Source organism: Petromyzon marinus, unplaced genomic scaffold (assembly GCF_048934315.1).
Source record: "Petromyzon marinus isolate PM22_M1 ecotype Great Lakes invasive population unplaced genomic scaffold, UKy_Petmar_22M1.pri1.0 PM_G_Scaffold_1, whole genome shotgun sequence".
NCBI lineage: Eukaryota > Metazoa > Chordata > Hyperoartia > Petromyzontiformes > Petromyzontidae > Petromyzon > Petromyzon marinus.
Window position 1 is genome coordinate 3,825,088 of NW_027422650.1, and position 72,089 is coordinate 3,897,176.

Sequence of the window (72,089 nt, forward strand, 5' to 3'; positions counted from 1 at the left end):
CTATTTAATAAGTCTATTTAATAAGTCTATTTAATAAGCCTATTTAATAAGTATTTAATGTGCCTATTTAATAAGCCTATTTATTGAGCCTATTTAATAAGCCTATTTATTGAGCCTATTTAATGAGCCTATTTATTGAGCCTATTTAATAAGCCTATTTAATAAGTCTATTTAATAAACCTATTTAATAAGCCTAATTAATAAGCCTATTTAATAAGCCTATTTATTGAGCCTATTTAATGAGTCTATTTAATAAGCCTGTTTAATAAGCCTATTTAATAAGTATTGAATGAGCCTATTTAATAAGCCTAAGTTGCTGAATAAGCCTATTTAATAAGCCTAAGTTGCTGAAATAAGCCTATTTAATAAGCCTATTTGATAAGCCTAAGTTGCTGAATAAGCCTATTTAATAAACCTAAGTTGCTGAAATAAGCCTATTTAATAAGTCTAAGTTGCTGAAATAAGGCTATTTAATAAGCCTAAGTTGCTGAAATAAGCCTATTTAAAATAAGCCTAAGTTGCTGAAATAAGGCTATTTAATAAGTCCAAGTTGCTGGAATAAGCCTATTTAATAAGCCTAAGTTGCTGAAATAAGTATATTTAATAAGAATAAGTTGCTGAAATAAGCCTATTTAATAAGTCTAAGTTGCTGAAATAAGGCTATTTAATAAGTCTAAGTTGCTGAAATAAGCCTTTTTAATCAGCGTAAGTTGCTGAAATAAGCCTATTTAATAAGCCCAAGTTGCTGAAATAAGCCTACTTAATTAGGCTATTTAATAAGCCTAAGTTGCTGAAATAAGCCTATTTAATAAGTGTAAGTTGCTGAAATAAGGCTATTTAATAAGTCTAAGTTGCTGAAATAAGCCTATTTAATAAGCCTAAGTTGCTGAAATAAGCCTATTTAATGAGCCTGTTTAATAAGCCTAAGTTGCTGAAATAAGCCTATTTAATAAGCCTATTTAATAGGCCTATTTAATAAGTCTAAGTTGCTGAAATAAGCCTATTTAATAAGCCTAAGTTTCTGAATGAGCCTATTTAATAAGCCTAAGTTGCTGAAATAAGCCTATTTAATAAGCCTAAGTTGTTGAACAAGCCTATTTAATATGCCTAATTTGCTGAAATAAGCCTTTTTAATCAGCGTAAGTTGCTGAAATAAGCCTATTTAATAAGCCCAAGTTGCTGAAATAAGCCTACTTAATTAGGCTATTTAATAAGCCTAAGTTGCTGAAATAAGCCTATTTAATAAGCGTAATTTGCTAAAATAAGGCTATTTAATAAGTATAAGTTGCTGAAATAAGCCTATTTAATAAGCCTAAGTTGCTGAAATAAGCCTATTTAATAAGCCTATTTAATAAGCCTATTTAATAGGCCTATTTAATAAGCCTAAGTTGCTGAAATAAGCCTATTTAATAAGCCTAAGTTTCTGAATGAGCCTATTTAATAAGCCTAAGTTGCTGAAATAAGCCTATTTAATAAGACTAAGTTGCTGAACAAGCCTATTTAATAAGCCTAAGTTGCTGAAATAAGCCTTTTTAATCAACGTAAGTTGCTGAAATAAGCCTATTTAATAAGCCCAAGTTGATGAAATTAGCCTACTTAATTAGGCTATTTAATAAGCCTAAGTTGCTGAAATAAGCCTATTTAATAAGCGTAATTTGCTGAAATAAGGCTATTTAATAAGTCTAAGTTGCTGAAATAAGCCTATTTAATAAGCCTAAGTTGCTGAAATAAGCCTATTTAATAAGCCTGTTTAATAAGCCTAAGTTGCTGAAATAAGCCTATTTAATAAGCCTATTTAATAAGCCTATTTAATAGGCCTATTTAATAAGTCTAAATTGCTGAAATAAGCCTATTTAATAAGCCTATATAATAGGCCTATTTAATAAGTCTATGTTGCTGAAATAAGCCTATTTAATAAGCCTAAGTTGCTGAATGAGCCTATTTAATAAGCCTAAGTTGCTGAAATAAGCCTATTTAATAAGCCTAAGTTGCTGAATAAGCCTATTTAATAAGCTTAAGTTGCTGAAATAAGCCTATTTAATAAGGCTATTTAATAAGCCTAAGTTGCTGAATAAGCCTATTTAATAAGCCTAAGTTGTTGAAATAAGCCTATTTAATAAGGCTATTTAATGAGCCTAAGTTGCTGATTTAAAAATGCTATTTAATAACCCTAAGTTGCTGAAATAAACCTATTTAATAAGCCTAAGTTGCTAAAATAAGCCTATTTAATGAGGCTATTTAATAAGCCTATTTAATAAGCCTATTTAATAAGCCTATTTAATAAGCTTATTTAATACGCCTATTTAATAAACATATTTAATAAGTATTTAATGAGCCTTTTTAATAAGTCTATTTAATAAGCCTTTTTAATAAGCCTATTTAATAAGTCTATTTAATAAGCCTATTTAATAAGTCTATTTAATAAGTCTATTTAATAAGCCTATTTAATAAGTATTTAATGTGCCTATTTAATAAGCCTATTTATTGAGACTATTTAATAAGCCTATTTATTGAGCCTATTTAATAAGCCTATTTATTGACCCTATTTAATAAGCCTATTTATTGAGCCTATTTAATAAGCCTATTTAATAAGTCTATTTAATAAGCCTATTTAATAAGTATTTAATGAGCCTATTTAATAAGTCTATTTAATAAGCCTATTTAATAGACCTATTTAATAAGTCTAAGTTGCTGAAATAAGCCTATTTAATAAGCCTATTTAATAGGCCTATTTAATAAGTCTAAGTTGCTGAAATAAGCCTATTTAATAAGCCTAAGTTTCTGAATGAGCCTATTTAATAAGCCTAAGTTGCTGAAATAAGCCTATTTAATAAGCCTAAGTTGTTGAACAAGCCTATTTAATATGCCTAATTTGCTGAAATAAGCCTTTTTAATCAGCGTAAGTTGCTGAAATAAGCCTATTTAATAAGCCCAAGTTGCTGAAATAAGCCTACTTAATTAGGCTATTTAATAAGCCTAAGTTGCTGAAATAAGCCTATTTAATAAGCGTAATTTGCTAAAATAAGGCTATTTAATAAGTATAAGTTGCTGAAATAAGCCTATTTAATAAGCCTAAGTTGCTGAAATAAGCCTATTTAATAAGCCTGTTTAATAAGCCTAAGTTGCTGAAATAAGCCTATTTAATAAGCCTATTTAATAAGCCTATTTAATAGGCCTATTTAATAAGTCTAAGTTGCTGAAATAAGCCTATTTAATAAGCCTATTTAATAGGCCTATTTAATAAGTCTAAGTTGCTGAAATAAGCCTATTTAATAAGCCTAAGTTGCTGAATGAGCCTATTTAATAAGCCTAAGTTGCTGAAATAAGCCTATTTAATAAGCCTAAGTTGCTGATTAAGCCTATTTAATAAGCCTAAGTTGCTGAATAAACCTATTTAATAAGTCTAAGTTGCTGAAATAAGCTTATTTAATAAGGCTATTTAATAAGCCTAAGTTGCTGAATAAACCTATTTAATAAGTCTAAGTTGCTGAAATAAGCTTATTTAATAAGGCTATTTAATAAGCCTAAGTTGCTGAATAAACCTATTTAATAAGTCTAAGTTGCTGAAATAAACCTATTTAAAAATGCTATTTAATAAGCCTAAGTTGCTGAAATAAACCTATTTAATAAGCCTAAGTTGTTAAAATAAGCCTATTTAATGAGGCTATTTAATAAGTCTATTTAATAAGCCTATTTAATAAGCCTATTTAATAAGCCTATTTAATAAGCCTATTTAATACGCCTATTTAATAAACATATTTAATAAGTATTTAATGAGCCTATTTAATAAGTCTATTTAATAAGCCTTTTTAATAAGCCTATTTAATATGTCTATTTAATAAGCCTATTTAATAAGTCTATTTAATAAGTCTATTTAATAAGCATATTTAATAAGTATTTAATGAGCCTATTTAATAAGCCTATTTATTGGGCCTATTTAATAAGCCTATTTATTGAGCCTATTTAATAAGCCTATTTATTGAGCCTATTTAATAAGCCTATTTATTGAGCCTATTTAATAAGCCTATTTAATAAGTCTATTTAATAAGCCTATTTAATAAGCCTATTTAATAAGCCTATTTATTGAGCCTATTTAATAAACCTATTTATTGAGCCTATTTAATAAGTCTATTTAATAAGCCTATTTAATAAGCCTATTTAATAAGTATTTAATGAGTCTATTTAATAAATCTATTCAATAAGCCTATTTAATAGGCCTATTTAATAAGTCTAAGTTGCTGAAATAAGCCTATTTAATAAGCCTATTTAATAGGCCTATTTAATAAGTCTAAGTTGCTGAAATAAGTCTATTTAATAAGCCTAAGTTTCTGAATGAGCCTATTTAATAAGCCTACGTTGCTGAAATAAGCCTATTTAATAAGCCTAAGTTGCTGAATGAGCCTATTTAATAAGCCTAAGTTGCTGAATAAACCTATTTAATAAGTCTAAGTTGCTGAAATAAGCCTATTTAATAAGGCTATTTAATAAGCCTAAGTTGCTGAAATAAGCCTATTTAATAAGGCTATTTAATAAGCCTAAGTTGCTGAAATAAGACTATTTAATAAGCCTAAGTTTCTGAACTAAGCCTATTTAAAAAGGCATATTTAATAAGTCTAAGTTGCTGAAATAAACCTATTTAAAAATGCTATTTAATAAGCCTAAGTTGCTGAAATAACCTTATTTAATAAGCCTAAGTTGCTGAAATAAGCCTATTTAATAAGGCTATTTAATAAGTCTAAGTTGCTGAAATAAACCTATTTAATAAGCCTAAGTTGCTAAAAATAAGCCTATTTAATGAGGCTATTTAATAAGTCTATTTAATAAGCCTATTTAATAAGCCTATTTAATAAGCCTATTTAATAAGCCTATTTAATACGCCTATTTAATAAACATATTTAATAAGTATTTAATGAGGCTATTTAATAAGTCTATTTAATACGTCTATAAAATAAGCCTATTTAATGAGGCTATTTAATAAGTCTATTTAATAAGCCTATTTAATAAGCCTATTTAATAAGCCTATTTAATAAGCCTATTTAATACGCCTATTTAATAAACATATTTAATAAGTATTTAATGAGCCTATTTAATAAGTCTATTTAATAAGCCTTTTTAATAAGCCTATTTAATACGTCTATTTAATAAGCCTATTTAATAAGTCTATTTAATAAGTCTATTTAATAAGCATATTTAATAAGTATTTAATGAGCCTATTTAATAAGCCTATTTATTGGGCCTATTTAATAAGCCTATTTATTGAGCCTATTTAATAAGCCTATTTATTGAGCCTATTTAATAAGCCTATTTATTGAGCCTATTTAATAAGCCTATTTATTGAGCCTATTTAATAAGTCTATTTAATAAGCCTATTTAATAAGCCTATTTAATAAGTATTTAATAAGCCTATTTAATAAGTCTATTCAATAAGCCTATTTAATAGGCCTATTTAATAAGTCTAAGTTGCTGAAATAAGCCTATTTAATAAGCCTATTTAATAGGCCTATTTAATAAGTCTAAGTTGCTGAAATAAGTCTATTTAATAAGCCTAAGTTTCTGAATGAGCCTATTTAATAAGCCTACGTTGCTGAAATAAGCCTATTTAATAAGCCTAAGTTGCTGAATAAGCCTATTTAATAAGCCTAAGTTGCTGAATAAACCTATTTAATAAGTCTAAGTTGCTGAAATAAGCCTATTTAATAAGGCTATTTAATAAGCCTAAGTTGCTGAAATAAGCATATTTAATAAGGCTATTTAATAAGCCTAAGTTGCTGAAATAAGACTATTTAATAAGCCTAAGTTTCTGAACTAAGCCTATTTAAAAAGGCATATTTAATAAGTCTAAGTTGCTGAAATAAACCTATTTAAAAATGCTATTTAATAAGCCTAAGTTGCTGAAATAACCTTATTTAATAAGCCTAAGTTGCTGAAATAAGCCTATTTAATAAGGCTATTTAATAAGTCTAAGTTGCTGAAATAAACCTATTTAATAAGCCTAAGTTGCTAAAATAAGCCTATTTAATGAGGCTATTTAATAAGTCTATTTAATAAGCCTATTTAATAAGCCTATTTAATAAGCCTATTTAATACGCCTATTTAATAAACATATTTAATAAGTATTTAATGAGCCTATTTAATAAGCCTATTTATTGGGCCTATTTAATAAGCCTATTTATTGAGTCTATTTAATAAGCCTATTTAATAAGCCTATTTAATAAGCCTATTTATTGAGCCTATTTAATAAGCCTATTTATTGAGCCTATTTAATAAGTCTATTTAATAAGCCTATTTAATAAGCCTATTTAATAAGTATTTAATGAGCCTATTTAATAAGTCTATTCAATAAGCCTATTTAATAGGCCTATTTAATAAGTCTAAGTTGCTGAAATAAGCCTATTTAATAAGCCTATTTAATAGGCCTATTTAATAAGTCTAAGTTGCTGAAATAAGTCTATTTAATAAGCCTAAGTTTCTGAATGAGCCTATTTAATAAGCCTACGTTGCTGAAATAAGCCTATTTAATAAGCCTAAGTTGCTGAATAAGCCTATTTAATAAGCCTAAGTTGCTGAATAAACCTATTTAATAAGTCTAAGTTGCTGAAATAAGCCTATTTAATAAGGCTATTTAATAAGCCTAAGTTGCTGAAATAAGCATATTTAATAAGGCTATTTAATAAGCCTAAGTTGCTGAAATAAGACTATTTAATAAGCCTAAGTTTCTGAACTAAGCCTATTTAAAAAGGCATATTTAATAAGTCTAAGTTGCTGAAATAAACCTATTAAAAAATGCTATTTAATAAGCCTAAGTTGCTGAAATAACCTTATTTAATAAGCCTAAGTTGCTGAAATAAACCTATTTAATAAGGCTATTTAATAAGTCTAAGTTGCTGAAATAAACCTATTTAATAAGCCTAAGTTGCTAAAATAAGCCTATTTAATGAGGCTATTTAATGAGTCTATTTAATAAGCCTATTTAATAAGCCTATTTAATAAGCCTATTTAATAAGCCTATTTAATACGCCTATTTAATAAACATATTTAATAAGTATTTAATGAGCCTATTTAATAAGTCTATTTAATAAGCCTTTTTAATAAGCCTATTTAATATGTCTATTTAATAAGCCTATTTAATAAGTCTATTTAATAAGTCTATTTAATAAGCATATTTAATAAGTATTTAATGAGCCTATTTAATAAGCCTATTTATTGGGCCTATTTAATAAGCCTATTTATTGAGTCTATTTAATAAGCCTATTTAATAAGCCTATTTAATAAGCCTATTTATTGAGCCTATTTAATAAGCCTATTTATTGAGCCTATTTAATAAGTCTATTTAATAAGCCTATTTAATAAGCCTATTTAATAAGTATTTAATGAGCCTATTTAATAAGTCTATTCAATAAGCCTATTTAATAGGCCTATTTAATAAGTCTAAGTTGCTGAAATAAGCCTATTTAATAAGCCTATTTAATAGGCCTATTTAATAAGTATAAGTTGCTGAAATAAATCTATTTAATAAGGCTAAGTTTCTGAATGAGCCTATTTAATAAGCCTAAGTTGCTGAAATAAGCCTATTTAATAAGCCTAAGTTGCTGAATAAGCCTATTTAATAAGCCTAAGTTGCTGAATAAACCTATTTAATAAGTCTAAGTTGCTGAAATAAGCCTATTTAATAAGGCTATTTAATAAGCCTAAGTTGCTGAAATAAGCCTATTTAATAAGGCTATTTAATGAGCCTAAGTTGCTGAAATAAGACTATTTAATAAGCCTAAGTTTCTGAACTAAGCCTATTTAAAAAGGCATATTTAATAAGTCTAAGTTGCTGAAATAAACCTATTTAAAAATGCTATTTAATAAGCCTAAGTTGCTGAAATAAACCTGTTTAATAAGGCTATTTAATAAGCATAAGTTGCTGAAATAAACCTATTTAATAAGCCTAAGTTGCTAAAATAAGCCTATTTAATGAGGCTATTTAGTAAGTCTATTTAATAAGCCTATTTAATAAGCCTAATTAATAAGCCTATTTAATAAGCCTATTTAATACACCTATTTAATAAACATATTTAATAAGTCTATTTAATAAGTCTATTTAATAAGCCTATTTAATAAGTATTTAATGAGCCTATTTAATAAGCCTATTTATTGAGCTTATTTAATAAGCCTATTTATTGAGCCTATTTAATACGCCTATTTATTGAGCCTATTTAATAAGCCTATTTATTGAGCCTATTTAATAAGCCAATTTAATAAGTCTATTTATTAAGCCTATTTAATAAGCCTATTTAATAAGCCTATTTATTGAGCCTATTTAATAAGCCTCTTTAATAAGCCTATTTATTGAGCCTATTTAATAAGTCTATTTAATAAGCCTATTTAATAAGCCTATTTAATAAGTATTTAATGAGCCTATTTAATAAGTCTATTTAATAAGCCTATTTAATAGGCCTATTTAATAAGTCTAAGTTGCTGAAATAAGCCTATTTAATAAGCCTAAGTTGCTGAATAAGCCTATTTAATAAGCCTAAGTTGCTGAAATAAGCCTATTTAATATGCCTAAGTTGCTGAAATAAGCCTATTTAATAAGGCTATTTAATAAGCCTAAGTTGTTGAATAAGCCTATTTATTAAGTCTAAGTTGCTGAAATAACGCTATTTAATAAGCCTAAGTTGCTGAAATAAGCCTATTTAATAAGCCTAAGTTGCTAAAATAAGCCTATTTAATGAGGCTATTTAATAAGTCTATTTAATAAGCCTATTTAATAAGCCTATTTAATAAGCCTATTTAATACGCCTATTTAATAAACCTATTTAATAAGTATTTAATGAGCCTATTTAATAAGTCTATTTAATAAGCCTTTTTAATAAGCCTATTTAATAAACCTATTTAATAAGCCTATTTAATAAGTCTATTTAATAAGTCTATTTGTTAAGCCTATTTAATAAGCCTATTTGTTGAGCCTATTTAATAAGCCTATTTAATAAGTCTATGTAATAAGCCTAATTAATAAGCCTATTTAATAAGCCTATTTAATGAGCCTATTTAATGAGTCTATTTAATAAGCCTGTTTAATAAGCCTATTTAATAAGTATTGAGTGAGCCTATTTAATAAGCCTAAGTTGCTGAAATAAGCCTATTTAATAAGTCTAAGTTGCTGAAATAAGGCTATTTAATAAGCCTAAGTTGCTGAAATAAGCCTATTTAATAAGCCTAAGTTGCTGAAATAAGGCTATTTAATAAGTCTAAGTTGCTGAAATAAGCCTATTTAATAAGCCTAAGTTGCTGAAATAAGTATATTTAATAAGCATAAGTTGCTGAAATAAGCCTATTTAATAAGTCTAAGTTGCTGAAATAAGGCTATTTAATAAGTCTAAGTTGCTGAAATAAGCCTTTTTAATCAACGTAAGTTGCTGAAATAAGCCTATTCAATAAGCCCAAGTTGCTGAAATAAACCTACTTAATAAGGCTATTTAATAAGCCTAAGTTGCTGAAATAAGCCTATTTAACAAGCGTAAGTTGCTGAAATAAGGCTATTTAATAAGGCTAAGTTGCTGAAATAAGCCTATTTAATAAGCCCAAGTTGCTGAAATAAGCCTATTTAATAAGCCTAAGTTGCTGAAATAAGCCTATTTAATAGGCCTATCTAATAAGTCTAAGTTGCAGAAATAAGCATATTTCATAAGCATATTTATTGAGCCTATTTATTGAGCCTATTTAATAAGCCTATTTAATAAGCCTATTTAATAAGCCGATTTAATAAGCCTATTTATTGAGCCTATTTAATAAGCCTATTTAATAAGTCTTTTTAATAAGCCTATTCAATAAGCCTAATTAATAAGCCTATTTAATAAGCCTATTTATTGAGCCTATTTAATGAGTCTATTTAATAAGCCTGTTTAATAAGCCTATTTAATAAGTATTGAATGAGCCTATTTAATAAGCCTAAGTTGCTGAATAAGCCTATTTAATAAGGCTAAGTTGCTGAAATAAGCCTATTTAATAAGCCCAAGTTGCTGAAATAAGCCTATTTAATAAGCCTAAGTTGCTGAAATAAGCCTATTTAATAGGCCTATCTAATAAGTCTAAGTTGCAGAAATAAGCATATTTCATAAGCATATTTATTGAGCCTAAGTTGCTGAAATGTCTATTTAATAAGTCGTTTTAATAAGTCTAAGTTGCTAAAATAAGCCTATTTAATAAGGCTATTTAATAAGCCTAAGTTGCTGAAATAAGCCTATTTAATAAGGCTATTTAATGAGCCTAAGTTGCTGAAATAAGCCTATTTAATAAGCCTAAGTTTCTGAACTAAGCCTAATTAATAAGCCTATTTAATAAGCCTATTTATTGAGCCTATTTAATGAGTCTATTTAATAAGCCTGTTTAATAAGCCTATTTAATAAGTATTGAATGAGCCTATTTAATAAGCCTAAGTTGCTGAATAAGCCTATTTAATAAGGCTAAGTTGCTGAAATAAGCCTATTTAATAAGCCCAAGTTGCTGAAATAAGCCTATTTAATAAGCCTAAGTTGCTGAAATAAGCCTATTTAATAGGCCTATCTAATAAGTCTAAGTTGCAGAAATAAGCATATTTCATAAGCATATTTATTGAGCCTAAGTTGCTGAAATGTCTATTTAATAAGTCGTTTTAATAAGTCTAAGTTGCTAAAATAAGCCTATTTAATAAGGCTATTTAATAAGCCTAAGTTGCTGAAATAAGCCTATTTAATAAGGCTATTTAATGAGCCTAAGTTGCTGAAATAAGCCTATTTAATAAGCCTAAGTTTCTGAACTAAGCCTATTTAAAAAGGTATATTTAATAAGTCTAAGTTGCTGAAATAAACATATTTTAAAATGCTATTTAATAAGCCTAAGTTGCTGAAATAAACCTGTTTAATAAGGCTATTTAATAAGCATAAGTTGCTGAAATAAGCCTATTTAATAAGCCTAAGTTGCTGAAATAAGCCTATTTAATAAGGCTATTTAATAAGTCTAAGTTGCTGAAATAAACCTATTTAATAAGCCTAAGTTGCTAAAATAAGCCTATTTAATGAGGCTATTTAATAAGTCTATTTAATAAGCCTATTTAATATGCCTATTTAATAAGTCTATTTAATAAGCATATTTAATAAGCCTATTTAATAAGCCTATTTATTGAGCCTATTTAATAAGCCTATTTAATAAGCCTATTTAATAAGCCGATTTAATAAGCCTATTTATTGAGCCTATTTAATAAGCCTATTTAATAAGTCTTTTTAATAAGCCTATTCAATAAGCCTAATTAATAAGCCTATTTAATAAGCCTATTTATTGAGCCTATTTAATGAGTCTATTTAATAAGCCTGTTTAATAAGCCTATTTAATAAGTATTGAATGAGCCTATTTAATAAGCCTAAGTTGCTGAATAAGCCTATTTAATAAGCCTAAGTTGCTGAAATAAGCCTATTTAATAAGCCTATTTAATAAGCCTAAGTTGCTGAATAAGCCTATTTAATAAGCCTAAGTTGCTGAAATAAGCCTATTTAATAAGTCTAAGTTGCTGAAATAAGGCTATTTAATAATCATAAGTTGCTGAAATAAGCCTATTTAATAAGCCTAAGTTGCTGAAATAAGGCTATTTGATAAGTCTAAGTTCCTGAAATAAGCCTATTTAATAAGCCTAAGTTGCTGAAATAAGTGTATTTAATAAGCATAAGTTGCTGAAATAAGCCAATTAAATAAGTCTAAGTTGCTGAAATAAGGCTATTTAATAAGTCTAAGTTTCTGAACTAAGCCTATTTAAAAAGGTATATTTAATAAGTCTAAGTTGCTGAAATAAACATATTTTAAAATGCTATTTAATAAGCCTAAGTTGCTGAAATAAACCTGTTTAATAAGGCTATTTAATAAGCATAAGTTGCTGAAATAAGCCTATTTAATAAGCCTAAGTTGCTGAAATAAGCCTATTTAATAAGGCTATTTAATAAGTCTAAGTTGCTGAAATAAACCTATTTAATAAGCCTAAGTTGCTAAAATAAGCCTATTTAATGAGGCTATTTAATAAGTCTATTTAATAAGCCTATTTAATATGCCTATTTAATAAGTCTATTTAATAAGCATATTTAATAAGCCTATTTAATAAGCCTATTTATTGAGCCTATTTAATAAGCCTATTTAATAAGCCTATTTAATAAGCCGATTTAATAAGCCTATTTATTGAGCCTATTTAATAAGCCTATTTAATAAGTCTTTTTAATAAGCCTATTCAATAAGCCTAATTAATAAGCCTATTTAATAAGCCTATTTATTGAGCCTATTTAATGAGTCTATTTAATAAGCCTGTTGAATAAGCCTATTTAATAAGTATTGAATGAGCCTATTTAATAAGCCTAAGTTGCTGAATAAGCCTATTTAATAAGCCTAAGTTGCTGAAATAAGCCTATTTAATAAGCCTATTTAATAAGCCTAAGTTGCTGAATAAGCCTATTTAATAAGCCTAAGTTGCTGAAATAAGCCTATTTAATAAGTCTAAGTTGCTGAAATAAGGCTATTTAATAATCATAAGTTGCTGAAATAAGCCTATTTAATAAGCCTAAGTTGCTGAAATAAGGCTATTCGATAAGTCTAAGTTGCTGAAATAAGCCTATTTAATAAGCCTAAGTTGCTGAAATAAGTGTATTTAATAAGCATAAGTTGCTGAAATAAGCCAATTTAATAAGTCTAAGTTGCTGAAATAAGGCTATTTAATAAGTCTAAGTTGCTGAAATAAGCCTTTTTAATCAGCGTAAGTTGCTGAAATAAGCCTATTTAATAAGCCCAAGTTGCTGAAATAAGCCTACTTAATTAGGCTATTTAATAAGCCTAAGTTGCTGAAATAAGCCTATTTAATATGCGTAAGTTGCTGAAATAAGGCTATTTAATAAGTATAATTTGCTGAAATAAGCCTATTTAATAAGCCTAAGTTGCTGAAATAAGCCTATTTAATAAGCCTATTTAATAAGCCTAAGTTGCTGAAATAAGCCTATTTAATAAGCCTATTTAATATGCCTAAGTTGCTGAAATAAGCCTATTTAATAAGCCTATTTAATAAGCCTATTTAATAGGCCTATTTAATAAGTCTAAGTTGCTGAAATAAGCCTATTTAATAAGCCTAAGTTGCTGAATGAGCCTATTTAATAAGCCTAATTTGCTGAAATAAGCCTATTTAATGAGCATAAGTTGCTGAATAAGCCTATTTAATAAGCCTAAGTTGCTGAATAAACCTATTTAATAAGTCTAAGTTGTTGAAATAAGCCTATTTATTAAGGCTATTTAATAAGCCTAAGTTGCTGAATAAGCCTATTTAATAAGTCTAAGTAGCTGAAATAAGGCTATTTAATAAGCCTAAGTTGCTGAAATAAGGCTATTTAATAAGTTTAAGTTGCTGAAATAAACCTATTTAATAAGCCTAAGTTGCTGAAATAAGCCTATTTAATAAGGCTATTTAATGAGCCTAAGTTGCTGAAATAAGCCTATTTAATAAGCCTAAGTTTCTGAACTAAGCCTATTTAAAAAGGTATATTTAATAAGTCTAAGTTGCTGAAATAAACATATTTTAAAATGATATTTAATAAGCCTAAGTTACTGAAATAAACCTGTTTAATAAGGCTATTTAATAAGCATAAGTTGCTGAAATAAGCCTATTTAATAAGCCTAAGTTGCTGAAATAAGCCTATTTAATAAGCCCAAGTTGCTGAAATAAGCCTACTTAATTAGGCTATTTAATAAGCCTAAGTTGCTGAAATAAGCCTATTTAATATGCGTAAGTTGCTGAAATAAGGCTATTTAATAAGTATAATTTGCTGAAATAAGCCTATTTAATAAGCCTAAGTTGCTGAAATAAGCCTATTTAATAAGCCTATTTAATAAGCCTAAGTTGCTGAAATAAGCCTATTTAATAAGCCTATTTAATAAGCCTAAGTTGCTGAAATAAGCCTCCCAAGAAGGCGCCGATGAAGGCAGCCTCGGCCGGTTGGTGCGCCCTGTTTTGTCCAGTTTTGTCTTGTTTTGTCTTGAGAGGGGCTTGCTGTTCAACACACTCGTGCTGGTGAGAGAGGCCTGCTGTTCATCACACCCGTGCTGGTGAGAGAGGCCTGCTGTTTTGGGGCCTGCTGTTCATCACACCCGTGCTGGTGAGAGAGGCCTGCTGTTCAGTACACCCGTGTTGAGGGGCCTGCTGTTCAGCACACCCTTGCTGGTGAGAGAGGCCTGCTGTTCAACACACCCGTGCTGGTGAGAGGGGCCTGCTTTTCAGCACACCCGTGCTGGTGAGAGGGGCCTGCTGTTCAGCACACCCGTGCTGGTGAGAGAGGCCTGCTGTTCAGCTCACACGTGTTGAGGGGCCTACTGTTCAGCACACCCGTGCTGGTGAGAGGGGCCTGCTGTTCAACAGACCTGTGCTGGTGAGAGGGGCCTACTGTTCAGCACACCCGTGCTGGTGAGAGGGGCCTGCTGTTCAACACACCCGTGCTGGTGAGAGGGGCCTGCTGTTCAACACACCCGTGCTGGTGAGAGGGGCCTGCTGTTCAACACACCCGTGCTGGTGAGAGGGGCCTGCTGTTCATCACACCCGTGCTGGTGAGAGAGGCCTACTATTCATCACACCCGTGCTGGTGTGAGGGGCGTGCTGTTCATCACCACCGTGTTGGTGAGAGGGGCCTGCTGTTCACTCCCATGCTGGTGAGAGAGGCCTACTGTTCATCACACCCGTGTTGGTGAGAGGGGCCTGCTGTTCACCACTCCCATGCTGGTGAGAGGGGCCTACTGTTCAACACACCAGTGCTGGTGAGAGAGTCCTGCTGTTCAGCACACCCGTGCTGGTGCGAAGATGGCGCTGATGATGGTAGCCTCAGCCGGTCGGTGCGCCCTGTTTTGTCTTGTTTTGTCTGTCAATTCAGTGTTTTGCCAAGATTTTCGGAGTTCTCTAACAAGAGACGAACTTTTAAATATCAGGGAAACAACTCCTGTGGATTTAATTCCTACTTTTCTGCTTCCAGTGGCAGAATTAGTAGGCATTCTAGTCAATGCCGCACTAGGCTTTGCTCAAGCAACGAAACGCCGCCCAAGGGGTAAACGGTCGCGGGCTCTAGTACGGCTATGCAGACGCGGGATCCGAACAGTGCTTCCGAGCTTTTTCCTCTCCAACGTACGTTCACTGTACAACAAAATGGATGAACTTCAGCTACTGATGGTAAAAAACAAAGACTATCTTTCAGCTTCTGCATTGTGCTTCACGGAAACATGGCTGTGTGATTTGATTCCGGACACTTCGCTACAACTAGCAGGATTCCATCTTGTAAGATCGGATCGTGACATAGTACTCTCCGGCAAGACGAAAGGCGGTGGTATTTGTTTTTACATTAACAGTGGCTGGTGTGTAGATGTCACAGTGATTCTGCAACATTGTTCTCCACTCCTTGAATCAATTTTTATAACCTGTAAACCGTTTTACTCGCCTCGCGAGTTCGCGTCGCTCATTTTGGTCGGAGTTTATTTGCCGCCTTGTCCTCAGGTTAAAGAGGCCCAACGCATGCTCGCCGATCAGATTCTGAGTGTGGAGCGAGCAAATCCAGATTCGTTGGTTATCGTACTTGGCGACTTTAACAAAGGTAATCTCAGCCACGAACTCCCCAAATACATACAATTCATTAAATGCCCAACCAGAGAAGGGAACACTCTGGATCACTGCTACACTACAGTCAGTAGAGCCTACCACGCCGTCCCCCGAGCAGCACTAGGACACTCTGACCATGCCATGGTCCACCTGATTCCTGCATACAGGCAGAAACTAAAACTCTGTAAACCTGCTGTGAGGACATCTAAACAGTGGACCAGTGAGGCTGTGGAAGATTTGCGGGCGTGCTTAGACTGTACTGACTGGGATATGTTCACGACTGCTACCAATAGTCTGGATGAACTCACAGAGGCTGTGACGTCCTACATCAGCTTCTGTGAGGACTGCTGTATCCCAACACGTACCAGGGTGAACTTTAACAACAATAAGCCCTGGTTCTCAGCAAAGCTCAGAAGGTTGAGGTTGGAGAAGGAGGAAGCGTTTAGGAGTGGAGATAGAGACAGATTCAAGGAGTCGAAGAACAGGTTTAGCAAAGCGGTGAGAGAGGCTAAACGACTGTACTCAGAGAGACTAAAACACCAGTTCTCTACAAACGACGCTGCTTCTGTCTGGAGAGGGCTCAGGCAGATCACCAACTACAAACCCAGAGCCCCCCACACCACTAACGACTCCCGCCTAGCCAACGACCTGAACGAGTTCTACTGTAGATTTGAAAGACAATTGGACTGTCCTGAACCACCCCTTCCAACCCAAGAGGCCCCATCCCCCACCAATACTACAGAGACGACTATCTCCTTTCAGGAGGGAGAAGTTAATAGACTTTTCAAGAGGCAGAATCCACGCAAAGCAGCCGGGCCGGACTCTGTCTCTCCAGCCACCCTCAGGCACTGCGCTGACCAGCTGTCTCCGGTGTTCACCAACATCTTTAACACCTCCCTGGAGACATGCCATGTACCAGCCTGTCTCAAGTCCTTCACCATCATCCCTGTGCCCAAAAAGCTAAGGCCAACAGGACTAAATGATTACAGACCGGTCGCCCTTACATTTGTGGTAATGAAGTCTTTTGAGCGCCTGGTCCTGGCACACCTCAAAGCCATCACAGACCCTCTCCTGGACCCCCTTCAGTTTGCCTACAGAGCCAACAGGTCTGTGGACGATGCAGTTAACATGGCCCTCCACTTCACCCTACAGCATCTGGACGCCCCAGCATCCTACGCCAGGATCCTGTTTGTGGACTTCAGCTCTGCCTTCAACACCATCATCCCTGCCCTGCTTCAGGACAAGCTCTTCCAGCTGAACGTGCCATACACCACGTGTAAATGGATCACAGACTTCCTGTCTGACAGGAAGCAGTGCGTTAAGCTGGGAACACAAGTCTCTGGCTCCAGGTCCATCAGCACCGGAACTCCTCAGGGCTGCATCCTTTCCCCTCTGCTCTTCTCCCTGTATACCAACAGCTGCACCTCCAATCATCTGTCCGTCAAACTATTGAAGTTTGCGGATGACACCACCCTCATTGGGCTGATCTCTGGTGGGGATGAGTCTGACTATAGGTGGGAAGCTGACAATCTGGTGACCTGGTGTAGCCAGAACAACTTAGAGCTAAATGCTCTAAAGACAGTTGAGATGGTTGTGGACTTCAGGAAGAATACAGCACCACTCACCCCCATCACCCTGTTAGACTCCCCAGTCAAAATTGTAGAGTCCTTCCGCTTCCTGGGCACTATTCTCTCCCGGGACCTCAAGTGGGAATTGAACATCAGCTCCCTCACCAAGAAAGCTCAACAGAGGATGTACTTTCTACGGCAGCTGAAGAAATTCAACCTGCCAAAGACAATGATGGTGCAATTCTATACAGCGATCATTGAATCCATCCTCACCTCCTCCATAACCGTCTGGTACGCTGCTGCCACTGCCAAGGACAAGAGCAGACTGCAGCGTATCATCCACACTGCTGAGAAGGTAATTGCCTGCAATCTACCGACCCTCGAGGACCTGCACACGACAAGGTCTATGAGGCGAGCGAGGAAGATTATGACCGATTTCTCCCACCCTGGACACTCTCTGTTTCAGCTACTCCCCTCCGGCAGAAGGCTTCGGTCCATCAGGACCAAAACCTCACGCCATAAAAACAGTTTCTTCCCATCTGCTGCTGGCCTGTTAAACAAGGCCAAGGGCTAACACTGTTTTTAACATTTGATCTACATAACGACACGTTGCTGATATTAACTATGTTTCCCTATTTGTATTTTAAAATTATATCTTAAAGCTATTTTATATTCGATATTTATTTAATTTTATATACTTCAGCCCCTTAGTGTTAGACTTTTAACCCTTATTATAGTAAGACTTGTTTAAAACTTATTTAAGATTTTAGATTCCTATATGTTGAATGTATGCACCATCCTGCCAAAGTAAATTCCGTGTCGGTGTGAACTTACATGGCGAATAAAACCCTTTCTGATTCTGATTCTGATTCTGATTTAATAAGCCTATTTAATAAGCCTATTTAATAAGCCTATTTAATAGGCCTATTTAATAAGTCTAAGTTGCTGAAATAAGCCTATTTAATAAGCCTAAGTTGCTGAATGAGCCTATTTAATAAGCCTAAGTTGCTGAAATAAGCCTATTTAATGAGCATAAGTTGCTGAATAAGCCTATTTAATAAGCCTAAGTTGCTGAAATAAGGCTATTTAATAAGTTTAAGTTGCTGAAATAAACCTATTTAATAAGCCTAAGTTGCTGAAATAAGCCTATTTAATAAGGCTATTTAATGAGCCTAAGTTGCTGAAATAAGCCTATTTAATAAGCCTAAGTTTCTGAACTAAGCCTATTTAAAAAGGTATATTTAATAAGTCTAAGTTGCTGAAATAAACCTATTTAAAAAGCTATTTAATAAGCCTAAGTTGCTGAAATAAACCTGTTTAATAAGGCTATTTAATAAGCATAAGTTGCTGAAATAAGCTTATTTATTAAGCCTAAGTTGCTGAAATAAGCCTATTTAATAAGGCTATTTAATAAGTCTAAGTTGCTGAAATAAACCTATTTAATAAGCCTAAGTTGCTAAAATAAGCCTATTTAATGAGGCTATTTAATAAGTCTATTTAATAAGCCTATTTAATAAGCCTATTTAATGAGCCTATTTAATGAGTCTATTTAATAAGCCTGTTTAATAAGCCTATTTAATAAGTATTGAATGAGCCTATTTAATAAGCCTAAGTTGCTGAAATAAGCCTATTTAATAAGTCTAAGTTGCTGAAATAAGGCTATTTAATAAGTCTAAGTTGCTGAAATAAGCCTATTTAATAAGCCTAAGTTGCTGAAATAAGTATATTTAATAAGCATAAGTTGCTGAAATAAGCCTATTTAATAAGTCTAAGTTGCTGAAATAAGGCTATTTAATAAGTCTAAGTTGCTGAAATAAGCCTTTTTAATCAGCGTAAGTTGCTGAAATAAGCCTATTTAATAAGTCCAAGTTGCTGAAATAAGCCTACTTAATAAGGCTATTTAATAAGCCTAAGTTGCTGAAATAAGCCTATTTAATAAGCATAAGTTGCTGAAATAAGGCTATTTAATAAGCCTAAGTTGCTGAAATAAGCCTATTTAATATGCCTATCTAATAAGTCTAAGTTGCAGAAATAAGCATATTTCATAAGCATATTTAATGAGCCTAAGTTGCTGAAATGTCTATTTAATAAGTCGTTTTAATAAGTCTAAGTTGCTAAAATAAGCCTATTTAATAAGGCTATTTAATAAGCCTAAGTTGCTGAAATAAGCCTATTTAATAAGGCTATTTAATGAGCCTAAGTTGCTGAAATAAGCCTATTTAATAAGCCTAAGTTTCTCAACTAAGCCTATTTAAAAAGGTATATTTAATAAGTCTAAGTTGCTGAAATAAACATATTTTAAAATGCTATTTAATAAGCCTAAGTTGCTGAAATAAACCTGTTTAATAAGGCTATTTAATAAGCATAAGTTGCTGAAATAAGCCTATTTAATAAGCCTAAGTTGCTAAAATAAGCTAATTTAATGAGGCTATTTAATAAGTCTATTTAATAAGCCTATTTAATACGCCTATTTAATAAGTCTATTTAATAAGCATATTTAATAAGCCTATTTAATAAGCCTATTTATTGAGCCTATTTAAGAAGCCTATTTAATAAGCCTATTTAATAAGCCTATTTAATAAGCCTATTTAATAAGCCTTTTTATTGAGCCTATTTAATGAGCCTATTTAATAAGTCTATTTAATAAGTCTATTTAATAAGCCTAATTAATAAGCCTATTTAATAAGCCTATTTATTGAGCCTATTTAATGAGTCTGTTTAATAAGCCTGTTTAATACGCCTATTTAATAAGTATTGAATGAGCCTATTTAATAAGCCTAAGTTGCTGAATAAGCCTATTTAATAAGCCTAAGTTGCTGAAATAAGCCTATTTAATAAGCCTATTTAATAAGCCTAAGTTGCTGAATAAGCCTATTTAATAAGCCTAAGTTGCTGAAATAAGCCTATTTAATAAGTGTAAGTTGCTGAAATAAGGCTATTTAATAAGTCTAAGTTGCTGAAATAAGCCTATTTAATAAGCCTAAGTTGCTGAAATAAACCTGTTTAATAAGGCTATTTAATAAGCATAAGTTGCTGAAATAAGCTTATTTATTCAGCCTATATTGCTGAAATAAGCCTATTTAATAAGGCTATTTAATACGTCTAAGTTGCTGAAATAAACCTATTTAATAAGCCTAAGTTGCTAAAATAAGCCTATTTAATGAGGCTATTTAATAAGTCTATTTAATAAGCCTATTTAATAAGCCTATTTAATGAGCCTATTTAATGAGTCTATTTAATAAGCCTGTTTAATAAGCCTATTTAATAAGTATTGAATGAGCCTATTTAATAAGCCTAAGTTGCTGAAATAAGCCTATTTAATAAGTCTAAGTTGCTGAAATAAGGCTATTTAATAAGCCCAAGTTGCTGAAATAAGCCTATTTAATAAGCCTAAGTTGCTGAAATAAGGCTATTTAATAAGTCTAAGTTGCTGAAATAAGCCTATTTAATAAGCCTAAGTTGCTGAAATAAGTATATTTAATAAGCATAAGTTGCTGAAATAAGCCTATTTAATAAGTATAAGTTGCTGAAATAAGGCTATTTAATAAGTCTAAGTTGCTGAAATAAGCCTTTTTAATCAGCGTAAGTTGCTGAAATAAGCCTATTTAATAAGTCCAAGTTGCTGAAATAAGCCTACTTAATAAGGCTATTTAATAAGCCTAAGTTGCTGAAATAAGCCAATTTAATAAGCGTAAGTTGCTGAAATAAGGCTATTTAATAAGTCTAAGTTGCTGAAATAAGCCTATTTCATAAGCCCAAGTTGCTGAAATAAGCCTATTTAATAAGCCTAAGTTGCTGAAATAAGCCTATTTAATAGGCCTATCTAATAAGTCTAAGTTGCAGAAATAAGCATATTTCATAAGCATATTTAATGAGCCTAAGTTGCTGAAATGTCTATTTAATAAGTCGTTTTAATAAGTCTAAGTTGCTAAAATAAGCCTATTTAATAAGGCTATTTAATAAGCCTAAGTTGCTGAAATAAGCCTATTTAATAAGGCTATTTAATGAGCCTAAGTTGCTGAAATAAGCCTATTTAATAAGCCTAAGTTTCTCAACTAAGCCTATTTAAAAAGGTATATTTAATAAGTCTAAGTTGCTGAAATAAACATATTTAAAAATGCTATTTAATAAGCCTAAGTTGCTGAAATAAACCTGTTTAATAAGGCTATTTAATAAGCATAAGTTGCTGAAATAAGCCTATTTAATAAGCCTAAGTTGCTAAAATAAGCCTATTTAATGAGGCTATTTAATAAGTCTATTTAATAAGCCTATTTAATACGCCTATTTAATAAGTCTATTTAATAAGCATATTTAATAAGCCTATTTAATAAGCCTATTTATTGAGCCTATTTAATAAGCCTATTTAATAAGCCTATTTAATAAGCCTATTTAATAAGCCTATTTAATAAGCCTTTTTATTGAGCCTATTTAATAAGCCTATTTAATAAGTCTATTTAATAAGCCTATTTAATAAGCCTAATTAATAAGCCTATTTAATAAGCCTGTTTATTGAGCCTATTTAATGAGTCTATTTAATAAGCCTGTTTAATATGCCTATTTAATAAGTATTGAATGAGCCTATTTAATAAGCCTAAGTTGCTGAATAAGCCTATTTAATAAGCCTAAGTTGCTGAAATAAGCCTATTTAATAAGCCTATTTAATAAGCCTAAGTTGCTGAATAAGCCTATTTAATAAGCCTAAGTTGCTGAAATAAGCCTATTTAATAAGTGTAAGTTGCTGAAATAAGGCTATTTAATAAGTCTAAGTTGCTGAAATAAGCCTATTTAATAAGCCTAAGTTGCTGAAGTAAGTATATTTAATAAGCATAAGTTACTGAAATAAGCCTATTTAATAAGTCTAAGTTGCTGAAATAAGGCTATTTAATAAGTCTAAGTTGCTGAAATAAGCCTTTTTAATCAGCATAAGTTGCTGAAATAAGCCTATTTAATAAGCCCAAGTTGCTGAAATAAGCCTACTTAATTAGGCTATTTAATAAGCCTAAGTTGCTGAAATAAGCCTATTTAATACGTGTAAGTTGCTGAAATAAGGCTATTTAATAAGTCTAAGTTGCTGAAATAAGCCTATTTAATAAGCCTAAGTTGCTGAAATAAGCCTATTTAATAAGCCTATTTAATAAGCCTAAGTTGCTGAAATAAGCCTATTTAATAAGCCTATTTAATAAGCCTATTTAATAGGCCTATTTAATAAGTCTAAGTTGCTGAAATAAGCCTATTTAATGAGCCTAAGTTGCTGAATAAGCCTATTTAATAAGCCTAAGTTGCTGAATAAACCTATTTAATAAGTCTAAGTTGCTGAAATAAGCCTATTTAATAAGGCTATTTAATAAGCCTAAGTTGCTGAATAAGCCTATTTAATAAGTCTAAGTAGCTGAAATAAGGCTATTTAATAAGCCTAAGTTGCTGAAATAAGGCTATTTAATAAGTTTAAGTTGCTGAAATAAGCCTATTTAATGAGCCTAAGTTGCTGAATAAGCCTATTTAATATGCCTAAGTTGCTGAATAAACCTATTTAATAAGTCTAAGTTGCTGAAATAAGCCTATTTAATAAGGCTATTTAATAAGCCTAAGTTGCTGAAATAAGCCTATTTAATAAGCGTAAGTTGCTGAAATAAGGCTATTTAATAAGTCTAGGTTGCTGAAATAAGCCTATTTCATAAGCCCAAGTTGCTGAAATAAGCCTATTTAATAAGCCTAAGTTGCTGAAATAAGCCTATTTAATAGGCCTATCTAATAAGTCTAAGTTGCAGAAATAAGCATATTTCATAAGCATATTTAATGAGCCTAAGTTGCTGAAATGTCTATTTAATAAGTCGTTTTAATAAGTCTAAGTTGCTAAAATAAGCCTATTTAATAAGGCTATTTAATAAGCCTAAGTTGCTGAAATAAGCCTATTTAATAAGGCTATTTAATGAGCCTAAGTTGCTGAAATAAGCCTATTTAATAAGTCTAAGTTGCTGAAATAAGGCTATTTAATAAGCCCAAGTTGCTGAAATAAGCCTATTTAATAAGCCTAAGTTGCTGAAATAAGGCTATTTAATAAGTCTAAGTTGCTGAAATAAGCCTATTTAATAAGCCTAAGTTGCTGAAATAAGTATATTTAATAAGCATAAGTTGCTGAAATAAGCCTATTTAATAAGTATAAGTTGCTGAAATAAGGCTATTTAATAAGTCTAAGTTGCTGAAATAAGCCTTTTTAATCAGCGTAAGTTGCTGAAATAAGCCTATTTAATAAGTCCAAGTTGCTGAAATAAGCCTACTTAATAAGGCTATTTAATAAGCCTAAGTTGCTGAAATAAGCCAATTTAATAAGCGTAAGTTGCTGAAATAAGGCTATTTAATAAGTCTAAGTTGCTGAAATAAGCCTATTTCATAAGCCCAAGTTGCTGAAATAAGCCTATTTAATAAGCCTAAGTTGCTGAAATAAGCCTATTTAATAGGCCTATCTAATAAGTCTAAGTTGCAGAAATAAGCATATTTCATAAGCATATTTAATGAGCCTAAGTTGCTGAAATGTCTATTTAATAAGTCGTTTTAATAAGTCTAAGTTGCTAAAATAAGCCTATTTAATAAGGCTATTTAATAAGCCTAAGTTGCTGAAATAAGCCTATTTAATAAGGCTATTTAATGAGCCTAAGTTGCTGAAATAAGCCTATTTAATAAGCCTAAGTTTCTCAACTAAGCCTATTTAAAAAGGTATATTTAATAAGTCTAAGTTGCTGAAATAAACATATTTAAAAATGCTATTTAATAAGCCTAAGTTGCTGAAATAAACCTGTTTAATAAGGCTATTTAATAAGCATAAGTTGCTGAAATAAGCCTATTTAATAAGCCTAAGTTGCTAAAATAAGCCTATTTAATGAGGCTATTTAATAAGTCTATTTAATAAGCCTATTTAATACGCCTATTTAATAAGTCTATTTAATAAGCATATTTAATAAGCCTATTTAATAAGCCTATTTATTGAGCCTATTTAATAAGCCTATTTAATAAGCCTATTTAATAAGCCTATTTAATAAGCCTATTTAATAAGCCTTTTTATTGAGCCTATTTAATAAGCCTATTTAATAAGTCTATTTAATAAGCCTATTTAATAAGCCTAATTAATAAGCCTATTTAATAAGCCTGTTTATTGAGCCTATTTAATGAGTCTATTTAATAAGCCTGTTTAATATGCCTATTTAATAAGTATTGAATGAGCCTATTTAATAAGCCTAAGTTGCTGAATAAGCCTATTTAATAAGCCTAAGTTGCTGAAATAAGCCTATTTAATAAGCCTATTTAATAAGCCTAAGTTGCTGAATAAGCCTATTTAATAAGCCTAAGTTGCTGAAATAAGCCTATTTAATAAGTGTAAGTTGCTGAAATAAGGCTATTTAATAAGTCTAAGTTGCTGAAATAAGCCTATTTAATAAGCCTAAGTTGCTGAAGTAAGTATATTTAATAAGCATAAGTTACTGAAATAAGCCTATTTAATAAGTCTAAGTTGCTGAAATAAGGCTATTTAATAAGTCTAAGTTGCTGAAATAAGCCTTTTTAATCAGCATAAGTTGCTGAAATAAGCCTATTTAATAAGCCCAAGTTGCTGAAATAAGCCTACTTAATTAGGCTATTTAATAAGCCTAAGTTGCTGAAATAAGCCTATTTAATAAGTGTAAGTTGCTGAAATAAGGCTATTTAATAAGTCTAAGTTGCTGAAATAAGCCTATTTAATAAGCCTAAGTTGCTGAAATAAGCCTATTTAATAAGCCTATTTAATAAGCCTAAGTTGCTGAAATAAGCCTATTTAATAAGCCTATTTAATAAGCCTATTTAATAGGCCTATTTAATAAGTCTAAGTTGCTGAAATAAGCCTATTTAATGAGCCTAAGTTGCTGAATAAGCCTATTTAATAAGCCTAAGTTGCTGAATAAACCTATTTAATAAGTCTAAGTTGCTGAAATAAGCCTATTTAATAAGGCTATTTAATAAGCCTAAGTTGCTGAATAAGCCTATTTAATAAGTCTAAGTAGCTGAAATAAGGCTATTTAATAAGCCTAAGTTGCTGAAATAAGGCTATTTAATAAGTTTAAGTTGCTGAAATAAGCCTATTTAATGAGCCTAAGTTGCTGAATAAGCCTATTTAATATGCCTAAGTTGCTGAATAAACCTATTTAATAAGTCTAAGTTGCTGAAATAAGCCTATTTAATAAGGCTATTTAATAAGCCTAAGTTGCTGAAATAAGCCTATTTAATAAGCGTAAGTTGCTGAAATAAGGCTATTTAATAAGTCTAGGTTGCTGAAATAAGCCTATTTCATAAGCCCAAGTTGCTGAAATAAGCCTATTTAATAAGCCTAAGTTGCTGAAATAAGCCTATTTAATAGGCCTATCTAATAAGTCTAAGTTGCAGAAATAAGCATATTTCATAAGCATATTTAATGAGCCTAAGTTGCTGAAATGTCTATTTAATAAGTCGTTTTAATAAGTCTAAGTTGCTAAAATAAGCCTATTTAATAAGGCTATTTAATAAGCCTAAGTTGCTGAAATAAGCCTATTTAATAAGGCTATTTAATGAGCCTAAGTTGCTGAAATAAGCCTATTTAATAAGCCTAAGTTTCTCAACTAAGCCTATTTAAAAAGGTATATTTAATAAGTCTAAGTTGCTGAAATAAACATATTTAAAAATGCTATTTAATAAGCCTAAGTTGCTGAAATAAACCTGTTTAATAAGGCTATTTAATAAGCATAAGTTGCTGAAATAAGCCTATTTAATAAGCCTAAGTTGCTAAAATAAGCCTATTTAATGAGGCTATTTAATAAGTCTATTTAATGAGCCTATTTAATATGCCTATTTAATAAGTCTATTTAATAAGCATATTTAATAAGCCTATTTAATAAGCCTATTTATTGAGCCTATTTAATAAGCCTATTTAATAAGCCTATTTAATAAGCCTATTTAATAAGCCTATTTAATAAGCCTTTTATTGAGCCTATTTAATAAGCCTATTTAATAAGTCTATTTAATAAGCCTATTTAATAAGCCTAATTAATAAGCCTATTTAATAAGCCTATTTATTGAGCCTATTTAATGAGTCTATTTAATAAGCCTGTTTAATAAGCCTATTTAATAAGTATTGAATGAGCCTATTTAATAAGCCTAAGTTGCTGAATAAGCCTATTTAATAAGCCTATCTTGCTGAAATAAGCCTATTTAATAAGCCTATTTAATAAGCCTAAGTTGCTGAATAAGCCTATTTAATAAGCCTAAGTTGCTGAAATAAGCCTATTTAATAAGCCTATTTAATAAGCCTAAGTTGCTGAATAAGCCTATTTAATAAGCCTAAGTTGCTGAAATAAGCCTATTTAATAAGTGTAAGTTGCTGAAAAAGGCTATTTAATAAGTCTAAGTTGCTGAAATAAGCCTATTTAATAAGCCTAAGTTGCTGAAGTAAGTATATTTAATAAGCATAAGTTACTGAAATAAGCCTATTTAATAAGTCTAAGTTGCTGAAATAAGGCTATTTAATAAGTCTAAGTTGCTGAAATAAGCCTTTTTAATCAGCATAAGTTGCTGAAATAAGCCTATTTAATAAGCCCAAGTTGCTGAAATAAGCCTACTTAATTAGGCTATTTAATAAGCCTAAGTTGCTGAAATAAGCCTATTTAATAAGTGTAAGTTGCTGAAATAAGCCTATTTAATAAGCCTAAGTTGCTGAAATAAGCCTATTTAATAAGCCTATTTAATAAGCCTAAGTTGCTGAAATAAGCCTATTTAATAAGCCTATTTAATAAGCCTATTTAATAGGCCTATTTAATAAGTCTAAGTTGCTGAAATAAGCCTATTTAATGAGCCTAAGTTGCTGAATAAGCCTATTTAATAAGCCTAAGTTGCTGAATAAACCTATTTAATAAGTCTAAGTTGCTGAAATAAGCCTATTTAATAAGGCTATTTAATAAGCCTAAGTTGCTGAATAAGCCTATTTAATAAGTCTAAGTAGCTGAAATAAGGCTATTTAATAAGCCTAAGTTGCTGAAATAAGGCTATTTAATAAGTTTAAGTTGCTGAAATAAGCCTATTTAATGAGCCTAAGTTGCTGAATAAGCCTATTTAATATGCCTAAGTTGCTGAATAAACCTATTTAATAAGTCTAAGTTGCTGAAATAAGCCTATTTAATAAGGCTATTTAATAAGCCTAAGTTGCTGAATAAGCCTATTTAATAAGTCTAAGTAGCTGAAATAAGGCTATTTAATAAGCCTAAGTTGCTGAAATAAGGCTATTTAATAAGTTTAAGTTGCTGAAATAAGCCTATTTAATAAGCCTAAGGTGCTGAAATAAACCTGTTTAATAAGGCTATTTAATAAGCATAAGTTGCTGAATAAGTCTATTTAATAAGTCTAAGTAGCTGAAATAAGGCTATTTAATAAGCCTAAGTTGCTGAAATAAGGCTATTTAATAAGTTTAAGTTGCTGAAATAAGCCTATTTAATAAGCCTAAGTTGCTGAAATAAACCTGTTTAATAAGGCTATTTAATAAGCATAAGTTGCTGAAATAAGCTTATTTAATAAGCCTAAGTTGCTGAAATAAGCCTATTTAATAAGGCTATTTAATAAGTCTAAGTTGCTGAAATAAACCTATTTAATGAGGCTATTTAATAAGTCTATTTAATAAGCCTATTTAATAAGCCTATTTAATAAGCCTATTTAATAAGCCTATTTAATACGCCTATTTAATAAACATATTTAATAAGTATTTAATGAGCCTATTTAATAAGTCTATTTAATAAGCCTTTTTAATAAGCCTATTTAATAAGTCTATTTAATAAGCCTATTTAATAAGTCTATTTATTAAGTCTATTTAATAAGCCTATTTAATAAGTATTTAATGAGCCTATTTAATAAGCCTATTTATTGAGCCTATTTAATAAACCTATTTATTGAGCCTATTTAATAAGCCTATTTATTGAGCCTATTTAATAAGCCTATTTAATAAGACTATTTAATAAGCCTATTTAATAAGCCTATTTAATATGCCTATTTAATAAACATATTTAATAAGTATTTAATGAGCCTGTTTAATAAGTCTATTTAATAAGCCTTTTTAATAAGACTATTTAATAAGTCTATTTATTAAGCCTATTTAATAAGTCTATTTAATAAGTCTATTTAATAAGCCTATTTAATCAGTATTTAATGAGCCTATTTAATAAGCCTATTTATTGAGCCTATTTAATAAACCTATTTATTGAGCCTATTTAATAAGCATATTTATTGAGCCTATTTAATAAGCCTATTTATTGAGCCTATTTAATAAGCCTATTTAATAAGCCTATTTATTGAGCCTATTTAATAAGTCTATTTAATAAGACTATTTAATAAGCCTATTTATTGAGCCTATTTAATAAGTCTATTTAATAAGCCTATTTAATAAGCCTATTTAATAAGTATTTAATGTGCCTATTTAATAAGTCTATTTAATAAGCCTATTTAATAGGCGTTTTTAATGAATCTAAGTTGCTGAAATAAGCCTATTTAATAAGCCTATTTAATAGGCCTATTTAATAAGTCTAAGTTGCTGAAATAAGCCTATTTAATAAGCCTAAGTTTCTGAATGAGCCTATTTAATAAGCCTAAGTTGCTGAAATAAGCCTATTAAAAAAGCCTAAGTTGCTGAATAAGCCTATTTAATAAGCCTATGTTGCTGAATAAACCTATTTAATAAGACTAAGTTGCTGAAATAAGCATATTTAATAAGGCTATTTAATAAGCCTAAGTTGCTGAATAAGCCTATTCAATAAGGATATTTAATGAGCCTAAGTTGCTGAACTAAGCCTATTTAAAAAGGTATATTTAATAAGTCTAAGTTGCTGAAATAAACCTATTTAAAAATGCTATTTAATAAGCCTAAGTTGCTGAAATAAACCTGTTTAATAAGGTTATTTAATAAGAATAAGTTGCTGAAATAAGCTTATTTAATAAGCCTAAGTTGCTGAAATAAGCCTATTTAATAAGGCTCTTTAATAAGTCTAAGTTGCTGAAATAAACCTATTTAATAAGCCTAAGTTGCTAAAATAAGCCTATTTAATGAGGCTATTTAATAAGTCTATTTAATAAGCCTATTTAATAAGCCTATTTAATAAGCCTATTTAATAAGCCTATTTAATAAGCCTATTTAATAAGTCTATTTAATAAGTCTATTTAATAAATATTTAATGAGCCTATTTAATACGCCTATTTATTGAGCCTATTTAATAAGCCTATTTATTGAGCCTATTTAATAAGCCTATTTAATAAGTCTATTTAATAAGTCTATTTAATAAATATTTAATAAGCCTATTTAATAAGTCTATTTAATAAGCCTATTTAATAAGCCTATTTAATAAGCCTATTTTTTTGCCTATTTAATAAGCCTATTTAATAAGCTTATTTATTGAGCCTATTTAATAAGTCTATTTAATAAGCATATTTAATATGCCTATTTAATAATTATTTAATGAGCCTGTTTAATAAGTCTATTTAATAAGCCTATTTAATAGGCCTATTTAATAAGTCTAAGTTGCTGAAATAAGCCTATTTAATAAGTCTATTTAATAGGCCTATTTATTACGTCTAAGTTGCTGAAATAAGCCTATTTAATAAGCCTAAGTTTCTGAATGAGCCTATTTAATAAGCCTAAGTTGCTGAAATAAGCCTATTTAATAAGCCTAAGTTGCTGAATAAGCCTATTTAATAAGCCTAAGTTGCTGAAATAAGCCTATTTAATAAGTCTAAGTTGCTGAAATAAGGCTATTTAATAAGCCTAAGTTGCTGAGATAAGCCTATTTAATAAGCCTAAGTTGCTGAAATAAGCCTATTTAATAAGCCTAAGTTGCTGAAATAAGTATATTTAATAAGCATAAGTTGCTGAAATAAGCCTATTTAATGAGTCTAAGTTGCTGAAATAAGGCTATTTAATAAGTCTAAGTTGCTGAAATAAGCCTTTTTAATCAGCGTAAGTTGCTGAAATATGCCTATTTAATAAGCCCAAGTTGCTGAAATAAGCCTACTTAATTAGGCTATTTAATAAGCCTAAGTTGCTGAAATAAGCCTATTTAATAAGCGTAAGTTGCTGAAATAAGACTATTTAATAAGTCTAAGTTGCTGAAATAAGCCTATTTAATAAGCCTAAGTTGCTGAAATAAGCCTATTTAATAAGCCTGTTTAATAAGCCTAAGTTGCTGAAATAAGCCTATTTAATAAGCCTATTTAATAAGCCTATTTAATAGGCCTATTTAATAAGTCTAAGTTGCTGAAATAAGCCTATTTAATAAGCCTATTTAATAGGCCTATTTAATAAGTCTAAGTTGCTGAAATAAGCCTATTTAATAAGCCTAATTTGCTGAAATAAGCCTATTTAATAAGCCTAAGTTGCTGAATAAACCTACTTAATAAGCCTAAGTTGCTAAAATAAGCCTATTTAATGAGGCTATTTAATAAGTCTATTTAATAAGCCTATTTTATACGCCTATTTAATAAGTCTATTTAATAAGCATATTTAATAAGCCTATTTAATAAGCCTATTTATTGACCCTATTTAATAAGCATATTTAATAAGCCTATTTAATAAGCCTATTTATTGAGCCAATTTAATAAGCCTATTTTATAAGTCTATTTAATAAGCCTATTTAATAAGCCTAAGTTGCTGAATAAGCCTATTTAATAAGCCTAAGTTGCTGAAATAAGCCTATTTAATAAGTCTAAGTTGCTGAAATAAGGCTATTTAATAAGCCTAAGTTGCTGAGATAAGCCTATTTAATAAGCCTAAGTTGCTGAAATAAGCCTATTTAATAAGCCTAAGTTGCTGAAATAAGTATATTTAATAAGCATAAGTTGCTGAAATAAGCCTATTTAATGAGTCTAAGTTGCTGAAATAAGGCTATTTAATAAGTCTAAGTTGCTGAAATAAGCCTCTTTAATCAGCGTAAGTTGCTGAAATATGCCTATTTAATAAGCCCAAGTTGCTGAAATAAGCCTACTTAATTAGGCTATTTAATAAGCCTAAGTTGCTGAAATAAGCCTATTTAATAAGCGTAAGTTGCTGAAATAAGACTATTTAATAAGTCTAAGTTGCTGAAATAAGCCTATTTAATAAGCCTAAGTTGCTGAAATAAGCCTATTTAATAAGCCTGTTTAATAAGCCTAAGTTGCTGAAATAAGCCTATTTAATAAGCCTATTTAATAAGCCTATTTAATAGGCCTATTTAATAAGTCTAAGTTGCTGAAATAAGCCTATTTAATAAGCCTATTTAATAGGCCTATTTAATAAGTCTAAGTTGCTGAAATAAGCCTATTTAATAAGCCTAAGTTGCTGAAATAAGCCTATTTAATAAGCCTAAGTTGCTGAATAAACCTACTTAATAAGCCTAAGTTGCTAAAATAAGCCTATTTAATGAGGCTATTTAATAAGTCTATTTAATAAGCCTATTTTATACGCCTATTTAATAAGTCTATTTAATAAGCATATTTAATAAGCCTATTTAATAAGCCTATTTATTGACCCTATTTAATAAGCATATTTAATAAGCCTATTTAATAAGCCTATTTATTGAGCCAATTTAATAAGCCTATTTTATAAGTCTATTTAATAAGCCTATTTAATAAGCCTAATTAATAAGCCTATTTAATAAGGCTATTTATTGAGCCTATTTAATGAGTCTATTTAATAAGCCTGTTTAATAAGCCTATTTAATAAGGCTATTTAATAAGTCTAAGTTGCTGAAATAAACCTATTTAATAAGCCTAAGTTGCTAAAATAAGCCTATTTAATGAGGCTATTTACTAAGTCTATTTAATAAGCCTATTTAATACGCCTATTTAATAAGTCTATTTAATAAGCAGATTTAATAAGCCTATTTAATAAGCCTATTTATTGAGCCTATTTAATAAGCCTATTTAATAAGCCTATTTAATAAGCCTATTTAATAAGCCTATTTATTGAGCCTATTTAATAAGCCTATTTAATAAGTCTATTTAATAAGCCTATTTAATAAGCCTAATTAATAAGCCTATTTAATAAGCCTATTTATTGAGCCTATTTAATGAGTCTATTTAATAAGCCTGTTTAATAAGCCTATTTAATAAGTATTGAATGAGCCTATTTAATAAGGCTAAGTTGGTGAATAAGCCTATTTAATAAGCCTAAGTTTCTGAAATAAGCCTATTTAATAAGCCCATTTAATAAGCCTAAGTTGCTGAATAAGCCTATTTAATAAGCCTAAGTTGCTGAAATAAGCCTATTTAATAAGTCTAAGTTGCTGAAATAAGGCTATTTAATAAGCCTAAGTTGCTGAAATAAGCCTATTTAATAAGCCTAAGTTGCTGAAATAAGGCTATTTAATAAGTCTAAGTTGCTGAAATAAGCCTATTTAATAAGCCTAAGTTGCTGAAATAAGGCTATTTAATAAGTCTAAATTGCTGAAATAAGCCTATTTAATAAGCCTAAGTTGCTGAAATAAGTATATTTAATAAGCATAAGTTGCTGAAATAAGCCTATTTAATAAGTCTAAGTTGCTGAAATAAGCCTTTTTAATCAGCGTAAGTTGCTGAAATAAGCCTATTTAATAAGCCTAAGTTGCTGAATGAGCCTATTTAATAAGCCTAAGTTGCTGAAATAAGCCTTTTTAATGAGCCTAAGTTGCTGAAATAAGGCTATTTAATAAGTTTAAGTTGCTGAAATAAGCCTATTTAATAAGCCTAAGTTGGTGAAATAAGCCTATTTAATAAGGCTATTTAATGAGCCTAAGTTGCTGAAATAAGCCTATTTAATAAGGCTATTTAATGAGCCTAAGTTGCTGAAATAAGCCTATTTAATAAGCCTAAGTTTCTGAACTAAGCCTATTTAAAAAGGTATATTTAATAAGTCTAAGTTGCTGAAATAAACCTATTTAAAATGCTATTTAATAAGCCTAAGTTGCTGAAATAAACCTGTTTAATAAGGCTATTTAATAAGCATAAGTTGCTGAAATAAGCCTATTTAATAATGCTATTTAATAAGTCTAAGTTGCTGAAATAAACCTATTTAATAAGCCTAAGTTGCTAAAATAAGCCTATTTAATGAGGCTATTTAATAAGTCTATTTAATAAGCCTATTTAATAAGCCTATTTAATAAGCCTATTTAATAAGCCTATTTAATACGCCTATTTAATAAACATATTTAATAAGTATTTAATGAGCCTATTTAATAAGCCTATTTAATAAGTCTAAGTTGCTGAAATAAGCCTATTTAATAAGCCTATTTAATAAGCCTAAGTTGCTGAAATAAGCCTACTTAATTAGGCTATTTAATAAGCCTAAGTTGCTGAAATAAGCCTATTTAATAAGCGTAAGTTGCTGAAATAAGGCTATTTAATAAGTCTAAGTTGCTGAAATAAGCCTATTTAATAAGCCTAAGTTGCTGAAATAAGCCTATTTAATAAGCCTATTTAATAAGTCTAAGTTGCTGAAATAAGCCTATTTAATAAGCCTATTTAATAAGCCTAAGTTGCTGAAATAAGCCTATTTAATAAGCCTATTTAATAAGCCTATTTAATAGGCCTAATTAATAAGTCTAAGTTGCTGAAATAAGCCTATTTAATAAGCCTAAGTTGCTGAATGAGCCTATTTAATAAGCCGAAGTTGCTGAAATAAGCCTTTTTAATGAGCCTAAGTTGCTGAATAAGCCTATTTAATAAGCCTAAGTTGCTGAATAAACCTATTTAATAAGTCTAAGTTGCTGAAATAAGCCTATTTAATAAGGCTATTTAATAAGCCTAAGTTGCTGAATAAGCCTATTTAATAAGTCTAAGTTGCTGAAATAAGGCTATTTAATAAGCCTAAGTTGCTGAAATAAGGCTATTTAATAAGTTTAAGTTGCTGAAATAAGCCTATTTAATAAGCCTAAGTTGGTGAAATAAGCCTATTTAATAAGGCTATTTAATGAGCCTAAGTTGCTGAAATAAGCCTATTTAATAAGGCTATTTAATGAGCCTAAGTTGCTGAAATAAGCCTATTTAATAAGCCTAAGTTTCTGAACTAAGCCTATTTAAAAAGGTATATTTAATAAGTCTAAGTTGCTGAAATAAACCTATTTAAAATGCTATTTAATAAGCCTAAGTGTGCTGAAATAAACCTGTTTAATAAGGCTATTTAATAAGCATAAGTTGCTGAAATAAGCCTATTTAATAATGCTATTTAATAAGTCTAAGTTGCTGAAATAAACCTATTTAATAAGCCTAAGTTGCTAAAATAAGCCTATTTAATGATACTATTTAATAAGTCTATTTAATAAGCCTATTTAATAAGCCTATTTAATAAGCCTATTTAATAAGCCTATTTAATACGCCTATTTAATAAACATATTTAATAAGTATTTAATGAGCCTATTTAATAAGTCTATTTAATAAGCCTATTTAATAAGTATTTAATGAGCCTATTTAAAAAGCCTATTTATTGAGCCTATTTAATAAGCCTATTTATTGAGCCTATTTAATAAGCCTATTTATTGAGCCTATTTAATAAGCCTATTTATTGAGCCTATTTAATAAGCCTATTTAATAAGTCTATTTAATAAGCCTATTTAATAAGCCTATTTAATAAGCCTATTTATTGAGCCTATTTAATAAGCCTATTTAATAAGCCTATTTATTGAGCCTATTTAATAAGTCTATTTAATAAGCCTATTTAATAAGCCTATTTAATAAGTATTTAATGAGCCTATTTAATAAGTCTATTTAATAAGCCTATTTAATAGGCCTATTTAATAAGTCTAAGTTGCTGAAATAAGCCTATTTAATAAGCCTATTTAATAGGCCTATTTAATAAGTCTAAGTTGCTGAAATAAGCCTATTTAATAAGCCTAAGTTTCTGAATGAGCCTATTTAATAAGCCTAAGTTGCTGAAATAAGCCTATTTAATAAGCCTAAGTTGCGGAATAAGCCTATTTAATAAGCCTAAGTTGCTGAATAAACCTATTTAATAAGTCTAAGTTGCTGAAATAAGTCTATTTAATAAGCCTATTTAATAAGCCTTTTTAATAAGACTATTTAATAAGTCTATTTAATAAGCCTATTTATTGAGCCTATTTATTAAGCCTACTTATTGAGCCTATTTAATAAGCATATTTATTGAGCCTATTTAATAAGCCTATTTATTGAGCCTATTTAATAAGCCGATTTAATAAGTCTATTTAATAAGTCTATTTAATAAGCCTATTTAATAAGCCTATTTATTGAGCCTATTTAATAAGCCTATTTAATAAGCCTATTTATTGAGCCTATTTAATAAGTCTATTTAATAAGCCTATTTATTGATCCTATTTAATAAGTCTATTTAATGAGCCTATTTAATAAGCCTATTTAATAATTATTTAATTAGCCTATTTAATAAGTCTATTTAATAAGCCTATTTAATAGGCCTTTTTAATAAGTCTAAGTTGCTGAAATAAGCCTATTTAATAAGCCTAAGTTTCTGAATGAGCCTATTTAATAAGTCTAAGTTGCTGAAATAAACTTATTTAATAAGCCTAAGTTGCTAAAATAAGCCTATTTAATGAGGCTATTTAATAAGTCTATTTAATAAGCCTATTTAATAAGCCTATTTAATAAGCCTATTTAATAAGCCTATTTAATAAGTCTATTTAATAAGTCTATTTAATAAGTATTTAATGAGCCTATTTAATATGCCTATTTATTGAGCCTATTTAATAAGCCTATTTATTTAGCCTATTTAATAAGCCTATTTATTGAGCCTATTTAATAAGCCTATTTAATAAGTCTATTTAATGAGCCTATTTAATAAGCCTATTTATTGAGCCTATTTAATATGCCTATTTAATAAGCCTATTTATTGAGCCTATTTAATAAGTCTATTTAATAAGCCTATTTAATAAGCCTATTTAATACGCCTATTTAATAAGTATTTAATGTGCCTATTTAATAAGTCTATTTAATAAGCCTATTTAATAGGCCTATTTAATAAGTCTATTTAATAAGTCTATTTAATAAGCCTATTTAATAAGTATTTAATGAGCCTATTTAATAAGCCTATTATTGAGCCTATTTATTAAGCCTACTTATTGAGCCTATTTAATAAGCATATTTATTGAGCCTATTTAATAAGCCTATTTATTGAGCCTATTTAATAAGCCGATTTAATAAGTCTATTTAATAAGCCTATTTATTGAGCCTATTTAATAAGCCTATTTAATAAGCCTATTTATTGAGCCTATTTAATAAGTCTATTTAATAAGCCTATTTAATAAGCCTATTTATTGATCCTATTTAATAAGTCTATTTAATAAGCCTATTTAATAAGCCTATTTAATAATTATTTAATGAGCCTATTTAATAAGTCTATTTAATAAGCCTATTTAATAGGCCTTTTTAATAAGTCTAAGTTGCTGAAATAAGCCTATTTAATAAGCCTATTTAATAGGCCTATTTAATAAGTTTAAGTTGCTGAAATAAGCCTATTTAATAAGCCTAAGTTTCTGAATGAGCCTATTTAATAAGCCTAAGTTGCTGAAATAAGCCTATTACATAAGCCTAAGTTGCTGAATAAGCCTATTTAATAAGGCTAAGTTGCTGAATAAACCTATTTAATAAGTCTAAGTTGCTGAAATAAGCATATTAATAAGGCTATTTAATAAGCCTAAGTTGCGAAATAAGCCTATTTAATAAGGCTATTTAATGAGCTTAAGTTGCTGAAATAAGACTATTTAATAAGCCTAAGTTTCTGAACTAAGCCTATTTAAAAAGGTATATTTAATAAGTCTAAGTTGCTGAAATAAACCTATTTAAAAATGCTACTTAATAAGCCTAAGTTGCTGAAATAAACCTGTTTAATAAGGCTATTTAATAAGAATAAGTTGCTGAAATAAGCTTATTTAATAAGCCTAAGTTGCTAAAATAAGCCTATTTAATGAGGCTATTTAATAAGTCTATTTAATAAGCCTATTTAATAAGACTATTTAATAAGCCTATTTAATAAGCCTATTTAATAAGTCTATTTAATAAGTATATTTAATAAGTATTTAATGAGCCTATTTAATATGCCTATTTATTGAGCCTATTTAATAAGCCTATTTATTGAGCCAATTTAATAAGCGTATTAATTGAGCCTATTTAATAAGCCTATTTAATACGTCTATTTAATGAGCCTATTTAATAAGCCTATTTATTGAGCCTATTTAATATGCCTATTTAATAAGCCTATTTATTGAGCCTATTTAATAAGTCTATTTAATAAGCCTATTTAATAAGCCTATTTAATACGCCTATTTAATAAGTATTTAATGTGCCTATTTAATAAGTCTATTTAATAAGCCTATTTAATAGGCATATTTAATAAGTCTAAGTTGCTGAAATAAACCTATTTAATAAGCCTATTTAACAGGCCTATTTAATAAGTCTAAGTTGCTGAAATAAGCCTATTTAATAAGCCTAAGTTTCTGAATGAGCCTATTTAATAAGCCTAAGTTGCTGAAATAAGCCTATTTAATAAGCCTAAGTTGCTGAATAAGCCTATTTAATAAGCCTAAGTTGCTGAAATAAGCCTATTTAATAAGTCTAAGTTGCTGAAATAAGGCTATTTAATAAGCATAAGTTGCTGAAATAAGCCTATTTAATAAGCCTAAGTTGCTGAAATAAGGCTATTTAATAAGTCTAAGTTGCTGAAATAAGCCTATTTAATAAGCCTAAGTTGCTGAAATAAGTATTTTTAATAAGCATAAGTTGCTGAAATAAGCCTATTTAATGAGTCTAAGTTGCTGAAATAAGGCTATTTAATAAGTCTAAGTTGCTGAAATAAGCCTTTTTAATCAGCATAAGTTGCTGAAATAAGCCTATTTAATAAGCTCAAGTTGCTGAAATAAGCCTACTTAATTAGGCTATTTAATAAGCCTAAGTTGCTGAAATAAGCCTATTTAATAAGCGTAAGTTGCTGAAATAAGGCTATTTAATAAGTCTAAGTTGCTGAAATAAGCCTATTTAATAAGCCTACATTGCTGAAATAAGCCCATTTAATAAGCCTATTTAATAAGCCTAAGTTGCTGAAATAAGCCTATTTAATAAGCCTATTTAATAAGCCTATTTAATAGGCCTATTTAATAAGTCTAAGTTTGCTGAAAATAGCCTATTTAATAAGCCTAAGTTGCTGAAAGAGCCTATTTAATAAGCCTAAGTTGCTGAAATAAGCCTATTTAATAAGCCTAAATTGCTGAATAAGCCTATTTAATAAGCCTAAGTAGCTGAATAAACCTATTTAATAAGTCTAAGTTGCTGAAATAAGCCTATTTAATAAGGCTATTTAATAAGCCTAAGTTGCTGAATAAGCCTATTTAATAAGTCTAAGTTGCTGAAATAAGGCTATTTAATGAGCCTAAGTTGCTGAAATAAGGCTATTTAATAAGTTTAAGTTGCTGAAATAAGCCTATTTAATAAGCCTAGTTGCTGAAATAAGCCTATTTAATAAGGCTATTTAATGAGCCTAAGTTGCTGAAATAAGCCTATTTAATAAGCCTAAGTTTCTGAACTAAGCCTATTTAAAAAGGTACATTTAATAAGTCTAAGTTGCTGAAATAAACCTATTTAAAATGCTATTTAATAAGCCTAAGTTGCTGACATAAACCTGTTTAATAAGGCTATTTAAAAGCATAAGTTGCTGAAATAAGCTTATTTAATAGGCCTAAGTTGCTGAAATAAGCCTATTTAATAAGCCTAAGTTTCTGAATGAGCCTATTTAATTAGCCTAAGTTGCTGAAATAAGCCTATTTAATAAGCCTAAGTTGCTGAATAAGCCTATTTAATAAGCCTAAGTTGCTGAAATAAGCCTATTTAATAAGTCTAAGTTGCTGAAATAAGGCTATTTAATAAGCCTAAGTTGCTGAAATAAGCCTATTTAATAAGCCTAAGTTGCTGAAATAAGGCTATTTAAAAGTCTAAGTTGCTGAAATAAGCCTATTTAATAAGCCTAAGTTGCTGAAATAAGTATTTTTAATAAGCATAAGTTGCTGAAATAAGCCTATTTAATGAGTCTAAGTTGCTGAAATAAGGCTATTTAATAAGTCTAAGTTGCTGAAATAAGCCTTTTTAATCAGCATAAGTTGCTGAAATAAGCCTATTTAATAAGCTCAAGTTGCTGAAATAAGCCTACTTAATTAGGCTATTTAATAAGCCTAAGTTGCTGAAATAAGCCTATTTAATAAGCGTAAGTTGCTGAAATAAGGCTATTTAATAAGTCTAAGTTGCTGAAATAAGCCTATTTAATAAGCCTACGTTGCTGAAATAAGCCCATTTAATAAGCCTATTTAATAAGCCTAAGTTGCTGAAATAAGCCTATTTAATAAGCCTATTTAATAAGCCTATTTAATAGGCCTATTTAATAAGTCTAAGTTTGCTGAAAATAGCCTATTTAATAAGCCTAAGTTGCTGAAAGAGCCTATTTAATAAGCCTAAGTTGCTGAAATAAGCCTATTTAATAAGCCTAAATTGCTGAATAAGCCTATTTAATAAGCCTAAGTTGCTGAATAAACCTATTTAATAAGTCTAAGTTGCTGAAATAAGCCTATTTAATAAGGCTATTTAATAAGCCTAAGTTGCTGAATAAGCCTATTTAATAAGTCTAAGTTGCTGAAATAAGGCTATTTAATGAGCCTAAGTTGCTGAAATAAGGCTATTTAATAAGTTTAAGTTGCTGAAATAAGCCTATTTAATAAGCCTAGTTGCTGAAATAAGCCTATTTAATAAAGCTATTTAATGAGCCTAAGTTGCTGAAATAAGCCTATTTAATAAGCCTAAGTTTCTGAACTAAGCCTATTTAAAAAGGTACATTTAATAAGTCTAAGTTGCTGAAATAAACCTATTTAAAATGCTATTTAATAAGCCTAAGTTGCTGACATAAACCTGTTTAATAAGGCTATTTAAAAGCATAAGTTGCTGAAATAAGCTTATTTAATAAGCCTAAGTTGCTGAAATAAGCCTATTTAATAAGCCTATTAAATAAGCCTAAGTTGCTGAAATAAGCCTATTAAATAAGCCTAAGTTGCTGAATAAGCCTATTTAATAAGCCTAAGTTGCTGAATAAACCTATTTAATAAGTCTAAGTTGCTGAAATAAACCTATTTAAAAATGCTACTTAATAAGCCTAAGTTGCTGAAATAAACCTGTTTAATAAGGCTATTTAATAAGAATAAGTTGCTGAAATAAGCTTATTTAATAAGCCTAAGTCGCTGAAATAAGCCTATTTAATAAGGCTTTTTAATAAGTCTAAGTTGCTGAAATAAACTTATTTAATAAGCCTAAGTTGCTAAAATAAGCCTATTTAATGAGGCTATTTAATAAGCCTATTTAATAAGCCTATTTATTGAGCCTATTTAATAAGCCTATTTAATAAGTCTATTTAATAAGTCTATTTAATAAGTATATAATGAGCCTATTTAATATGCCTATTTATTGAGCCTATTTAATAAGGCTATTTAATGAGCCTAAGTTGCTGAAATAAGCCTATTTAATAAGCCTATTTAATAGGCCTATTTAATTAGTCTAAGTTGCTGAAATAAGCCTATTTAGTAAGCCTAAGTTTCTGAATGAGCCTATTTAATAAGCCTAAGTTGCTGAAATAAGCTTATTTAATAAGCCTAAGTTGCTGAATAAGCCTATTTAATAAGCCTAAGTTGCTGAATAAACCTATTTAAAAATGCTATTTAATAAGCCTAAGTTGCTGAAATAAACCTGTTTAATAAGGCTATTTAATAAGCATAAGTTGCTGAAATAAGCTTATTTAATGAGCCTAAGTTGCTGAAATAAGCCTATTTAATAAGGCTATTTAATAAGTCTAAGTTGCTGAAATAAACCTATTTAATAAGCCTAAGTTGCTAAAATAAGCCTATTCAATGAGGCTATTTAATAAGTCTAAGTTGCTGAAATAAACCTATTTAATAAGCCTAAGTTGCTAAAATTAGCCTATTTAATGAGTCTATTTAATAAGCCTATTTAATAAGCCTATTTGATAAGCCTATTTAATAAGCCTATTTAATACGCCTATTTAATAAACACATGTAATACGTATTTAATGAGCCTATTTAATGAGTCTATTTAATAAGCCTTTCAATAAGCCTATTTAATAAGTCTATTTAATAAGCGTATTTAATAAGTCTATTTAATAAGTCTATTTAATAAGCCTATTTAATAAGTATTTAATGAGCCTATTAAATATGCCTATTTATTGAGCCTATTTAATAAGCCTATTTATTGAGCCTATTTTATAAGCCTATTTATTGAGCCTATTTAATAAGCCTATTTAATAAGTCTATTTAATAAGCCTATTTAATATGCCTATTTAATAAGCCTATTTATTGAGCCTATTTAATAAGCCTATTTAATAAGCCTATTTATTGAGCCTATTTAATAAGTCTATTTAATAAGCCTATTTAATAAGCCTATGTAATAAGTATTTAATGAGCCTATTTAATAAGTCTATTTAATAAGCCTATTTAATAAGGCTATTTAATGAGCCAAAGTTGCTGAAATAAGCCTATTTAATAAGCCTATTTAATAGGCCTATTTAATAAGTCTAAGTTGCTGAAATAAGCCTATTTAATAAGCCTAAGTTTCTGAATGAGCCTATTTAATAAGCCTAAGTTGCTGAAATAAGCTTATTTAATAAGCCTAAGTTGCTGAATAAGCCTATTTAATAAGCCTAAGTTGCTGAATAAACCTATTTAATAAGTCTAAGTTGCTGAAATAAGCCTATTCAATAAGGCTATTTAATAAGCCTAAGTTGCTGAATAAGCCTATTTAATAAGTCTAAGTTGCTGAAATAAGGCTATTTAATGAGCCTAAGTTGCTGAAATAAGGATATTTAATAAGTTTAAGTTGCTGAAATAAGACTATTTAATAAGCCGTAGTTGCTGAAATAAGCCTATTTAATAAGGCTATTTAATGAGCTTAAGTTGCTGAAATAAGCCTATTTAATAAGCCTAAGTTTCTGAACTAAGCCTATTTAAAAAGGTATATTTAATAAGTCTAAGTTGCTAAAATAAACCTATTTTAAAATGCTATTTAATAAGCCTAAGTTGCTGAAATAAACCTGTTTAATAATGCTATTTAATAAGCATAAGTTGCTGAAATAAGCTTATTTAATAGGCCTAAGTTGCTGAAATAAGCCTATTTAATAAGGCTATTTAATAAGTCTAAGTTGCTGAAATAAACCTATTTAATAAGCCTAAGTTGCTAAAATAAGCCTATTCAATGAGGCTATTTAATAAGTCTAAGTTGCTGAAATGAACCTATTTAATAAGCCTAAGTTGCTAAAATTAGCCTATTTAATGAGTCTATTTAATAAGCCTATTTAATAAGCCTATTTAATAAGCCTATTTAATAAGCCTATTTAATACGCCTATTTAATAAACATATTTAATATGTATTTAATGAGCCTATTTAATAAGTCTATTTAATAAGCCTTTTAATAAGCCTATTTAATAAGTCTATTTAATAAGCGTATTTAATAAGTCTATTTAATAAATCTATTTAATAAGCCTATTTAATAAGTATTTAATGAGCCTATTTAATAAGCCTATTTATTGAGCCTATTTAATAAGCCTATTTATTGAGCCTATTTTATAAGCCTATTTATTGAGCCTATTTAATAAGCCTATTTATTGAGCCTATTTAATAAGCCTATTTAATAAGTCCATTTAATAAGCCTATTTAATAAGCCTATTTAATAAGCCTATTTATTGAGCCTATTTAATAAGCCTATTTAATAAGCCTATTTATTGAGCCTATTTAATATGTCTATTTAATAAGCCTATTTAATAAGCCTATTTAATAAGTATTTAATGAGCCTATTTAATAAGTCTATTTAATAAGCCTATTTAATAAGGCTATTTAATGAGCCTAAGTTGCTGAAATAAGCCTATTTAATAAGCCTATTTAATAGGCCTATTTAATTAGTCTAAGTTGCTGAAATAAGCCTATTTAGTAAGCCTAAGTTTCTGAATGAGCCTATTTAATAAGCCTAAGTTTCTGAACTAAGCCTATTTAAAAAGGTATATTTAATAAGTCTAAGTTGCTAAAATAAACCTATTTAAAAATGCTATTTAATAAGCCTAAGTTGCTGAAATAAACCTGTTTAATAAGGCTATTTAATAAGCATAAGTTGCTGAAATAAGCTTATTTAATGAGCGTAAGTTGCTGAAATAAGCCTATTTAATAAGGCTATTTAATAAGTCTAAGTTGCTGAAATAAACCTATTTAATAAGCCTAAGTTGCTAAAATAAGCCTATTCAATGAGGCTATTTAATAAGTCTAAGTTGCTGAAATAAACCTATTTTATAAGCCTAAGTTGCTAAAATTAGCCTATTTAATGAGTCTATTTAATAAGCCTATTTAATAAGCCTATTTAATAAGCCTATTTAATAAGCCTATTTAATACGCCTATTTAATAAACATATTTAATACGTATTTAATGAGCCTATTTAATGAGTCTATTTAATAAGCCTTTTAATAAGCCTATTTAATAAGTCTATTTAATAAGCGTATTTAATAAGTCTATTTAATAAGTCTATTTAATAAGCCTATTTAATAAGTATTTAATGAGCCTATTTAATATGCCTATTTATTGAGCCTATTTAATAAGCCTATTTATTGAGCCTATTTTATAAGCCTATTTATTGAGCCTATTTAATAAGCCTATTTATTGAGCCTATTTAATAAGCCTATTTAATAAGTCTATTTAATAAGCCTATTTAATAAGCCTATTTAATAAGCCTATTTATTGAGCCTATTTAATAAGCCTATTTAATAAGCCTATTTATTGAGCCTATTTAATAAGTCTATTTAATAAGCCTATTTAATAAGTCTATTTAATAAGCCTATTTAATAAGCCTATTTATTGACCTATTTAATAAGCCTATTTAATAAGCCTATTTATTGAGCCTATTTAATAAGCCTATTTATTGAGCCTATTTAATAAGCCTATTTATTGAGCCTATTTTATAAGCCTATTTATTGAGCCTATTTAATAAGCCTATTTATTGAGCCTATTTAATAAGCCTATTTAATAAGTCCATTTAATAAGCCTATTTAATAAGCCTATTTAATAAGCCTATTTATTGAGCCTATTTAATAAGCCTATTTAATAAGCCTATTTATTGAGCCTATTTAATAAGTCTATTTAATAAGCCTATTTAATAAGCCTATTTAATAAGTATTTAATGAGATTATTTAATAAGTCTATTTAATAAGCCTATTTAATAAGGCTATTTAATGAGCCTAAGTTGCTGAAATAAGCCTATTTAATAAGCCTATTTAATAGGCCTATTTAATTAGTCTAAGTTGCTGAAATAAGCCTATTTAGTAAGCCTAAGTTTCTGAATGAGCCTATTTAATAAGCCTAAGTTGCTGAAATAAGCTTATTTAATAAGCCTAAGTTGCTGAATAAGCCTATTTAATAAGCCTAAGTTGCTGAATAAACCTATTTAAAAATGCTATTTAATAAGCCTAAGTTGCTGAAATAAACCTGTTTAATAAGGCTATTTAATAAGCATAAGTTGCTGAAATAAGCTTATTTAATGAGCGTAAGTTGCTGAAATAAGCCTATTTAATAAGGCTATTTAATAAGTCTAAGTTGCTGAAATAAACCTATTTAATAAGCCTAAGTTGCTAAAATAAGGCTATTCAATGAGGCTATTTAATAAGTCTAAGTTGCTGAAATAAACCTATTTAATAAGCCTAAGTTGCTAAAATTAGCCTATTTAATGAGTCTATTTAATGAGCCTATTTAATAAGCCTATTTAATAAGCCTATTTAATAAGCCTATTTAATACGCCTATTTAATAAACATATTTAATACGTATTTAATGAGCCTATTTAATGAGTCTATTTAATAAGCCTTTTAATAAGCCTATTTAATAAGTCTATTTAATAAGCGTATTTAATAAGTCTATTTAATAAGTCTATTTAATAAGCCTATTTAATAAGTATTTAATGAGCCTATTTAATATGCCTATTTATTGAGCCTATTTAATAAGCCTATTTATTGAGCCTATTTTATAAGCCTATTTATTGAGCCTATTTAATAAGCCTATTTATTGAGCCTATTTAATAAGCCTATTTAATAAGTCTATTTAATAAGCCTATTTAATAAGCCTATTTAATAAGCCTATTTATTGAGCCTATTTAATAAGCCTATTTAATAAGCCTATTTATTGAGCCTATTTAATAAGTCTATTTAATAAGCCTATTTAATAAGGCTATTTAATGAGCCTAAGTTGCTGAAATAAGCCTATTTAATAAGCCTATTTAATAGGCCTATTTAATTAGTCTAAGTTGCTGAAATAAGCCTATTTAGTAAGCCTAAGTTTCTGAATGAGCCTATTTAATAAGCCTAAGTTGCTGAAATAAGCTTATTTAATAAGCCTAAGTTGCTGAATAAGCCTATTTAATAAGCCTAAGTTGCTGAATAAACCTATTTAAAAATGCTATTTAATAAGCCTAAGTTGCTGAAATAAACCTGTTTAATAAGGCTATTTAATAAGCATAAGTTGCTGAAATAAGCTTATTTAATGAGCCTAAGTTGCTGAAATAAGCCTATTTAATAAGGCTATTTAATAAGTCTAAGTTGCTGAAATAAACCTATTTAATAAGCCTAAGTTGCTAAAATAAGCCTATTCAATGAGGCTATTTAATAAGTCTAAGTTGCTGAAATAAACCTATTTAATAAGCCTAAGTTGCTAAAATTAGCCTATTTAATGAGTCTATTTAATAAGCCTATTTAATAAGCCTATTTAATAAGCCTATTTAATAAGCCTATTTAATACGCCTATTTAATAAACATATTTAATACGTATTTAATGAGCCTATTTAATGAGTCTATTTAATAAGCCTTTTAATAAGCCTATTTAATAAGTCTATTTAATAAGCGTATTTAATAAATCTATTTAATAAGTCTATTTAATAAGCCTATTTAATAAGTATTTAATGAGCCTATTTAATATGCCTATTTATTGAGCCTATTTAATAAGCCTATTTATTGAGCCTATTTTATAAGCCTATTTATTGAGCCTATTTAATAAGCCTATTTATTGAGCCTATTTAATAAGCCTATTTAATAAGTCTATTTAATAAGCCTATTTAATAAGCCTATTTAATAAGCCTATTTATTGAGCCTATTTAATAAGCCTATTTAATAAGCCTATTTATTGAGCCTATTTAATAAGTCTATTTAATAAGCCTATTTAATGAGCCTATTTAATAAGTATTTAATGAGCCTATTTAATAAGTCTATTTAATAAGCCTATTTAATAAGGCTATTTAATGAGCCAAAGTTGCTGAAATAAGCCTATTTAATAAGCCTATTTAATAGGCCTATTTAATAAGTCTAAGTTGCTGAAATAAGCCTATTTAATAAGCCTAAGTTTCTGAATGAGCCTATTTAATAAGCCTAAGTTGCTGAAATAAGCTTATTTAATAAGCCTAAGTTGCTGAATAAGCCTATTTAATAAGCCTAAGTTGCTGAATAAACCTATTTAATAAGTCTAAGTTGCTGAAATAAGCCTATTCAATAAGGCTATTTAATAAGCCTAAGTTGCTGAAATAAGCCTATTTAATAAGCCTATTTAATAAGCCTATTTAATAAGTATTTAATGAGGCTATTTAATAAGCCTATTTATTAAGCTAATTTAATAAGCCTATTTAATACGCCTATTTAATAAACATATTTAATAAGTATTTAATGAGCCTATTTAATAAGTCTAATTAATAAGCCTTTTTAATACGCCTATTTAATAAGTCTATTTAATAAGCCTATTTAATAAGTCTATTTAATAAGTCTATTTAATAAGCCTATTTAATAAGTATTTAATGCACCTATTTAATAAGCCTATTTATTGAGCCTATTTAATAAGCCTATTTATTGAGCCTATTTAATAAGCCTATTTATTGAGCTTATTTAATAAGCCTATTTATTGAGCCTATTTAATAAGCCTATTTAATACGTCTATTTAATAAGCCTATTTAATAAGCCTATTTAATAAGCCTATTTATTGAGCCTATTTTATAAGCCTATTTAATAAGCCTATTTATTGAGCCTATTTAATAAGTCTATTTAATAAGCCTTTTTAATAGGCCTATTTAATAAGTCTAAGTTGCTGAAATAAGCCTATTTAATAAGCCTATTTAATAGGCCTATTTAATAAGTCTAAGTTGCTGAAATAAGCCTATGTAATAAGTCTATTTAATAGGCTTATTTAATAAGTCTAAGTTGCTGAAATACGCCTATTTAATAAGCCTAAGTTTCTGAATGAGCCTATTTAATAAGCCTAAGTTGCTGAAATAAGCCTATTTAATAAGCCTAAGTTGCTGAATAAGCCTATTTAATAAGACTAAGTTGCTGAAATAAGGCTATTTAATCAGTCTAAGTTGCTGAAATAAGCCTATTTAATAAGCCTAAGTTGCTGAAGTAAACCTATTTAATGAGTCTAAGTTGCTGAAATAAGGCTATTTAATAAGTCTAAGTTGCTGAAATAAGCCTTTTTAATCAGCGTAAGTTGCTGAAATAAGCCTATTTAATAAGCCCAAGTTGCTGAAATAAGCCTACTTAATTAGGCTATTTAATAAGCCTAAGTTGCTGAAATAAGCCTATTTATTAAGCGTAAGTTGCTGAAATAAGGCTATTTAATAAGTCTAAGTTGCTGAAATAAGCATATTTAATAAGCCTAAGTTGCTGAAATAAGCCCATTTAATAAGCCTATTTAATAAGCCTAAGTTGCTGAAATAAGCCTATTTAATAAGCCTTTTTAATAAGCCTATTTAATAGGCCTATTTAATAAGTCTAAGTTGCTGAAATAAGCCTATTTAATAAGCCTAAGTTGCTGAATGAGCCTATTTAATAAGCCTAAGTTGCTGAAATAAGCCTATTTAATAAGCCTAAGTTGCTGAATAAGCCTATTTAATAAGCCTAAGTTGCTGAATAAACCTATTTAATAAGTCTAAGTTGCTGAAATAAGCCTATTTAATAAGGCTATTTAATAAGCCTAAGTTGCTGAAATAAGGCTATTTAATAAGCCTAAGTTGCTGAAATAAGGCTATTTAATAAGTTTAAGTTGCTGAAATAAGCCTATTTAATAAGCCTAAGTTGCGGAAATAAGCCTATTTAATAAGGCTATTTAATGAGCCTAAGTTGCTGAAATAAGCCTATTTAATAAGCCTACGTTTCTGAACTAAGCCTATTTAAAAAGGTATATTTAATAAGTCTAAGTTTCTGAAATAAACCTATTTAAAAATGCTATTTAATAAGCCTAAGTTGCTGAAATAAACCATTTTAATAAGGCTATTTAATAAGCATAAGTTGCTGAAATAAGCTTATTTAATAAGCCTAAGTTGCTGAAATAAACCTATTTAATAAGTCTAAGTTGCTGAAATAAACCTATTTAATAAGCCTAAGTTGCTAAAATAAGCCTATTCAATGAGGCTATTTAATAAGTCTATTTATTAAGCCTATTTAATAAGCCTATTTAATAAGCCTATTTAATAAGCCTATTTAATACGCCTATTTAATAAACATATTTAATAAGTATTTAATGAGCCTATTTAATAAGTCTATTTAATAAGCCTTTTTAATAAGCCTATTTAATAAGTCTATTTAATAAGCCTATTTAATAAGTCTATTTAATAAGTCTATTTAATAAGCCTATTTAATAAGTATATAATGAGCCTATTTAATAAGCCTATTTATTGAGCCTATTTAATGAGCCTATTTATTGAGCCTATTTAATAAGCCTATTTATTGAGCCTATTTAATAAGCCTATTTAATAAGCCTATTTATTGAGCCTATTTAATAAGACTATTTAATAAGCCTATTTATTGAGCCTATTTAATAAGTCTATTTAATAAGCCTATTTAATAAGACTAATTAATAAGTATTTAATGAGCCTATTTAATAAGTCTATTTAATAAGCCTATTTAATAGGCCTATTTAATAAGTCTAAGTTGCTGAAATAAGCCTATTTAATAAGCCTATTTAATAGGCCTATTCAATAAGTCTAAGTTGCTGAAATAAGCCTATTTAATACGCCTAAGTTTCTGAATGAGCCTATTTAATAAGCCTAAGTTGCTGAAATAAGCCTATTTAATAAGCCTAAGTTGCTGAAATAAGGCTATTTAATAAGTCTAAGTTGCTGAAATAAGCCTATTTAATAAGCCTAAGTTGCTGAAATAAGTATATTTAATAAGCATAAGTTGCTGAAATAAACCTATTTAATGAGTATAAGTTGCTGAAATAAGGCTATTTAATAAGGCTATTTAATAAGCCTAAGTTGCTGAAATAAGGCTATTTAATAAGCCTAAGTTGCTGAAATAAGGCTATTTAATAAGTTTAAGTTGCTGAAATAAGCCTATTTAATAAGCCTAAGTTGCGGAAATAAGCCTATTTAATAAGGCTATTCAATGAGCCTAAGTTGCTGAAATAAGCCTATTTAATAAGCCTACGTTTCTGAACTAAGCCTATTTAAAAAGGTATATTTAATAAGTCTAAGTTTCTGAAATAAACCTATTTAAAAATGCTATTTAATAAGCCTAAGTTGCTGAAATAAACCATTTTAATAGGGCTATTTAATAAGCATAAGTTGCTGAAATAAGCTTATTTAATAAGCCTAAGTTGCTGAAATAAACCTATTTAATAAGTCTAAGTTGCTGAAATAAACCTATTTAATAAGCCTAAGTTGCTAAAATAAGCCTATTCAATGAGGCTATTTAATAAGTCTATTTAATAAGCCTATTTAATAAGCCTATTTAATAAGCCTATTTAATAAGCCTATTTAATACGCCTATTTAATAAACATATTTATTAAATATTTAATGAGCCTATTTAATAAGTCTATTTAATAAGCCTTTTTAATAAGCCTATTTAATAAGTCTATTTAATAAGCCTATTTAATAAGTATATAATGAGCCTATTTAATAAGCCTATTTATTGAGCCTATTTAATGAACCTATTTATTGAGCCTATTTAATAAGCCTATTTATTGAGCCTATTTAATAAGCCTATTTAATAAGCCTATTTATTGAGCCTATTTAATAAGACTATTTAATAAGCCTATTTATTGTGCCTATTTAATAAGTCTATTTAATAAGCCTATTTAATAGGCCTATTTAATAAGTCTAAGTTGCTGAAATAAGCCTATTTAATAAGCCTATTTAATAGGCCTATTCAATAAGTCTAAGTTGCTGAAATAAGCCTATTTTATAAGAAAAAGTTTCTGAATGAGCCTATTTAATAAGCCTAAGTTGCTGAAATAAGCCTATTTAATAAGCCTAAGTTGCTGAAATAAGGCTATTTAATAAGTCTAAGTTGCTGAAATAAGCCTATTTAATAAGCCTAAGTTGCTGAAATAAGTATATTTAATAAGCATAAGTTGCAGAAATAAACCTATTTAATGAGTCTAAGTTGCTGAAATAAGGCTATTTAATAAGTCTAAGTTGCTGAAATAAGCCTTTTTAATCAGCGTAAGTTGCTGAAATAAGCCTATTTAATAAGCCCAAGTTGCTGAAATAAGCCTACTTAATTAGGCTATTTAATAAGCCTAAGTTGCTGAAATAAGCCTATTTAATAAGCGTAAGTTGCTGAAATAAGGCTATTTAATAAGTCTAAGTTGCTGAAATAAGCCTATTTAATAAGCCTAAGTTGCTGAAATAAGCCCATTTAATAAGCCTATTTAATAAGCCTAAGTTGCTGAAATAAGCCTATTTAATAAGCATTTTTAATAATCCTATTTAATAGGCCTATTTAATAAGTCTAAGTTGCTGAAATAAGCTTATTTAATAAGCCTATTTAATAGGCCTATTTAATAAGTCTAAGTTGCTGAAATAAGCCTATTTAATAAGCCTAAGTTGCTGAATGAGCCTATTTAATAAGCCTAAGTTGCTGAAATAAGCCTATTTAATAAGCCTAAGTTGCTGAATAAGCCTATTTAATAAGCCTAAATTGCTGAATAAACCTATTTAATAAGCCTAAGTTTCTGAAATAAGCCTATTTAATAAGCCTAAGTTGCTGAAATAAGCCTATTTAATAAGTTTAAGTTGCTGAAATAAGGCTATTTAATAAGCCTAAGTTGCTGAAATAAGCCTATTTAATACGCCTAAGTTGCTGAAATAAGGCTATTTAATAAGTCTAAGTTGCTGAAATAAGCATATTTAATAAGCCTAAATTGCTGAAATAAGTATATTTAATAAGCATAAGTTGCTGAAATAAACCTATTTAATGAGTCTAAGTTGCTGAAATAAGGCTATTTAATAAGTTTAAGTTGCTGAAATAAGTCTTTTTAATCAGCGTAAGTTGCTGAAATAAGCCTATTTAATAAGCCCAAGTTGCTGAAATAAGCCTACTTAATTAGGCTATTTAATAAGCCTAAGTTGCTGAAATAAGCCTATTTAATAAGAGTAAGTTGCTGAAATAAGGCTATTTAATAAGTCTAAGTTGCTGAAATAAGCCTATTTAATAAGCCTAAGTTGCTGAAATAAGCCCATTTAATAAGCCTATTTAATAAGCCTAAGTTGCTGAAATAAGCCTATTTAATAAGCCTTTTTAATAATCCTATTTAATAGGCCTATTTAATAAGTCTAAGTTGCTGAAATAAACCTATTTAATAAGCCTATTTAATAGGCCTATTTAATAAGTCTAAGTTGCTAAAATAAGCCTATTTAATAAGCCTAAGTTGCTGAATGAGCCTATTTAATAAGCCTAAGTTGCTGAAATAAGCCTATTTAATAAGCCTAAGTTGCTGAAATAAGCCTATTTAATAAGGCTATTTAATGAGCCTAAGTTGCTGAAATAAGCCTATTTAATAAGCCTAAGTTTCTGAACTAAGCCTATTTAAAAAGGTATATTTAATAAGTCTAAGTTGCTGAAATAAACTTATTTAAAAATGCTATTTAATAAGCCTAAGTTGCTGAAATAAACCTGTTTAATAAGGCTATTTAAAAGCATAAGTTGCTGAAATAAGCTTATTTAATAAGCCTAAGTTGCTGAAATAAGCCTATTTAATAAGCCTATTAAATAAGCCTAAGTTGCTGAAATAAGCCTATTAAATAAGCCTAAGTTTCTGAATAAGCCTATTTAATAAGCCTAAGTTGCTGAATAAACCTATTAAATAAGTCTAAGTTGCTGAAATAAACCTATTTAAAAATGCTACTTAATAAGCCAAGTTGCTGAAATAAACCTGTTTAATAAGGCTATTTAATAAGAATAAGTTGCTGAAATAAGCTTATTTAATAAGCCTAAGTTGCTGAAATAAGCCTATTTAATAAGGTTTTTTAATAAGTCTAAGTTGCTGAAATAAACTTATTTAATAAGCCTAAGTTGCTAAAATAAGCCTATTTAATGAGGCTATTTAATAAGTCTATTTAATAAGCCTATTTAATAAGCCTATTTAATAAGCCTATTTATTGAGCCTATTTAATAAGTCTATTTAATAAGCCTATTTAATAAGCCTATTTAATAAGCCTATTTAATAAGTATTTAATGTGCCTATTTAATAAGTCTATTTAATAAGCCTATTTAATAGGCCTATTTAATAAGTCTAAGTTGCTGAAATAAACCTATTTAATAAGCCTATTTAACAGGCCTATTTCATAAGTCTAAGTTGCTGAAATAAGCCTATGTAATAAGCCTAAGTTGCTGAATAAGCCTATTTAATAAGCCTAAGTTGCTGAAATAAGCCTATTTAATAAGTCTAAGTTGCTGAAATAAGGCTATTTAATAAGCCTAAGTTGCTGAAATAAGCCTATTTAATAAGCCTAAGTTGCTGAAATAAGGCTATTTAATAAGTCTAAGTTGCTGAAATAAGCCTATTTAATAAGCCTAAGTTGCTGAAATAAGTATTTTTAATAAGCATAAGTTGCTGAAATAAGCCTATTTAATGAGTCTAAGTTGCTGAAATAAGGCTATTTAATAAGTCTAAGTTGCTGAAATAAGCCTTTTTAATCAGCATAAGTTGCTGAAATAAGCCTATTTAATAAGCTCAAGTTGCTGAAATAAGCCTACTTAATTAGGCTATTTAATAAGCCTAAGTTGCTGAAATAAGCCTATTTAATAAGCGTAAGTTGCTGAAATAAGGCTATTTAATAAGTCTAAGTTGCTGAAATAAGCCTATTTAATAAGCCTAAGTTGCTGAAATAAGCCCATTTAATAAGCCTATTTAATAAGCCTAAGTTGCTGAAATAAGCCTATTTAATAAGCCTATTTATTAAGCCTATTTAATAAGTATTTAATGAGCCTATTTAATAAGCCTATTTATTGAGCCTATTTAATAAGCCTATTTATTGAGCCTATTTAATAAGCCTATTTAATACGTCTATTTAATAAGCCTATTTAATAAGCCTATTTAATAAGCCTATTTATTGAGCCTATTTTATAAGCCTATTTAATAAGCCTATTTATTGAGCCTATTTAATAAGTCTATTTAATAAGCCTATTTAATAGGCCTATTTAATAAGTCTAAGTTGCTGAAATAAGCCTATTTAATAAGCCTATTTAATAGGCCTATTTAATAAGTCTAAGTTGCTGAAATAAGCCTATTTAATAAGTCTATTTAATAGGCTTATTTAATAAGTCTAAGTTGCTGAAATACGCCTATTTAATAAGCCTAAGTTTCTGAATGAGCCTATTTAATAAGCCTAAGTTGCTGAAATAAGCCTATTTAATAAGCCTAAGTTGCTGAATAAGCCTATTTAATAAGCCTAAGTAGCTGAAATAAGCCTATTTAATAAGTTTAAGTTGCTGAAATAAGGCGATTTAATAAGCCTAAGTTGCTGAAATAAGCCTATTTAATAAGACTAAGTTGCTGAAATAAGGCTATTTAATCAGTCTAAGTTGCTGAAATAAGCCTATTTAATAAGCCTAAGTTGCTGAAATAAGTATATTTAATAAGCATAAGTTGCTGAAATAAACCTATTTAATGAGTCTAAGTTGCTGAAATAAGGCTATTTAATAAGTCTAAGTTGCTGAAATAAGCCTTTTTAATCAGCGTAAGTTGCTGAAATAAGCCTATTTAATAAGCCCAAGTTGCTGAAATAAGCCTACTTAATTAGGCTATTTAATAAGCCTAAGTTGCTGAAATAAGCCTATTTAATAAGCGTAAGTTGCTGAAATAAGGCTATTTAATAAGTCTAAGTTGCTGAAATAAGCCTATTTAATAAGCCTAAGTTGCTGAAATAAGCCCATTTAATAAGCCTATTTAATAAGCCTAAGTTGCTGAAATAAGCCTATTTAATAAGCCTTTTTAATAAGCCTATTTAATAGGCCTATTTAATAAGTCTAAGTTGCTGAAATAAGCCTATTTAATAAGCCTAAGTTGCTGAATGAGGCTATTTAATAAGCCTAAGTTGCTGAAATAAGCCTATTTAATAAGCCTAAGTTGCTGAATAAGCCTATTTAATAAGCCTAAGTTGCTGAATAAACCTATTTAATAAGTCTAAGTTGCTGAAATAAGCCTATTTAATAAGGCTATTTAATAAGCCTAAGTTGCTGAAATAAGGCTATTTAGTAAGCCTAAGTTGCTGAAATAAAGCTATTTAATAAGTTTAAGTTGCTGAAATAAGCCTATTTAATAAGCCTAAGTTGCTGAAATAAGCCTATTTAATAAGGCTATTTAATGAGTCTAAGTTTCTGAAATAAGCCTATTTAATAAGCCTAAGTTGCTGAAATAAGCCCATTTAATAAGCCTATTTAATAAGCCTAAGTTGCTGAAATAAGCCTATTTAATAAGCATTTTTAATAATCCTATTTAATAGGCCTATTTAATAAGTCTAAGTTGCTGAAATAAGCTTATTTAATAAGCCTATTTAATAGGCCTATTTAATAAGTCTAAGTTGCTGAAATAAGCCTTTTTAATAAGCCTAAGTTGCTGAATGAGCCTATTTAATAAGCCTAAGTTGCTGAAATAAGCCTATTTAATAAGCCTAAGTTGCTGAATAAGCCTATTTAATAAGCCTAAATTGCTGAATAAACCTATTTAATAAGCCTAAGTTGCTGAAATAAGCCTATTTAATAAGCCTAAGTTGCTGAATAAGCCTATTTAATAAGCCTAAGTTGCTGAAATAAGCCTATTTAATAAGTTTAAGTTGCTGAAATAAGGCTATTTAATAAGCCTAAGTTGCTGAAATAAGCCTATTTAATAAGCCTAAGTTGCTGAAATAAGGCTATTTAATAAGTCTAAGTTGCTGAAATAAGCCTATTTAATAAGCCTAAGTTGCTGAAATAAGTATATTTAATAAGCATAAGTTGCTGAAATAAACCTATTTAATGAGTCTAAGTTGCTGAAATAAGGCTATTTAATAAGTTTAAGTTGCTGAAATAAGCCTTTTTAATCAGCGTAAGTTGCTGAAATAAGCCTATTTAATAAGCCCAAGTTGCTGAAATAAGCCTACTTAATTAGGCTATTTAATAAGCCTAAGTTGCTGAAATAAGCCTATTTAATAAGCGTAAGTTGCTGAAATAAGGCTATTTAATAAGTCTAAGTTGCTGAAATAAGCCTATTTAATAAGCCTAAGTTGCTGAAATAAGTATATTTAATAAGCATAAGTTGCTGAAATAAACCTATTTAATGAGTCTAAGTTGCTGAAATAAGGCTATTTAATAAGTTTAAGTTGCTGAAATAAGCCTTTTTAATCAGCGTAAGTTGCTGAAATAAGCCTATTTAATAAGCCCAAGTTGCTGAAATAAGCCTACTTAATTAGGCTATTTAATAAGCCTAAGTTGCTGAAATAAGCCTATTTAATAAGCGTAAGTTGCTGAAATAAGGCTATTTAATAAGTCTAAGTTGCTGAAATAAGCCTATTTAATAAGCCTAAGTTGCTGAAATAAGCCCATTTAATAAGCCTATTTAATAAGCCTAAGTTGCTGAAATAAGCCTATTTAATAAGCCTTTTTAATAATCCTATTTAATAGGCCTATTTAATAAGTCTAAGTTGCTGAAATTAGCCTATTTAATAAACCTATTTAATAGGCCTATTTAATAAGTCTAAGTTGCTGAAATAAGCCTATTTAATAAGCCTAAGTTGCTGAATGAGCCTATTTAATAATGAATGAGCCTATTTAATAAGCCTAAGTTGCTGAAATAAGCCTATTTAATAAGGCTATTTAATGAGCCTAAGTTGCTGAAATAAGCCTATTTAATAAGCCTAAGTTTCTGAACTAAGCCTATTTAAAAAGGTATATTTAAAAAGTCTAAGTTGCTGAAATAAACCTATTTAAAATGCTATTTAATAAGCCTAAGTTGCTGAAATAAACCTGTTTAATAAGGCTATTTAAAAGCATAAGTTGCTGAAATAAGCTTATTTAATAAGCCTAAGTTGCTGAAATAAGCCTATTTAATAAGCCTATTAAATAAGCCTAAGTTGCTGAAATAAGCCTATTAAATAAGCCTAAGTTGCTGAATAAGCCTATTTAATAAGCCTAAGTTGCTGAATAAACCTATTTAATAAGTCTAAGTTGCTGAAATAAACCTATTTAAAAATGCTACTTAATAAGCCTAAGTTGCTGAAATAAACCTGTTTAATAAGGCTATTTAATAAGAATAAGTTGCTGAAATTAGCTTATTTAATAAGCCTAAGTTGCTGAAATAAGCCTATTTAATAAGGCTTTTTAATAAGTCTAAGTTGCTGAAATAAACTTATTTAATAAGCCTAAGTTGCTAAAATAAGCCTATTTAATGAGGCTATTTAATAAGTCTATTTAATAAGCCTATTTAATAAGCCTATTTAATAAGCCTATTTAATAAGCCTATTTAATAAGTCTATTTAATAAGTCTATTTAATAAGTATTTAATGAGCCTATTTAATATGCCTATTTATTGAGCCTATTTAAAAAGCCTATTTATTGAGCCTATTTAATAAGCCTATTTATTGAGCCTATTTAATAAGCCTATTTAATAAGTCTATTTAATAAGCCTATTTAATAAGCCTATTTAATAAGCCTATTTATTGAGCCTATTTAATAAGTCTATTTAATAAGCCTATTTAATAAGCCTATTTAATAAGCCTATTTAATAAGTATTTAATGTGCCTATTTAATAAGTCTATTTAATAAGCCTATTTAATAGGCCTATTTAATAAGTCTAAGTTGCTGAAATAAACCTATTTAATAAGCCTATTTAACAGGCCTATTTAATAAATCTAAGTTGCTGAAATAAGCCTATGTAATAAGCCTAAGTTGCTGAATAAGCCTATTTAATAAGCCTAAGTTGCTGAAATAAGCCTATTTAATAAGTCTAAGTTGCTGAAATAAGGCTATTTAATAAGCCTAAGTTGCTGAAATAAGCCTATTTAATAAGCCTAAGTTGCTGAAATAAGGCTATTTAATAAGTCTAAGTTGCTGAAATAAGCCTATTTAATAAGCCTAAGTTGCTGAAATAAGTATTTTTAATAAGCATAAGTTGCTGAAATAAGCCTATTTAATGAGTCTAAGTTGCTGAAATAAGGCTATTTAATAAGTCTAAGTTGCTGAAATAAGCCTTTTTAATCAGCATAAGTTGCTGAAATAAGCCTATTTAATAAGCTCAAGTTGCTGAAATAAGCCTACTTAATTAGGCTATTTAATAAGCCTAAGTTGCTGAAATAAGCCTATTTAATAAGTGTAAGTTGCTGAAATAAGGCTATTTAATAAGTCTAAGTTGCTGAAATAAGCCTATTTAATAAGCCTAAGTTGCTGAAATAAGCCCATTTAATAAGCCTATTTAATAAGCCTAAGTTGCTGAAATAAGCCTATTTAATAAGCCTATTTATTAAGCCTATTTAATAAGTATTTAATGAGCCTATTTAATAAGCCTATTTATTGAGCCTATTTAATAAGCCTATTTATTGAGCCTATTTAATAAGCCTATTTAATACGTCTATTTAATAAGCCTATTTAATAAGCCTATTTAATAAGCCTATTTATTGAGCCTATTTTATAAGCCTATTTAATAAGCCTATTTATTGAGCCTATTTAATAAGTCTATTTAATAAGCCTATTTAATAGGCCTATTTAATAAGTCTAAGTTGCTGAAATAAGCCTATTTAATAAGCCTATTTAATAGGCCTATTTAATAAGTCTAAGTTGCTGAAATAAGCCTATTTAATAAGTCTATTTAATAGGCTTATTTAATCAGTCTAAGTTGCTGAAATACGCCTATTTAATAAGCCTAAGTTTCTGAATGAGCCTATTTAATAAGCCTAAGTTGCTGAAATAAGCCTATTTAATAAGCCTAAGTTGCTGAATAAGCCTATTTAATAAGCCTAAGTAGCTGAAATAAGCCTATTTAATAAGTTTAAGTTGCTGAAATAAGGCTATTTAATAAACCTAAGTTGCTGAAATAAGCCTATTTAATAAGACTAAGTTGCTGAAATAAGGCTATTTAATCAGTCTAAGTTGCTGAAATAAGCCTATTTAATAAGCCTAAGTTGCTGAAATAAGTATATTTAATAAGCATAAGTTGCTGAAATAAACCTATTTAATGAGTCTAAGTTGCTGAAATAAGGCTATTTAATAGGTCTAAGTTGCTGAAATAAGCCTTTTTAATCAGCGTAAGTTGCTGAAATAAGCCTATTTAATAAGGCCAAGTTGCTGAAATAAGCCTACTTAATTAGGCTATTTAATAAGCCTAAGTTGCTGAAATAAGCCTATTTAATAAGCATAAGTTGCTGAAATAAGGCTATTTAATAAGTTTAAGTTGCTGAAATAAGCCTATTTAATAAGCCTAAGTTGCTGAAATAAGCCCATTTAATAAGCCTATTTAATAAGCCTAAGTTGCTGAAATAAGCCTATTTCATAAGCCTTTTTAATAAGCCTATTTAATAGGCCTATTTAATAAGTCTAAGTTGCTGAAATAAGCCTATTTAATAAGCCTAAGTTGCTGAATGAGCCTATTTAATAAGCCTAAGTTGCTGAATAAGCCTATTTAATAAGCCTAAGTTGCTGAATAAACCTATTTAATAAGTCTAAGTTGCTGAAATAAGCCTATTTAATAAGGCTATTTAATAAGCCTAAGTTGCTGAAATAAGGCTATTTAATAAGCCTAAGTTGCTGAACTAAGGCTATTTAATAAGTTTAAGTTGCTGAAATAAGCCTATTTAATAAGCCTAAGTTGCTGAAATAAGCCTATTTAATAAGGCTATTTAATGAGCCTAAGTTGCTGAAATAAGCCTATTTAATAAGCCTACGTTTCTGAACTAAGCCTATTTAAAAAGGTATATTTAATAAGTCTAAGTTTCTGAAATAAACCTAATTAAAAATGCTATTTAATAAGCCTAAGTTGCTGAAATAAACCATTTTAATAAGGCTATTTAATAAGCATAAGTTGCTGAAATAAGCTTATTTAATAAGCCTAAGTTGCTGAAATAAGCCTATTTAATAAGTCTAAGTTGCTGAAATAAACCTATTTAATAAGCCTAAGTTGCTAAAATAAGCCTATTCAATGAGGCTATTTAATAAGTCTATTTAATAAGCCTATTTAATGAGCCTATTTAATAAGCCTATTTAATAAGCCTATTTAATACGCCTATTTAATAAACATATTTAATAAGTATTTAATGAGCCTATTTAATAAGTCTATTTAATAAGCCTTTTTAATAAGCCTATTTAATAAGTCTATTTAATAAGCCTATTTAATAAGTCTATTTAATAAATCTATTTAATAAGCCTATTTAATAAGTATATAATGAGCCTATTTAATAAGCCTATTTATTGAGCCTATTTAATGAGCCTATTTATTGAGCCTATTTAATAAGCCTATTTATTGAGCCTATTTAATAAGCCTATTTAATAAGCCTATTTATTGAGCCTATTTAATAAGACTATTTAATAAGCCTATTTATTGAGCCTATTTAATAAGTCTATTTAATAAGCCTATTTAATAAGACTAATTAATAAGTATTTAATGAGCCTATTTAATAAGTCTATTTAATAAGCCTATTTAATAGGCCTATTTAATAAGTCTAAGTTGCTGAAATAAGCCTATTTAATAAGCCTATTTAATAGGCCTATTCAATAAGTCTAAGTTGCTGAAATAAGCCTAATTAATAAGCCTAAGTTTCTGAATGAGCCTATTTAATAAGCCTAAGTTGCTGAAATAAGCCTATTTAATAAGCCTAAGTTGCTGAATAAGCCTATTTAATAAGCCTAAGTTGCTGAAATAAGCCTATTTAATAAGTTTAAGTTGCTGAAATAAGGCTATTTAATAAGCCTAAGTTGCTGAAATAAGCCTATTTAAGCCTAAGTTGCTGAAATAAGGCTATTTAATAAGTCTAAGTTGCTGAAATAAACCTATTTAATAAGCCTAAGTTGCTGAAATAAGTATATTTAATAAGCATAAGTTGCTGAAATAAACCTATTTAATGAGTCTAAGTTGCTGAAATAAGGCTATTTAATAAGTCTAAGTTGCTGAAATAAGCCTTTTTAATCAGCGTAAGTTGCTGAAATAAGCCTATTTAATAAGCCCAAGTTGCTGAAATAAGCCTACTTAATTAGGATATTTAATAAGCCTAAGTTGCTGAAATAAGCCTATTTAATAAGCGTAAGTTGCTGAAATAAGGCTATTTAATAAGTCTAAGTTGCTGAAATACGCCTATTTAATAAGCCTAAGTTGCTGAAATAAGCCCATTTAATAAGCCTATTTAATAAGCCTAAGTTGCTGAAATAAGCCTATTTAATAAGCATTTTTAATAATCCTAATTAATAGGCCTATTTAATAAGTCTAAGTTGCTGAAATAAGCTTATTTAATAAGCCTATTTAATAGGCCTATTTAATAAGTCTAAGTTGCTGAAATAAGCCTATTTAATAAGCCTAAGTTGCTGAATGAGCCTATTTAATAAGCCTAAGTTGCTGAAATAAGCCTATTTAATAAGCCTAAGTTGCTGAATAAGCCTATTTAATAAGCCTAAGTTGCTGAAATAAGCCTATTTAATAAGTTTAAGTTGCTGAAATAAGGCTATTTAATAAGCCTAAGTTGCTGAAATAAGCCTATTTAATAAGCCTAAGTTGCTGAAATAAGTATATTTAATAAGCATAAGTTGCTGAAATAAACCTATTTAATGAGTCTAAGTTGCTGAAATAAGGCTATTTAATAAGTCTAAGTTGCTGAAATAAGCCTTTTTAATCAGCGTAAGTTGCTGAAATAAGCCTATTTAATAAGCCCAAGTTGCTGAAATAAGCCTACTTAATTAGGCTATTTAATAAGCCTAAGTTGCTGAAATAAGCCTATTTAATAAGCGTAAGTTGCTGAAATAAGGCTATTTAATAAGTCTAAGTTGCTGAAATAAGCCTATTTAATAAGCCTAAGTTGCTGAAATAAGCCCATTTAATAAGCCTATTTAATAAGCCTAAGTTGCTGAAATAAGCCTATTTAATAAGCCTTTTAATAATCCTATTTAATAGGCCTATTTAATAAGTCTAAGTTGCTGAAATAAGCCTATTTAATAAGCCTATTTAATAGGCCTCTTTAATGAGTCTAAGTTGATGAAATAAGCCTATTTAATAAGCCTAAGTTGCTGAATGAGCCTATTTAATAAGCCTAAGTTGCTGAAATAAGCCTATTTAATAAGCCTAAGTTGCTGAAATAAGCCTATTTAATAAGGCTATTTAATGAGCCTAAGTGGCTGAAATAAGCCTATTTAATAAGCCTAAGTTTCTGAACTAAGCCTATTTAAAAAGGTATATTTAATAAGTCTAAGTTGCTGAAATAAACCTATTTAAAAATGCTATTTAATAAGCCTAAGTTGCTGAAATAAACCTGTTTAATAAGGCTATTTAAAAGCATAAGTTGCTGAAATAAGCTTATTTAATAAGCCTAAGTTGCTGAAATAAGCCTATTTAATAAGCCTATTAAATAAGCCTAAGTTGCTGAAATAAGCCTATTAAATAAGCCTAAGTTGCTGAATAAGCCTATTTAATAAGCCTAAGTTGCTGAATAAACCTATTTAATAAGTCTAAGTTGCTGAAATAAACCTATTTAAAAATGCTACTTAATAAGCCTAAGGTGCTGAAATAAACCTGTTTTATAAGGCTATTTAATAAGAATAAATTGCTGAAATAAGCTTATTTAATAAGCCTAAGTTGCTGAAATAAGCCTATTTAATAAGGCTTTTTAATAAGTCTAAGTTGCTGAAATAAACTTATTTAATAAGCCTAAGTTGCTAAAATAAGCCTATTTAATGAGGCTATTTAATAAGTCTATTTAATAAGCCTATTTAATAAGCCTATTTAATAAGCCTATTTAATAAGTCTATTTAATAAGTCTATTTAATAAGTATTTAATGAGCCTATTTAATATGCCTATTTATTGAGCCTATTTAAAAAGCCTATTTATTGAGCCTATTTAATAAGCCTATTTATTGAGCCTATTTAATAAGCCTATTTAATAAGTCTATTTAATAAGCCTATTTAATAAGCCTATTTAATAAGCCTATTTAATAAGCCTATTTAATAAGTATTTAATGTGCCTATTTAATAATTCTATTTAATAAGCCTATTTAATAGGCCTATTTAATAAGTCTAAGTTGCTGAAATAAGCCTATGTAATAAGCCTAAGTTGCTGAATATGCCTATTTAATAAGCCTAAGTTGCTGAAATAAACCTATTTAATAAGCCTATTTAGCAGGCCTATTTAATAAGTCTAAGTTGCTGAAATAAGCCTATGTAATAAGCCTAAGTTGCTGAAATAAGGCTATTTAATAAGTCTAAGTTGCTGAAATAAGCCTATTTAATAAGCCTAAGTTGCTGAAATAAGTATTTTTAATAAGCATAAGTTGCTGAAATAAGCCTATTTAATGAGTCTAAGTTGCTGAAATAAGGCTATTTAATAAGTCTAAGTTGCTGAAATAAGCCTTTTTAATCAGCATAAGTTGCTGAAATGAGCCTATTTAATAAGCTCAAGTTGCTGAAATAAGCCTACTTAATTAGGCTATTTAATAAGCCTAAGTTGCTGAAATAAGCCTATTTAATAAGCGTAAGTTGCTGAAATAAGGCTATTTAATAAGTCTAAGTTGCTGAAATAAGCCTATTTAATAAGCCTAAGTTGCTGAAATAAGCCCATTTAATAAGCCTATTTAATAAGCCTAAGTTGCTGAAATAAGCCTATTTAATAAGCCTATTTATTAAGCCTATTTAATAAGTATTTAATGTGCCTATTTAATAAGTCTATTTAATAAGCCTATTTAATAGGCCTATTTAATAAGTCTAAGTTGCTGAAATAAACCTATTTAATAAGCCTATTTAACAGGCCTATTTAATAAGTCTAAGTTGCTGAAATAAGCCTATTTAATAAGCCTAAGTTTCTGAATGAGCCTATTTAATAATCCTAAGTTGCTGAAATAAGCCTATTTAATAAGCCTAAGTTGCTGAATAAGCCTATTTAATAAGCCTAAGTTGCTGAAATAAGCATATTTAATAAGTCTAAGTTGCTGAAATAAGCCTATTTAATAAGCCTAAGTTGCTGAATAAGCCTATTTAATAAGCCTAAGTTGCTGAAATAAGCATATTTAATAAGTCTAAGTTGCTGAAATAAGGCTATTTAATAAGCCTAAGTTGCTGAATAAGCCTATTTAATAAGCCTAAGTTGCTGAATAAACCTATTTAATAAGTCTAAGTTGCTGAAATAAGCCTATTTAATAAGGCTATTTAATAAGCCTAAGTTGCTGAAATAAGGCTATTTAATAAGCGTAAGGTGCTGAAATAAGGCTATTTAATAAGTCTAAGTTGCTGAAATAAGCCTATTTAATAAGCCTAAGTTGCTGAAATAAGCCCATTTAATAAGCCTATTTAATAAGCCTAAGTTGCTGAAATAAGCCTATTTAATAAGCCTATTTAATAAGCCTATTTAATAGGCCTATTTAATAAGTCTAAGTTGCTGAAATAAGCCTATTTAATAAGCCTAAGTTGCTGAATAAACCTATTTAATAAGTCTAAGTTGCTGAAATAAGCCTATTTAATAAAGCTATTTAATAAGCCTAAGTTTCTGAATGAGCCTATTTAATAAGCCTAAGTTGCTGAATAAGCCTATTTAATAAGCCTAAGTTGCTGAATAAACCTATTTAATAAGTCTAAGTTGCTGAAATAAGCCTATTTAATAAAGCTATTTAATAAGCCTAAGTTGCTGAATAAGCCTATTTAATAAGTCTAAATTGCTGAAATAAGGCTATTTAATAAGCCTAAGTTGCTGAAATAAGGCTATTTAATAAGTTTAAGTTGCTGAAATAAGCCTATTTAATAAGCCTAAGTTGCTGAAATAAGCATATTTAATAAGGCTATTTAATGAGCCTAAGTTGCTGAAATAAGCCTATTTAATAAGCCTAAGCTTCTGAACTAAGCCTATTTAAAAAGGTATATTTAATAAGTCTAAGTTGCTGAAATAAACCTATTTAAAAATGCTATTTAATAAGCCTAAGTTGCTGAAATAAGGCTATTTAATAAGTTTAAGTTGCTGAAATAAGCCTATTTAATAAGGCTATTTAATGAGCCTAAGTTGCTGAAATAAGCCTATTTAATAAGCCTAAGTTTCTGAACTAAAAAGGTATATTTAATAAGTCTAAGTTGCTGAAATAAACCTATTTAAAAATGCTATTTAATAAGCCTAAGTTGCTGAAATAAACCTGTTTAATAAGGCTATTTAATAAGCATAAGTTGCTGAAATAAGCTTATTTAATAAGCCTAAGTTGCTGAAATAAGCCTATTTAATAAGTCTAAGTTGCTGAAATAAACCTATTTAATAAGCCTAAGTTGCTAAAATAAGCCTATTCAATGAGGCTATTTAATAAGTCTATTTAATAAGCCTATTTAATAAGCCTATTTTATAAGCCTATTTAATAAGCCTATTTAATACGCCTATTTAATAAACATATTTAATAAGTATTTAATGAGCCTATTTAATAAGTCTATTTAATAAGCCTTTTTAATAAGCCTATTTCATAAGTCTATTTAATAAGCCTATTTAATAAGTCTATTTAATAAGCCTTTTTAATAAGCCTATTTAATGAGTCTATTTAATAAGCCTATTTAATAAGTATATAATGAGCCTATTTAATAAGCCTATTTATTGAGCCTATTTAATAAGCCTATTTATTGAGCCTATTTAATAAGCCTATTTATTGAGCCTATTTAATAAGCCTATTTATTGAGCCTATTTAATAAGACTATTTAATAAGTCTATTTAATAAGCCTATTTAATAAGCCTATTTAATAAGCCTATTTATTGAGCCTATTTAATAAGACTATTTAATAAGCCTATTTATTGAGCCTATTTAATAAGTCTATTTAATAAGCATATTTAATAAGACTAATTAATAAGTATTTAATGAGCCTATTTAATAAGTCTATTTAATAAGCCTATTTAATAGGCCTATTTAATAAGCCTAAGTTGCTGAAATAAACCATTTTAATAAGGCTATTTAATAAGCATATTTAATAAGACTAATTAATAAGTATTTAATGAGCCTATTTAATAAGCCTATTTAATAAGCCTATTTAATACGCCTATTTAATAAACATATTTAATAAGTATTTAATGAGCCTATTTAATAAGTCTATTTAATAAGCCTTTTTAATAAGCCTATTTAATAAGTCTATTTAATAAGCCTATTTAATAAGTCTATTTAATAAGTCTATTTAATAAGCCTATTTAATAAGTATATAATGAGCCTATTTAATAAGCTTATTTATTGAGTCTATTTAATGAGCCTATTTATTGAGCCTATTTAATAAGCCTATTTATTGAGCCTATTTAATAAGCCTATTTAATAAGCCTATTTATTGAGCCTATTTAATAAGACTATTTAATAAGCCTATTTATTGAGCCTATTTAATAAGTCTATTTAATAAGCCTATTTAATAAGACTAATTAATAAGTATTTAATGAGCCTATTTAATAAGTCTATTTAATAAGCTTATTTAATAGGCCTATTTAATAAGTCTAAGTTGCTGAAATAAGCCTATTTAATAAGCCTATTTAATAGGCCTATTCAATAAGTCTAAGTTGCTGAAATAAGCCTATTTAATAAGCCTAAGTTTCTGAATGAGCCTATTTAATAAGCCTAAGTTGCTGAAATAAGCCTATTTAATAAGCCTAAGTTGCTGAATAAGCCTATTTAATAAGCCTAAGTTGCTGAAATAAGCCTATTTAATAAGTTTAAGTTGCTGAAATAAGGCTAGTTAATAAGCCTAAGTTGCTGAAATAAGCCTATTTAAGCCCAAGTTGCTGAAATAAGGCTATTTAATAAGTCTAAGTTGCTGAAATAAACCTATTTAATAAGCCTAAGTTGCTGAAATAAGTATATTTAATAAGCATAAGTTGCTGAAATAAACCTATTTAATGAGTCTAAGTTGCTGAAATAAGGCTATTTAATAAGTCTAAGTTGCTGAAATAAGCCTTTTTAATCAGCGTAAGTTGCTGAAATAAGCCTATTTAATAAGCCCAAGTTGCTGAAATAAGCCTACTTAATTAGGATATTTAATAAGCCTAAGTTGCTGAAATAAGCCTATTTAATAAGCGTAAGTTGCTGAAATAAGGCTATTTAATAAGTCTAAGTTGCTGAAATAAGCCTATTTAATAAGCCTAAGTTGCTGAAATAAGCCCATTTAATAAGCCTATTTAATAAGCCTAAGTTGCTGAAATAAGCCTATTTAATAAGCATTTTTAATAATCCTAATTAATAGGCCTATTTAATAAGTCTAAGTTGCTGAAATAAGCTTATTTAATAAGCCTATTTAATAGGCCTATTTAATAAGTCTAAGTTGCTGAAATAAGCCTATTTAATAAGCCTAAGTTGCTGAATGAGCCTATTTAATAAGCCTAAGTTGCTGAAATAAGCCTATTTAATAAGCCTAAGTTGCTGAATAAGCCTATTTAATAAGCCTAAGTTGCTGAAATAAGCCTATTTAATAAGTTTAAGTTGCTGAAATAAGGCTATTTAATAAGCCTAAGTTGCTGAAATAAGCCTATTTAATAAGCCTAAGTTGCTGAAATAAGTATATTTAATAAGCATAAGTTGCTGAAATAAACCTATTTAATGAGTCTAAGTTGCTGAAATAAGGCTATTTAATAAGTCTAAGTTGCTGAAATAAGCCTTTTTAATCAGCGTAAGTTGCTGAAATAAGCCTATTTAATAAGCCCAAGTTGCTGAAATAAGCCTACTTAATTAGGCTATTTAATAAGCCTAAGTTGCTGAAATAAGCCTATTTAATAAGCGTAAGTTGCTGAAATAAGGCTATTTAATAAGTCTAAGTTGCTGAAATAAGCCTATTTAATAAGCCTAAGTTGCTGAAATAAGCCCATTTAATAAGCCTATTTAATAAGCCTAAGTTGCTGAAATAAGCCTATTTAATAAGCATTTTTAATAATCCTAATTAATAGGCCTATTTAATAAGTCTAAGTTGCTGAAATAAGCTTATTTAATAAGCCTATTTAATAGGCCTATTTAATAAGTCTAAGTTGCTGAAACAAGCCTATTTAATAAGCCTAAGTTGCTGAATGAGCCAATTTAATAAGCCTAAGTTGCTGAAATAAGCCTATTTAATAAGCCTAAGTTGCTGAATAAGCCTATTTAATAAGCCTAAGTTGCTGAAATAAGCCTATTTAATAAGTTTAAGTTGCTGAAATAAGGCTATTTAATAAGCCTAAGTTGCTGAAATAAGCCTATTTAATAAGCCTAAGTTGCTGAAATAAGTATATTTAATAAGCATAAGTTGCTGAAATAAACCTATTTAATGAGTCTAAGTTGCTGAAATAAGGCTATTTAATAAGTCTAAGTTGCTGAAATAAGCCTTTTTAATCAGCGTAAGTTGCTGAAATAAGCCTATTTAATAAGCCCAAGTTGCTGAAATAAGCCTACTTAATTAGGCTATTTAATAAGCCTAAGTTGCTGAAATAAGCCTATTTAATAAGCGTAAGTTGCTGAAATAAGGCTATTTAATAAGTCTAAGTTGCTGAAATAAGCCTATTTAATAAGCCTAAGTTGCTGAAATAAGCCCATTTAATAAGCCTATTTAATAAGCCTAAGTTGCTGAAATAAGCCTATTTAATAAGCCTTTTAATAATCCTATTTAATAGGCCTATTTAATAAGTCTAAGTTGCTGAAATAAGCCTATTTAATAAGCCTATTTAATAGGCCTCTTTAATGAGTCTAAGTTGCTGAAATAAGCCTATTTAATAAGCCTAAGTTGCTGAATGAGCCTATTTAATAAGCCTAAGTTGCTGAAATAAGCCTATTTAATAAGCCTAAGTTGCTGAAATAAGCCTATTTAATAAGCCTAAGTTGCTGAAATAAGCCTATTTAATAAGTTTAAGTTGCTGAAATAAGGCTATTTAATAAGCCTAAGTTGCTGAAATAAGCCTATTTAATAAGCCTAAGTTGCTGAAATAAGTATATTTAATAAGCATAAGTTGCTGAAATAAACCTATTTAATGAGTCTAAGTTGCTGAAATAAGGCTATTTAATAAGTCTAAGTTGCTGAAATAAGCCTTTTTAATCAGCGTAAGTTGCTGAAATAAGCCTATTTAATAAGCCCAAGTTGCTGAAATAAGCCTACTTAATTAGGCTATTTAATAAGCCTAAGTTGCTGAAATAAGCCTATTTAATAAGCGTAAGTTGCTGAAATAAGGCTATTTAATAAGTCTAAGTTGCTGAAATAAGCCTATTTAATAAGCCTAAGTTGCTGAAATAAGCCCATTTAATAAGCCTATTTAATAAGCCTAAGTTGCTGAAATAAGCCTATTTAATAAGCCTTTTAATAATCCTATTTAATAGGCCTATTTAATAAGTCTAAGTTGCTGAAATAAGCCTATTTAATAAGCCTATTTAATAGGCCTCTTTAATGAGTCTAAGTTGCTGAAATAAGCCTATTTAATAAGCCTAAGTTGCTGAATGAGCCTATTTAATAAGCCTAAGTTGCTGAAATAAGCCTATTTAATAAGCCTAAGTTGCTGAAATAAGCCTATTTAATAAGGCTATTTAATGAGCCTAAGTGGCTGAAATAAGCCTATTTAATAAGCCTAAGTTTCTGAACTAAGCCTATTTAAAAAGGTATATTTAATAAGTCTAAGTTGCTGAAATAAACCTGTTAAATAAGGCTATTTAAAAGCATAAGTTGCTGAAATAAGCTTATTTAATAAGCCTAAGTTGCTGAAATAAGCCTATTTAATAAGCCTATTAAATAAGCCTAAGTTGCTGAAATAAGCCTATTAAATAAGCCTAAGTTGCTGAATAAGCCTATTTAATAAGCCTAAGTTGCTGAATAAACCTATTTAATAAGTCTAAGTTGCTGAAATAAACCTATTTAAAAATGCTACTTAATAAGCCTAAGGTGCTGAAATAAACCTGTTTAATAAGGCTATTTAATAAGAATAAGTTGCTGAAATAAGCTTATTTAATAAGCCTAAGTTGCTGAAATAAGCCTATTTAATAAGGCTTTTTAATAAGTCTAAGTTGCTGAAATAAACTTATTTAATAAGCCTAAGTTGCTAAAATAAGCCTATTTAATAAGTCTATTTAATAAGCCTATTTAATAAGCCTATTTAATAAGCCTATTTAATAAGCCTATTTAATAAGTCTATTTAATAAGTCTATTTAATAAGTATTTAATGAGCCTATTTAATATGCCTATTTATTGAGCCTATTTAAAAAGCCTATTTATTGAGCCTATTTAATAAGCCTATTTATTGAGCCTATTTAATAAGCCTATTTATTGAGCCTATTTAATAAGCCTATTTATTGAGCCTATTTAATAAGACTATTTAATAAGTCTATTTAATAAGCCTATTTAATAAGCCTATTTAATAAGCCTATTTATTGAGCCTATTTAATAAGACTATTTAATAAGCCTATTTATTGAGCCTATTTAATAAGTCTATTTAATAAGCATATTTAATAAGACTATTTAATAAGCCTAAGTTGCTGAAATAAACCATTTTAATAAGGCTATTTAATAAGCATAAGTTGCTGAAATAAGCTTATTTAATAAGCCTAAGTTGGAGAAATAAGCCTATTTAATAAGTCTAAGTTGCTGAAATAAACCTATTTAATAAGCCTAAGTTGCTAAAATAAGCCTATTCAATGAGGCTATTTAATAAGTCTATTTAATAAGCCTATTTCATGAGCCTATTTAATAAGCCTATTTAATAAGCCTATTTAATACGCCTATTTAATAAACATATTTAATAAGTATTTAATGAGCCTATTTAATAAGTCTATTTAATAAGCCTTTTTAATAAGCCTATTTAATAAGTCTATTTAATAAGCCTATTTAATAAGTCTATTTAATAAGTCTATTTAATAAGCCTATTTAATAAGTATATAATGAGCCTATTTAATAAGCTTATTTATTGAGCCTATTTAATGAGCCTATTTATTGAGCCTATTTAATAAGCCTATTTATTGAGCCTATTTAATAAGCCTATTTAATAAGCCTATTTATTGAGCCTATTTAATAAGACTATTTAATAAGCCTATTTATTGAGCCTATTTAATAAGTCTATTTAATAAGCCTATTTAATAAGACTAATTAATAAGTATTTAATGAGCCTATTTAATAAGTCTATTTAATAAGCCTATTTAATAGGCCTATTTAATAAGTCTAAGTTGCTGAAATAAGCCTATTTAATAAGCCTATTTAATAGGCCTATTCAATAAGTCTAAGTTGCTGAAATAAGCCTATTTAATAAGCCTAAGTTTCTGAATGAGCCTATTTAATAAGCCTAAGTTGCTGAAATAAGCCTATTTAATAAGCCTAAGTTGCTGAATAAGCCTATTTAATAAGCCTAAGTTGCTGAAATAAGCCTATTTAATAAGTTTAAGTTGCTGAAATAAGGCTAGTTAATTAGCCTAAGTTGCTGAAATAAGCCTATTTAAGCCTAAGTTGCTGAAATAAGGCTATTTAATAAGTCTAAGTTGCTGAAATAAACCTATTTAATAAGCCTAAGTTGCTGAAATAAGCATATTTAATAAGCATAAGTTGCTGAAATAAACCTATTTAATGAGTCTAAGTTGCTGAAATAAGGCTATTTAATAAGTCTAAGTTGCTGAAATAAGCCTTTTTAATCAGCGTAAGTTGCTGAAATAAGCCTATTTAATAAGCCCAAGTTGCTGAAATAAGCCTACTTAATTAGGATATTTAATAAGCCTAAGTTGCTGAAATAAGCCTATTTAATAAGCGTAAGTTGCTGAAATAAGGCTATTTAATAAGTCTAAGTTGCTGAAATAAGCCTATTTAATAAGCCTAAGTTGCTGAAATAAGCCCATTTAATAAGCCTATTTAATAAGCCTAAGTTGCTGAAATAAGCCTATTTAATAAGCATTTTTAATAATCCTAATTAATAGGCCTATTTAATAAGTCTAAGTTGCTGAAATAAGCTTATTTAATAAGCCTATTTAATAGGCCTATTTAATAAGTCTAAGTTGCTGAAATAAGCCTATTTAATAAGCCTAAGTTGCTGAATGAGCCTATTTAATAAGCCTAAGTTGCTGAAATAAGCCTATTTAATAAGCCTAAGTTGCTGAATAAGCCTATTTAATAAGCCTAAGTTGCTGAAATAAGCCTATTTAATAAGCCTAAGTTGCTGAAATAAGCCTATTTAATAAGCCTAAGTTGCTGAAATAAGTATATTTAATAAGCATAAGTTGCTGAAATAAACCTATTTAATGAGTCTAAGTTGCTGAAATAAGGCTATTTAATAAGTCTAAGTTGCTGAAATAAGCCTTTTTAATCAGCGTAAGTTGCTGAAATAAGCCTATTTAATAAGCCCAAGTTGCTGAAATAAGCCTACTTAATTAGGCTATTTAATAAGCCTAAGTTGCTGAAATAAGCCTATTTAATAAGCGTAAGTTGCTGAAATAAGGCTATTTAATAAGTCTAAGTTGCTGAAATAA